Consider the following 69823-nt stretch of genomic DNA (forward strand, 5'->3'; position numbering starts at 1 on the left):
CATTCAGATTGGCCATTACTTGTGTGATTTTAAGAAATGGTTACCTAAGTTTGTTTTCTTCTTCCCTCCCCTTTCTGCTTCTTTGATGTGTCTTTTAGGTTATAAGACTGCAGGCAGAGATGGTCTTGTTTTTAATCTGTCTGTGGCATTAAGGAAGTTTCAGGTACTTTAGAAATTAACAACATTGTCAGCAGCTGGGCTAAACTCCTACTTCCCAACAGGGTGGTTGTTTGCAGGGGCAGCTGATTGCAAGAGAATTATTGCACTGCTCCTAGGCACCCATCTGATCAGAAAATAAGTTCTCATTCCAGATGTCCCTAAGGGGATGAAGGTTGTTCCTCTGGATTTTAAATTCCAGGGGGACGACCCTGGAGCAAGCAGGAGGCTGCAACTACGTGATCAAGTGAGGCAAAATCAAGTTGCAAACATGATTCTGAAAAGCGACCCAAAAGGACATCAGATCATTGTGGTAGTGTAGAATCAGCCCACATAATTCAGATGGTGGCATCTCAGTGGCAGCCTTCAAGAGCAACATGGTGGGTGACCTTGGTGGAGCCAAGTTCTCCACAGAGTAAATTGCTCCAGATTACTCACTCAGACCTTCTAAATCCACAATTGCCATCATTCGCCAGATGTTAATGTGCGCTATAAACATGAACTATAAACAACCGAGCCATTTCTAACAAGGTAGATTGAGGATAAAAGAAATCTGGGTCACAGGAGGCTTAGGTGCTGCTGCATCAATTAGGTGTGGTTAAATGTACTTTGGGCAGGTGAGCACAAAGTAGTCCTGGTGGCATGCCTACCTCCTCCTTGGTCTCACATCTCCTTCCTCCTGAGCAAAAGCAAATCAAGTCAGAAGAACGGGTGAGGCTGAATAGGCATTCCTTGACTTTTCTTCAGGGCAGCAGTAGCAGGGTGAGTGGGCAGAAAGCCTTTATGGGATCCAGTATGGAGTTCCCAGTTTAAACAGCAGGATCACCTTTAACTTAGCCTACCTATGCCCCCAAAATAGCTATAAACCACAATAGCTATGTATAACCTCCAGCATCAGAGGCAGTCCATGCTGAAAATCGCAGGTGCAGAGAACACTGTTCCATTGAGGTACTACTTGCAGGTTGGCCACTATGAGAACCAGATGTCGCATTATGATGGACCTTTAGCCAGATCCACTAGGGGTTACTTCTCAGGTTCTTAAGAAAGATTCTTCGGCCAGCTCAGAGTATCAGGACCAGACTGATAAAGTCATTTTCATCAGCTCAGGGTCCCTCAGCAAATTTGTAGCAGAAAACCTTGTCACTTGGCAAGTTCATGGTCTGCAATGATCAAACATCACTGGAGATACCACAGTAGTAGATCTACCTTTACATCAGGGGGCTCCCCAATGGGCCTGGTGGTGCAGCTTTCTAGTTTGCAAATCTGCTTGCCATGAGTCCTGCAATATGTGCTCCTGGTTTGTGTAGCTCATTTCCAGCTGGCCTCAGTGGGCAGGGACTGACTCCAGCTACAAAGTCTGCTTTTGCTGCTCAGAATATCTAAAGACCATCAGGGTGGGGCATTGTTTAGGGTTTGTTGCTGGGGCAAGATTTGGCTCCATCTGCATTATACATTTAAAGTGGGATCCTGTTGATAACTGAGTTGGATTCAATCAAGTGCATATTTGAAAGTAAAACAACAACAACAACAACAACAACAAACACCCTGTTAATATCCAAGTAGGAATAAAGGATTTATTTTCAATACAAAAATCGGATTTTGTTTTGTGCAACATAAAACAACATTCGTGCAAGTTTTCCAAACAGAAAACGAAACTATGAAGGTGCTTCCAACACCATTTGAGGTCACTAGTTGATAAGGCAATTTTTGATACATACAAAATACAGATGAGTGCAGAAAAGAATGGCTTTTTGATCCAAGTCATGATTATTTCTGACAGATGTGCACCACCACTTTGTGTCTGACATGGATAATTTTATTGGAATGGTTTCACAAGCCTCTTTTGAGCGTTGCGAATAGAAACAAAAGTGTTATCCCAGAGATAACTTTCCCCTCACAGAGGATCACCCTTCCACGTTTGTTATGCCACAGCTGCTGACTTCCCTGAGCGAAGCAAGTTCTTTTATCTCTTAAGTATAAAATGATGGGTAAAGCAGTCTCTCTCTAGTCACCAGCAAATAAGGTGGGCAGTTGCAAAAGTAGACAGGGCTTCTGCTGCTTCAATAGTTGTGCAGAAGACAGAATTTCAGCTGATGCATCTTTTAATACAACTTACCTCTGCTGAATCCCCTCTTTTTCTCAACTATCAAAAGGCACAGAAGCCCTGTTCTCTGTTTCACATCTGACCATCTTATCTACAAAGGCATGGCAGTCCCGCTTGCAGAATGTTTATTAAAGAGGAACAAAGCCGAGTTTCCCGATTCCACAAAAGTGGATTAGAACGAGCTTGTTCTACAAGTTACAACACAAACATTTGCATAGTCACTATAAAAGCAATTGCATCATAAACAAAACATTGAAGGGAGAACAGGTTTATAAATGTGCAATTAATATAAAACTCTGATTACGACCGATATTGGCTCAAAAAGGTGGCATAACACTCGTACAGATGAATGCTACAAGCTTGTTTCTTGAGAGCTCAAAACCACTGGGGATTTTCCATCTCTTAATAGTGGTTTTCGAAGCATGCCCTGACTTAATTGCAGGGCACAATTAATTGAAGGTTTTTAAACAGTTCACTGTGGGGGTTTTTGGCAACGGAGCAAAGAGTTTGAAAAATTGCTAATACATTTTGAGTCACATTCTAAATATATCTAGATGGTGATAGGAATCTTACATTTTCTTAGATATATCAAAAGGATTGCTTTAATTCCCAGCTTGCTAATTCAGACAGGAAAATATTTTCATGTTACAAAACTGGAATTTGATTTTACTTTAATCTCCAAGTTTATTTTATTATTACCAAAATGGGGGTGGGGGGTAGAATCCAATTACATTAATATGATACAGTGGTACCTCGGGTTAAGAACTTAATTCGTTCTGGAGGTCCGTTCTTAACCTGAAGCTGTTCTTAACCTAAGGTACCGCTTTAGCTAATGGGGCCTCCCACTGCCGCCGCGCGATTTCTGTTCTCATCCTGAAGCAAAGTTCTTAAACCAAGGTACTATTTCTGGGTTAGCAGAGTCTGTAACCCAAGGTACCACTGTACAAGAGAATTAGAAAGTGTAATGCAAACAACAATAATCAAACCTGTAAATTAAAACAACCAATCTCAACTCGCTTTGGCTCAGTTCCTTCTAGAGTCTGTATGTATGCTTGAGAAACTGTGGGCACAGTACATCAAGTTATGTGAACTGATTTCAAGTGTGCCTGCATATAGACCTTAAGAGTGCAGTCCTATACATGTCTACTTAGAAGTGTTTTTTTTTTTAAAAAAATATTCCCTTTTGCCAGGGATCCCTGGGAATTCTAGTACATTTTAAGTGAGGGTATTGTTTGCTTTTCAGAATCCTCGGCTCATCTGCAAACTACAGTTCCCAAAATTTCTGGGAGAAAGCACAATAAACTGGTATAAGACTGATGCAGTTTGTAACGCAGATATATAACCTTACATTTCTGCATTTGTTAATCACTTTCCCCTAGCTTTTAAAAAAAGTGCAATATGCATTTTAGATCAAAGCTTCCAAAACCAAAAAGTTTCATGGGCTTAGGAGCCCTGTGCCAGTTTACATCAGCAGCAGAATCGTATGGTAATACTTTACCTGGACTGTGCCACTTAAAACTGCAAGCCAAAGATCACATCGATCAGAATGCTTCCCTATGAAAAAGCCCCACTTCCAAAACCACGCACACAGAATGTAAGCATGCCCAAGGAAAGCTTGAGCTGCTAGCTTTCTATGGCCACTGATATTCAGAGGCTGAAGTGGCAAGTTCCAGGAAGTAACAACTATACTGAACTTGGCTTTACAGTTTCAGCTTGTGTCTGAGATGTGAAACTTTGTACTTGATTGCGCACAGAATCCACTGCGGTCATCCTGGTAACCTATCATATCTTATGCATTTTCAGCACAGTCTTGGGCATATTTACTCAGAAGTATATCCCCTGTCCCATTGCAATCATTCCCAAATATGTATGCGTGAAAATGCAGCTTTTCGTCTGCTTGCCCCTTCACCAAGTCTTTTCCCACTCCAATTTTCCTGTTTCCAGACCAACAGCATCTTATATATTAGGATGAGTATGAATGCAAATTCAGTGTTTATTAAGGAAAAAATAAAACTAAAACTAAGTTTATAGTGCCGGGTGGAGGAAAGGTGTGTGTGTGTGTGTGTGTGTGTACATTTTGGGGAACTCTAAGCAGAGATGAGCCAATCACGGCATTCAACCAGCCTCAGTGGCATTTCATAGCTAAAGAGAAAGGCTTCTTTGGGGAAAATTGGAAAGGCGATTAACACACGCAGTCTCTCCTTCCCAAGCATTAAAACATAAATTACCGCCAACAATTCACAACCCATTACCACCATAAGTTCTGCAGCTTTTAAGGTAAAGGTAAAGGGAGCCCTGATAATTAAGTCCAGTCGCGAATGACTCTGGGGTTGCGGCGCTCATCTCGTTTTATTGGCCGAGGGAGCCGGCATTTGTCCACAGACAGTTTTTCCGGGTCATGTGGCCAGCATGACTAAGACTCTTCTGGCAAAGCCAGAGCAGTGCATGGAAATGCTTTTACCTATGTGCAAATCACACTTCTCATTTTCGCATAGCGCAAACTCCCCAAATGTTAGGGAGCAACTTCTGAAAATGGAAATGTGAGCAAGATCACCCAAAGCTAATTTGCTTCTTGATAGCAAATGAATGAATGTTTGCTCACCTTACCCTACAGAGAATCAGGATATTGGCCCATCTAGCACAATAGTGCATGCACTGACTAGCAGTGACTATTCAAGGTTTTAGACAGGGAATGTTCCCAGACATACCTGGAGGTGTCAGGGATTGAACCTGGACCCTTTGGCATGCAATGTGTGTGTTACGGCCCTTCCTCAATCCTGCCTTCCTCCCACATGTCAATGGCATAACTTAAGGCTTGCGTGGCATCTTCAAGATGTGCACTCCATTTAAGGTGAGAAATGGCCCTGCATAAACTGTAGAATCAGCCCCCACTGCACTAGACAAAGCTGGAGAAAACTGGCAGTGTTGGACAAGGCGTTTTTCAGGGATGCTTCTACACCATTACTGAGCTTCTCAGTGAAGAAAATAAAAATAATCCTGGAACACAGTTTGGAATCTGCCCAGTTGAGGGAAAATATGGATAGAAAATGGAATTCAAGTTAGGAATGAAAATGGGGACGACGACAACCAAACGGTCAGAAACCCTGATTGAAGCCACAGCCCAAACTAATTCCATGATAGGAACTGTCACAGTACAAAGCGTTTTTAGCAGTCAAGGTGCCTCAAAAATATTCTGTGCAAGTACATTTCCTTTGGCTAGCTGAGACCTCTCCTCACTGCTCTTGCTACAGAGGAATGCAGGTAACTTTCCACTGAGTTCTGCAGTTGGAGAGGCAGCAATCTTAAGTCACTCCTTCACTTTAAGTAATGACCGGTTCTTGTTTTCCTTCTGTAATGAAATTCAAAGTGATGATAAAGCTGGAGGGAGACTGTAGAAGCACCAGTCTCACTCTCGTCGTTCTTGTGGAAAGACGAGTCTCCCTTCTAAGTTGTATCCTTCATGAAAGGCCATCTCAAGTTCAAAGTCCCGGAAGCATGAAAGCCCCCCCTGAAACGTTTCACTAAGTTTGACTCTGCAGGTGTTTTATCCCCTTCTTCTTCCTGAGCAGGAACTTCACAAGTTCAGTTTACTGTAAAGCAAAGGCAAGGAGCCACTGATGGATGTGCAAAACTCATAATAAAAAATTGAGCTAGCTTGGCTATTTTATTGGAACTCCAGATCTACTTTAAGCAGAATTTGGGGATAACAGTTCTCAGAAGGGTCCAAGAGCTTTATACACCTGTATTCACCAGCATCTGCTATGCCATCTGGATTGCAATCCGTACACCCGGATCCTGCCTCACATTTGCTCTCCCCTCATAATCAGGCACCGTAAAATACTACTGCGGGTGAGCAGCAAGACGGCATTTCCCCACAAACTATGCGCACAGGAACTTGCAACAGCTGGTAAGATGGACACGGCAGGCCTCAGTCTCCTTGCGCAAGGAGAAGTAGTGGCAGCTGTACGTGAACACAAATGAGTTCATAAACCTCTTCCCCTGACCCCCACCCAACCCTGCAATAGTGAATATTAGCAGAGGTCAATTCAGACAAGGAAAAATGGCCTTAATCCTGCTTTTTCAAGAACAGAGGACTCCAATGACATGGACCTAGAAAAGTTCTCCCTGGGATAAAATCCAGCGCCACACATTTGGCTTAAAGTGCACTAGCTTCCCATACTCAAAAAGCAGAACCCACTCTGTAGCAGTGTGGAAATGTACTTAGTTGAGATGATGTCCGTACTCTTTAAGGGTCCCTGGAATGCTGGCTAGCTGTCTGTTGACAGTCTGCTCAGTTGCTGTGTCAGATTTAGCCAGCTCCCTGAATTTAAATAATGTCCGCCCCGCCCTTCATATTAGATTTACAATTTCCATAGTGCTGACTCTTCAGAGAATAGGGAAGCTTTTGTGGAACGTTGCCCGGGAACATGCTGAGAGACAGGAACTATTGATTGGGTCGTAACTGAACTCCCAATGAAAACCCCTTTGATGCAGGTAAAACTCTGGTACTGTCCTTAGAATAATTGCTGCAGGGAGGAGATAGACATCCCAAGGGTGCCTCGGGTCTGTTGCACTGAAGTGCAGAGGCAGCGCACTTGAGAGAGATGCGATGAAGTCATGGGACGCTGCCACAAGATCGCAAGAACTGGGTGCCATTGCGCTCAGCTCCTGCTTGCAGACTTCCAGTGGGAATCTGTGAGAACAGATCTGTTTTCCCACTGTGAGAACAGGATGCTGGACAAGATGGGCCTTTGGCCTGAACCAGCAGAACTCTTCTTATGTTCCTAGAAATGCCAGCTGATAAAGCTGCTGCAAGATCCCTCCAGCACCTTAAGAAATTAATGATGCATTGCAAAGCACCAGTAGCGTGCAGAGTCAGCGAAGCACCATCTCAGACATGGTAGACCTCTTCTTCCAAGGCGTGGTTCACTTCCCCGCGTAGGTGGCTGAAGGTGTTGTTCCGCAGGATTTGCCAACCGCGATGGAAACTACTCTGGGTTGTGCTCCGCGAGACGGTTGGAGATGGTTCCTTCCGGAAAGGATCGTCCAGCTCTAGCTTCCCGGATAACTTGTCCAGATCCTCTTTGTCTTGGCCCTTAAAGGCCTCTGCATAGCGAAGCATCTTCTGCTTGCTGGCATCCAAACGCTCTTCCACCCTGCACAGATTAGAAACAATGAGGTTAAGGACTTTTCTCCAACTTCTACTACCAATAAGGCAAGCTTGGTGTTATCAGCAGCAAGCTCTAACCAACAGAGCTGCAAGTCACTTAATGGTCTGACTTAGCTGCTTCCTATGTTGTCATTAGATAGAAGACAGATGATAGAGATAGATGATAGATAGATAGATGATAGATAGTTAGTTAGATAGATAGATAGATAGATGATAGATAGATGGATGATAGATCAGGCTTCCTCAACCTTGGCCCTCCAGATGTTTTGAGACTACAATTCCCATCATCCCTGACCACTGGTCCTGCTAGCTAGGGATAATGGGAGTTGTAGGTCAAAAACATCTGGAGGGCCGAGGCTGAGGAAGCCTGTGATAGATAGATGATAGATAGAGCGATAGATGATAGATAGATATAGATAGATAGATGATAGATAGATAGACAGATGACAGACAGACAGACAGCTGCAATCACTGTGCCATCAAATTCATTCATTCCTGCATGCAAATACAGCACTAGACAAAAGGGACTCACCTGAGAAACCACCTGTCCCCTAGTCCATACTCTCGTCCACAGATGCCAGAGCGAGGCCAGAGGCATCGTGGGAGTTTCCGCTCAAGCATGACTGTAGTGGCAACAACCTGAAGAAGAACAGAAGGTCAGGGGGCAATCCTTCAACTTGACAGGTTTGTATTCAGAAATCAATCTGTTTCAGATTATCTGAATTTTAAACTTTACTGGATGCAATTCAGATTAATAATGGAGAACAACTATTTTTTAAAAAAATATTAATGAAGTGATATTTGAGGTAATATAAGGCTATAAGGTAACATCTAGATCATAGCTAGAGAAGCAGCGGCAGACACTATCAATAGCTACCATTTTTACACACTCAATCTAGAGGAAGCCAGTTTCATGATTACGGCCAGGCGTGCCAGCAGAGGGGCTGTGAGGCACTTAGCCTCCCCCCCGAAATTCTTAAGGAGGGAGCCAGGCCCCCTCAATGTTGAGTGGTGGCATGGTGTGCCACATCAGTGTGTCCCAAGATGTGGTGCATGACATCAGACGTCGGCCCCCTTCAATAGCAGGGCAAGTTGGCTCTCCTGATTGTGGCTTTCCTCCAATAACTTGACCAAGTGCAGACTGAAGTGCTGAGAATTCTTGTTCAGAAATCCCCAGGCTGTCTACAGGACCAGAATTCCCAGGGTTCCTTGCCTGGGAGCCACGGAGCTCAAACCAGACTGAAACCAGTGTAAATTTGCACATGTGCTAAGCAAGCAGAGGTGGCCTTTGTGGCACTTCTCCTTCTCGTGCCACTAGAATCTCTGCCATGCTCACATTATGTTCTCACCTGTGCTCTCCAAAGCTCATCCCGTTCGCTGGCCACCCGCCAGTGGGTGTCGCCCATCATGGCAATAAGCAGGTTCAGCATGAGCAGAGTGGCAATGATCGCAAAAGCAAAGTACACCACGCTGAACATGAACGGCAGGTCCACTTCGTAGTTGGCAGGTCCGTCAATGATGGTCAGGAACAGTTCAAAGGTGCTGAAGAGAGACATGGGGTAGTTGTAGAAATGGCCCACACCATTCGGGTCCTCTGTCTGGAAGATGATGTAAAAGGCTGGTGGCGGAAGGAAGAAAGGAAGAAAGGACACAAAGAGGGCTGGTCAACTACAGAAGATGTCAAGGGAAAGGGCACAGGGTGCATTCTATTAATAATAACAATATTAGTAACAATAGCAGCAATAATAATAATAATAATAATAATAATAATAATAATAATAATAATAATAAATAACTGCCCTATACCCATAGATCTCAGAGCAGTTCACAACATAAAATCACAATACAAAAAACAGAAAATGCATAATAAAAACAAAGACAAAGACAACCCAGTAATCCCCCCTTCCACAACACGCTTTAAAAGGCCATCGGATGTAAACTAGCCAAAGGCCTGGTTAAAGAGGAATGTTTTTTCGCCTGGTGAACCTCTTTGGGGAGAGCATTCAACAAATGGGGAGCCACTGCAGAAAAGGCCCTTTCTTGTGTTACCACCCTCCTGGCTTCTCATGGAGGAGGCACACGAATAAGGGCCTCAGAGGATGATCTCAGGGTCTGGGTAGGTCCATATGGAGAGATGTGGTCCTTGATGTATTGTGGTTCTGAGCCGTTTAAGGCTTTATGGGTCAAAACCAGCACTTTCCAGAATTGTGTACTTTCCAGTTTATGGGCTGCATCTACTGTCACTGAACCTACACTATTAAAGGCAAATTAACACCATGTCTTTTGCTTCTCTTTCCTAGCTTCCTTGCCTGTTGACTCCATGCCAATAGTACACAGTTCCCTGCTCTCTCAGGGTGAGGCTCCACTCCAGCTCTTTTCCCCCCTCCTTTGGTCTTTGCTCAGTTCCATACTCCTTCCACACAGTTCTCTGCATCCACCACTACATCCTTCCTGCAGATCTCTTCTTCTTAATCTAGCACTGCCTCTGTCCCTCTTCCTTCAGGGACCCTATCTTTGGAAGCTCAGTTCCTCTGAGCTCCATTCTTGCCTAGTAAAAACTGATATGAATCCCCACGGCCACTCCATGCACCCATCCGTTTCTGTCTTACCTGATGCAAAGCCAAGTATCACAACCGCCATTAGGCCACAGAAGCGTATAAGATCTCCAAAGATCATCTAAAGGAAGGAGAGAAATGAGATGTTGTGAAATCCAAGCTGTCCACAGCACAGTTATTTCCCACCCAATAAATATCTAGTTTGGACAATTAAAGGTAGACTAGGTAGGTTCGCAGGCTGTAAAGGTAAAGGGACCCCTGACCATTAGGTCCAGTCGTGACCGACTCTGGGGTTGCGGCGCTCATCTCGCTTTATTGGCAGAGGGAGCCGGTGTACAGCTTCTGGGTCATGTGGCCAGCATGACTAAGCCGCTTCTGGCGAACTAGAGCAGCGCACGGAAACGCTGTTTATCTTCCCGCCAGAGTGGTACCTATTTATCTACTTGCACTTTGACATGCTTTTGAACTGCTAGGTTGGCAGGAGCAGGGACCGAGCAACGGAAGCTCACCCCGTCACGGGGATTCGAACCGCCGACCTTCTGATCGGCAAGTCCTAGGCTCTGTGCTTTAACCCACAGCACCACCCGCGTCCCAAGCAGGCTGTAGCTACCCTCAAATTGCCAGCTCCAGATTGCTGGAACAGATAGGCCATTAGTCTGATTCAGCATGGCAACTCTTAGGAGGCTTTGGGGGAAAAACCTGTTGGCATTTAAGGCATTTTACTCCTGCTTTTGGAGTCTATTCCTGCCATGGCCAGCCATTTTAGCCCTTTCTACGCAGCAGATTCTTCTGGAAGGAAGTTTAGATAGGAGGCAAATGGGAGACAGAATCTTGAATTGATGTATCTGAATTTGCAACAAGGTCGGTGGCATTCCTCACCTTCTGTATCATAATTGTGAAGGGGCCAAGCATCTGAAACCCTCGAGCGAAATACATGATGTTGCACCAGCCCAGAACCAAGGCACAGGACATGGGTACCACCTCTCCATCGGTGCTTGTGAGTCGCATTACCATGGTCACCAGGATCAAACATGCATACACGATGCTGCAAAGGAAATGGTACAATCAGGAATGTGGACACCTACACGTGGTTATCCCACTGTCAGGGACTGGCTGGATGAGGAAGAGTGGTGGGAGCCGCCCACCCAAGAGCCCCCCAAGGAGGGCACAGAAGAAGACAACTTAGATCCCAGATCCTGGTGGTGGAACACTGAAGAGCAGTCTGTAGAAGGGACAAGCGGGGAGGTGCTAGAAGCAGGGGATTGAGCAATCAAGAGGGGGCAGGAGAAGGAGAGCCTTCCAGGAAAGGCTTAGAAGCTGAGAGTCACAATGTGAGCGCAGACTCAGGCACAGAGGAATCAGAGGAATCCTGCTACACACTGGCAGGACAGTCCCACTCCTGCTGGCTAGTCTCCCCCCCTCTGACATCTTGATCAAGGAGAATGATGCACATGGCTAAGCAATGGGCCAGACAGGCCCAGAGGATGAGTTCGCCCCCTTGACGCAGCCTTCGTCTGCTTGGGAGGGATCTAGCGTGAAAAGATAGAGGGGAAAGAATGGAGGTAGATTTTACTCTAGGGAAAACCCAGCAAACAACCTAGAGGCTATCGCTGCGTCCTCTTGAGAGACTAGCTTCTCTCGAAATTCCTCAGAACTACCAGCTGAGGAATAAAACTGACTAATTCACTCACATTTTGACTTCAGGCAGAAAATGTTAGTTGTGACTCTCTGAGAGAGATTTCCAAAGAAAGAGATCTGGGATAGAAGAAGCCCATAAAAGAGGTGGGATGATGGGGAATAAGAGACAGAGAGCAGGTTAGTAAAGGAGGGTTTTTATGAGTTTTGGAGATGTAGAGACTCACATGATGATGTGGAAAGGTCCTCCCAGGATGGTTCGTCCAAAATACTTAGTGGCTCCAACTCTCAGAATATCTGGAATCTGAAACAATTGCACCAGTTAGGAAGGAACAGCTGTTTTTCACCCAGAGCTGGAGCTACTTGTGCCCTCATAGCCATTTGGTCCAGCCCAGCAGCCTACCCTCATTATGATTACTTTTTTATTATGCTGCCTATTATTATGCTTTATATTATGTAATTATTATTATGCTCCATAAAATGTGTTCTTAATGTTGTACAACGTCCTGGGATCTTTTGGTAAACGATGGTATATAACACCACCACCACCACCACCACCTTGGGCTTTTCCGTCTCCTAGGTACCAGTTTAAGGGTCTAAGAGGTGTTAGGGAGGAGATTAAGATCTGTTGTGGAAGTGATATGCTCCCCAAAATAAGTAATTTTAAAATATAAGCTTCCCCGAGTCTATTGAATAAAGTCAAGCATAGATCAGGTGGATAGTAGTGGCAAGGTAGAATCTACTCCAGAGATTTGGGGTGTATTGGCCAAACACTTCCAAGCAGGCAGCATAAATACCACAAACTATATTTGACTCAATGCATAAAATCAACAACAAGCTGGATTGCCTTCTTTCAGTCTGCAAGATAGGTAGCTGCTGATTATAGTAATCAAGTCATGTATAGTTTGCACTGCTGTTTGCTAGCAGTTGGAAGTGCTTGGGCCAAACTACAGTGCCCATGGTTTTCTGGAGGAAATGTTGACAACTGAACTGGCTTCAAAATTTTGTAATCACCACCCCCATCGTTCAGCCCGGACACTGAGATCCAGCGCCGAGGGCCTTTTGGCGGTTCCCTCATTGCGAGAAGGGAGATAACAGGGAACCAGACAGAGGGCCTTCTCGGTAGTGGCGCCCACCTTGTGGAACATCCTCCCTTCAGATGTGAAGGAAATAAGCAGTTATCCTATCTTTAAAAGACATCTGAAGGCAGCTCTGTTCAGGGACGTTTTTAATATTTAATGCTGTATTGTTTATAACATTTGATTGGGAGCCGCCCAGAGTGGCTGGGGAAACTCAGCCAGATGGGCGGGGTATAAATAATAAATTATTATTATCATCATCATCATCATCATCAAGATATGCTCTATTAAAGGACAACAGTTCAGTGCCGACCCAAATGGAAGATGGAGCTCCTGGACTGGTTTTGGTTTCGTTTGAACAATAGCTGTTGCTGGTTTTCCTCACCTCGAGGAGCAAAATTGCCATGGCTCCTATCACAGTGATCAGCTCCCCCACCAGCCTGAGATGATCTTCATATGTCTGATAGGACTCCTAAAAACAGAGAAGAAAGGACAACTGGTTAGTGAACAAATAAGGCGACGAGAAAGCCCTGAAAAAGTGACACATTGAACTTGGGAAGGCTCGACTCTTGATTTCCCCCCATTGCTTCTAGGCATCTTAAAAAATGGGGTTTTGTTTTTTACATTGCTTTGTATTCATATTATTCAGTTTTCTTTCTGTTCTTGTTTCAGCTTTGAAAGTTCATAAATGTTGTTTACTTTGCACTTTGCAGGCACAATTAATAACTTTAAAAAGACCACACCAATAAACTTTTACATGGATAAATACATAGTTGGAATGCACCCGGGTTTCCTGGATTATCTCTTTGCCATCTCCAAATTCTTCCTATGGCGATAGATGCAAGACAAGGCAATAAACTTCCTAAGATGGAAGAGTGGATTGCTGCCATTTCAGGCTCCAGGTGGGGAGATGCAATTTTTCAAAATGTGGAACTTCAGGGAGAAAGGTTCTAGCCTAGCTGTGTCTCTGCTATGGTAGTTATTTTAAGTATTAAAAGGTAAAGGACCCCTGACAGTTAAGTCCACTTGCGAATGTCTCTGGGGTTGCGGTGCTTGACGTTTGTCCGCAGACAGTTTTTCCGGGTTATGTGGCCAGCATGACTAAGCCACTTCTGGTGAAACCAGAGCAGCACATGGAAATGCCATTTACCTTCCTGCTGGAGTGGTACCTATTTATCTACTTGCACTTTGACGTGCTTTCGAACTGCTAGCTTGGCAGGAGCTGGGACACAGCAACGGGAGCTCACCCCGTCGCGGGGATTTGAACCGCCAACCTTCCGATTGGCAAGTCCTAGGCTCAGTGGTTTAGACCACAGCGCCACCCGCGTCCCTTTATTTTAAGTATGGATGTTTTCAAAAGTGAGATACAGCTTTCCTCACCTGCAATCTTAAATGGTATAAAGCCCTTTTAATTCTTTTAGGGTTTTACTATTTGTTCCTGCCTCGTTTTGCAGCATGCATGGATTCACTGAGAAACGTGGACCAATAGAACAGGCCTGTTTATTTATATAAGAGGCTATTAACAAAAATAATTGAATTTTAACAGGGGGAACCACATACATACACACCTGCAGCGTTTTCTGCACGGCAATGGTCATGTCCCGCTCATCTGTTTGATTTTCTGACCGTGATTTCAGAGGTCTGTAAATGCAGGACATGGTGAAGCAGATAATGTACAGGACATAAAATAATGCCAGGAAGCAGAAGTATGGGCGCCCGTAAGTATTCCACTTCAGACTCACAAGCTCCTTAACTGGAGTGATGTCTAGGATGCGACGAGCCTGTTGGAAAGCAGAGATTGAGTTTAGCTCCAAAAGACATTTCTTACTGGGACACAGTTTGAAGGGAGGGTGGAAGAAACACATTTCTACAAAAAATGTATCTCCACAAAGCTCTCTCTCTCCTCCTCTCTCTCTCTCCTTTCCATCCCAAGTGAGGGCGAATTCTTAGAGGAGAATGAGTGCAGATCTCTGCAAACATTTGGCAGGGCTGCTTTCCAAAGCATGAACAAAAGGGTTAGACTGCTTATCTGTCGTGAACAGGGATGGAGGAGAAATACGATTAGTTCACATTTAAAGCTGAATCTCTCAGATCTGTACTTTCTGAAACAACGTACAAACAGTCTTTGAAATTCCACACTGATCTGAATTTTGTGATGGAGTTCTCCAACCGACAGCTGTTTACAAAAATGCATGCATCAGGGGGACATTAAAAAAATTAAGACGCTAGTGGAAGTTAACATACAAAAAATGCATTCACTCAGGGGAAATAGCTTGCAAAAAGGTGTACACAAGTCAAAACTGCATATAGAAATGCGTTTATTAGGAGAAATTCACCCTAAAACGCTGATGATTTTCAAACTGCTGCAAAACATAAGAAAACTGGGCAAATGAGAAACTAGGAAAATTTAAATGGACAGTTCATTCCATCCCTAGTCTTGAGTGGTTGTGTGCATATGTCCTGGTGCAACAGAGAGCAGATTAGATGGCTGTAGGTAGAGGTGGGGGGCGCAGATATGAAGAGCTCTGCCTTTTTCTGCTTAAAGGGGAAGCTCTCTGCCCCAACACCTAGACTGCGTTATTCTTTGCCCTTCGCAACACTCAAATTCTGCCTCTTCTTTGAAGGATTTAGCTTTATATCTTAAGCCACCATTCCCTGCTGAAAGGAACCCTAAGTAGACATATTACGACATTTCCTGGTGGGCCAAGAAAGTGAACAAGAGTGGCAAGGGATTTTTAAAAAGGTGGGGGAGAGTTAAAGGGTCATAGGTCAGGGCTAGGGAGCCTGTGGTCCTCTGGGTCTTGCTAGCCTCCAAATCCCACCATCCCTAAGCATTAGAATCGCTGGCTGGGGTCGAAGGGAGCTGGAACGCAACAACATCTGGAAGGCCACATGTTCCTCATCCAGGGAAAAGAGGCCTTCAATGGCAAACATGTTGCTGTGAACAGAAGGCGTATAAAGTTAGCTATAAAAGGGAGGATGGAACACAGAGGTGGGGAAGTTTGCTCACCAGGCTACGAAGGCAATCTTTTTTATTGGAGTTTTAACAGCCAGCATAAATGCAACTTTGCTTATCTGAAACCGCCACCCAAGATTTACAATAATATAGGTGCCAAAAAGGTAGAACAGGGGAGGGAAAGTGGAAAATGTTTACAGAACAATGTGGAAAATGGGATTATAGCTTCTCGTGACTTCTGCTAGCAACTGATGTCATTAATAGATAGGCCCAAAGAGTTGTACGACACATACTTCAATGGGGATGCCAGATAATACCTTTGTTATGTGCTGGTGATTGCAAGAGACCTGCTACCTTGCCATGAGAAACTAATTTAATAAAAGAGAGGCAACCTAGGACAGGGGCAGGCAGATGGGAGAGAGGGACGGTGGAAGCAGGCACTTCCACATGGCAGATTACTGCTAAATGTTGCTAATCCAAGCACGTTTTGTGCAAAACCATCAGTCCAACTGGCTATATCCTATGCACAAGATCAGTATCCCTTCATTGTTGGATACTGTGCATGTTTTGTGCAGCTTCCACAGGACGTCATCCTTATCAAAATGCCATGTCATATCATGTCCACCATTTAATCTGGATTTATACGGTTTGCAGGGATTAAATAGGGAAACAAAGTCCAAAATCATGTGGCAGGGACTCCAGTTTACTGTTAAAACATGAAATTGTGCTGATGTGTATACAGTACAGGCCAACGCTTACCCATGAGTGGTATCTAGGATTTGTAATTTATGCTCAGAGGCAAATCCTATAAATGAAGTATGAAGCAGCAGAGGGTGCATGGGGGCGTTAATTACTATATTTTTCGCTCTATAAGTTGCACCAGACCACAAGACGCACCTAGTTTTTGGAGGAGGAAAACAAGAAAAAAAAATATTCTGAATCTCAGAAGCCAGAACAAGAGGGATCCCTGCGCAGCAGAAGCAGCAATCCCTCTTGCTGTTCTGGCTTCTGGGATAGCTGCGCAGCCTGCATTCGCTCCATAAGATGCACACACATTTCCCCTTACTTTTTAGGAGGGAAAAAGTGAGTCTTATAGAGCAAAACATACGGTACTCTCTAGGGCTAGTTATAGCTCTAAATGCATAGGAGATCTGAAACAAACCTATAATGAAAAAGAAAGGGAAAGAAGGACGACATTGTGCAAGCCAGAGCGGCGTGCTGCAGTGTTGGGTGTGGTGTTGGGTGTAGTCAAAGACCGAGGCTGCATATGTGAATGTGCTTCCAACCACGTTCCATAGTGCCATTTCATGTTTATGATAGTGCAAAGAGGTCAAAAAAAGAAACTAAGGTACGGTGACGTCAAAAGTCCCAAATCATACAGGCGAGCTGGTTGATAACAGTTGCTGCCACAAAGCCATTTAACAGGCCTATTGTGCGAGGAGTATTTCCCATGTAGTAAAGAAGCCATAGAATTTAATGGGAAGACTGCCAAGCAGCATATGGAACTTTCACAGCAGGGTTTGCAAAGTCTTAACAGGCAAACCATTTGTTTTTTGGGGGCAACAGAGCTGCGTTGCCAGAGTTCAAACCTGGGAAATTTGGACTACAAAGCATGTAGTGTATGACTGAGCTGTAGTCTTAAGAAGCTGCAGTTTGCAAAGGTCATAATATATATATATATATATATATATATATATATATATACACACACACACACACACACACACACACACACACACACTTTTTTCAAAAGGGGTTTTCAGTAAATCAGTGGCCGAGGCTTCAGAATAATTGGCTATTCTCAATGGCTTTGCAGTTTGGGAGCCCTTGTTATTACTGTGTTTTCAGGCTCAGAGGCCAAATCTAATGCACTGCCTCTAACCAAACCTGTGCTTCCGCTTCTGAATTTTACTCACAGGAAGATTCTGGATCATATGAAAAGTGACAGTCTAGCCCTAGCAGCCACCCTAGCCCTGCTGCAGTTTCCCAACAGCATACAGTGGTACCTTTGGTTAAGAGCTTAATTTGTTCCGGAGGTCCGTTCTTAATCTGAAACTGTTCTTAACCTGAGGTACCACTTTAATGGGGTCTCCCGCTGCCTGCGGAGCACGATTTCTGTTCTCATCCTGAAGCAAAGTTCTTAACCCGAGGTAATATTTCTGGGTTAGCGGAGTCTGTAACCTGAAGCATCTGTAACCCGAGGTACCACTGTATACTGAATGATGGGCATCCTGGGGAAAAAGGAAGGTTGCAATATCTAGTGGGGTTCTTAGGAGGCCAGAGGGGTAGAAGCAGTTTGCAGTGGGAGGAGGAAAACAAACAGGAAGAGAAAGGACTAATGAAGCTAAATTGCCCAAGTTTCATGAGGCTAGATGTGTGTGCATTAAGGCTTCATTATCCCACCGAATCCACTGCAATTAGTAATGCGAGCATTTGAGGCAGCTTCTTGGATCTTTAAGAATATTCCACAATGCAACTTACACTTTGAGATAAATTCCAAAGCCCCAGAATACACAACCGCCATTCCCTTCCTAATGAAGGCTGGAAGCCAATAGGGGACACAGGGCCAGCTTGCTACAGGCTGAAGGCTACTGTGCAGAGGCTACTCCTGCTGGATACTCCTGTAATCCTTAGAGGTACTTGAGACCTTTCGAAACAGACTTTTTTTCTTTTGACTTGAAGAAAGCACTTTGCTATGATATCTCTAGAATTCTGTTCTGAGAGGGAAAGCAACATGAAGCAAGGAAGCATGCCTAAGTGTTTGAAAAAGAGCTCTGCATGCCACGCTGAATTGGCAAATTTAACGATGTAAATTAAGAGATCAAGAAAAGGCAGACTTTAAGGAGGAGTGGAAACCTTTTGCTGAATATTTAAAGAATTGTTGTAAACATGTAAAAACGCAGGTAGGATTTTAATGAAGAGCAGCAGTTGAATACTTGTTGGAGAATGGTGTGGAAAAGATAAGGTACAGAATATTAATAATATGCAGCAATTTTAGAAATTACGGGGAAAACCATGGAGGGGGTAGAGGGGAAGTCGAATGTGAAACGAACGTGTATCTGGAAAGTACAGTGCTACCTTGGCTCCTGAACAGCTTGGCCCCCGAACACTGCAAACCCAGAAGTGTTCCTGTTTGCAAATGTTTTTTGGAAGACGAATGTCCAATGCGGCTTCTGATTGAGTGCAGGAAGCTCCACAAAGACCAAAAAAAAAAAAAGTATCTGAGCTCCACAGTACCTCTCTTCTCTTGGTTGAGACAATAAGCTCTAGAAAAGGCTGGTCTTCGTTCCAGGAGTCAATTTCTGTGAGGTCGTAGAAAATGTTGTTAATGGGCCCAAAGGACCACATCACGTGCTTTCGTTTCTGCATAAGGTGCTGGAACATCTGAAGAAAGACAGCAAGGGTTACAGAAAATCCAAGACTTGGTGCTGGACTGTTTGGGTTGGGGGGCAGAGCTTATTGTTGTCATTTGGGTGAAAAATCATTGACCCCAAAACCTACTTAATTTACACTTCCTGAAACAATATTTGAACTGATGAAACCCAGCTACCTTTGAAATTTTTGTACTTGTTCACCTAATTGGGCATGAGCAAACCCGGTGCATAAATAATCTACTGTACACATTTCAGAGGGACGCGGGTGGCGCTGTGGGTTAAACCACAGAGCCTAGGACTTGCTAATCAGAAGGTCGGCGGTTCGAATCCCCATGACGGGGTGAGCTCCCATTGCTCGGTCCCTGCTCCTGCCAACCTAGCAGTTCGAAAGCACGTCAAAGTGCAAGTAGATAAATAGGTATCGCTCCAGCAGGAAGGTAAACGGCATTTCCATGCGCTGCTCTAGTTTGCCAGAAGCGGCTTCGTCATGCTGGCCACAGGACCCGGAACTGTACACCGGCTCCCTCAGCCAATAAAGCCAGATGAGCACCGCAACCCCAGAGTCGGCCACGACTGGACCTAATGGTCAGGGGTTCCTTTACCTTTACACATTTCAGAATAGTTGTTCTGCAATGATCTTGTTTACCAACCCAGTTTTGCAAACTGGAGTGAGGTAGGAAAGGGGACCCGCAAATCACTAGAATTTATTGGTTGTGCAAATAATTTTTCTACATGTGGCCACAAGTTTGAATTTCCATTTGCTTTAAAATAACTTGTTTTCCCCTTCAAGGTGTCTCCCACATTGATTAGTCGGACTGTGTGCTCACCACAGTGTTGCCCTCGACTCCAGCCAGTTTGAATGGAGTGAAGCCTTCGTGGTTTTGGATCAAGTCGAAAGGTCCCAGGCCAGCTTCTCGTTTGTCGTAGGCAAGCAGCAGGCTGTACATTTGGCAGGCAAAGGTCCTGTTGGGTTGAAGTACCAGGACATGAAGAACAGTGTTACCTGAAATGGAAACAGCATAAGAGAACCATATTCAGGGAACTGAAGTTATGAAACACAGCAGTTGAGTGGTAATGCTTACTGTGCTAATATCAGATTATTTAGTAAAGTGAAAGCTCTGCTCAGGAGTGATTTAAACCAATGGAAGTACCGTATCTTTCGCTCCATAAGACGCACCAGACCATAAGACACATCTAGTTTTTGGAGGAGGAAAACAAGAAAAAAAAATTCTGAATCCCAGAAGCCAGAACAGCAAGAGGGATCGCTGCTTTCGCTGCACAGCGATCCCTCTTGCTGTTCTGGCTTCTGGGATAGGTGCACAGCCTGCATTCGCTCCATAAGACGCACACACATTTCCCCTTACTTTTTAGGAGGGAAAAAGTGAGTCTTATAGAGCAAAAAATACGGTATTTGATTAAATCAATGTTAAACTGATGGGGCCAATTTTAAAGATTATGGTTGAGCACTGAGCACCAGCTGGCATTTTTTTTGAGACTATTTCAGCTGTGGCATGTCACAGGCAATGAAAAATAACGCATTAAAAATGTCCTTTTTAAGAAAGAATAGAAACTAGAATTAAAATTGTAAAGAAAAACCCACTTCATAAACAAGATAAATTTCACCTGTATCATCCTTTGTCTAATAATGGGCTATTGGTCATTTGTCATACACTTGTAATTGGTTCATTGATCGGGCAAATATACACATATTAAATTACCACCCCCTCAGTATATGAACACTTTTGTGATATGCTGCTTTATTTTATTTATTTAATTACATTTCTATTCTGCCCTTCATCCAAGGCTCACAGGGCGGTTTACATTATTAAAACACAAAAATACAGAACATAGTAACAAACGAAAACAATACCACCCCAGTTTAAAAGGTCATAGATTGTTTAATCAGCTTAAGGCTAATTAGTATTGAGGGGCTGGTATGTAAATATAATTTCCTGATCCATGAATCAGTTAAAAGCATGCAGTCATTATAGCAATGCATGTCTTAATCTAATAACAACCCTCTTTCTTAGACAAGGAATGGTGCAGGTGTGATTTGTCCGGCTTATGGGTGCGTTTGCAGCAAGATGATATTTAATTAGATGCCTTCCACCTCAAATTTCAACTCATTGGCTTCTACCATGGTCAACCCAGAAAAAAATATTTGCCCTATTTTACTACAAAGAAGAAATTAATTCTCCTTCTGACTGCAGGTCTCTTACCTAGAGAATCTTGTGCCCTTATATCGGCTCCATTTTCCACCAAGAGGCTCACAATTTCCTCATTTCCTGTGCAGGCGGCAAAGGATAAAATATGCTCCCCTGAAGAGGAATACAAGGGACAAAACAGGATTAAAACAGGACCCAAGCCTTTGGAGGGGGAGAGGATATTTCTCTGAAGTTTAGTAATTAAGGCTACAACATTTGGCTGGCCCATTGGTTGAACCAGCGTTTGACAACCTGGTGCCCTCCAGATGTTTTGACTATAGTTCCCATCACCCTCAGGAGCACCTGATGGCTGGGGATGATGGGAGTTGTGGTCCAAAACATCTGGAAGGCACCAAGTTGGCAAAGTCTGGTTAGACTAATTATTTTTTCATTCATTAATAAGGTGCCCCCTGATTAATCACACAGAAGATACAGGTGGTTACAAAAGCTGTAGTGATGGCTGCCTTCTTAGAAGAGACATTCCTCCTTTTTCATGCAGAGAATGCCTCTTCGAAGATTGTGCCTGCTGTGGGACATTTATGCATCTGTAATGGTTCTATCTAGCAGCATGAAGGGGGGAAATCCTTATCTCAACAAAGCAGATCATTGGAGGTGTGGGTCGGGGAGGTATCAGGCTGAGATTTAAATAGTCATTCCATTTGTAATTGGGGCTGGAAGAGAATTTTGTCTAGAACAAGTTGGTTTTTATGTCTGGGACAGTGTTGTCTGTCTAACTGTCTTTCTTTCTTATTCAATGCAACTGGTGTCAAGGGTGTTTTCTCTCATCACTTGGTGGCTTGTCCATATGAATTGGGCATTATTACAGCCATAGGTGTTGCACCCAACATTACTAAGAAATAAAGGTAAAGGGGCCCCTGACCATTAGATCCAGTCGTGGACGACTCTGGGGATGCGGTGCTCATCTCGCTTTATTGGCCGAGGGAGCCGGCATACAGCTTCCGGGTCATGTGGCCAGCATGACTAAGCTGCTTCTGGCGAACAAGAGCAGCGCACAGAAACGTCGTTTACCTTCCTGCTGGAGCGATACCTATTTATCTACTTGCACTTTGACGTGCTTTCGAACTGCTAGGTTGGCAGGAGCTGGGACCAAGCAACGGGAGCTCACCCCGTTGCGGGGATTTGAATCGCCGACCTTCTGATCAGCAAGTCCTAGGCTCTGTGGTCTAACCCACAGTGCCACCCGTGTCCCTTAGGAAATCTATTGCTTGTTGCTAAATGGCAATTCTAGATGTGAAGGGCAGAGCCACTGTCTGAACTTGCTTGGGGTGCTGGTTTTGAAGAGAGGCACCAAATTGTCCCCCACATTACAGAAGCCCGATTGACCTCCACTAGGAGTTGGGCATTCAGTGCTGCTGGTCCTATGCTGTGGAACACTCTTCCAGGAGAGATTCAGCGGCCATCCTTCTTTTACTAGCAAACTGGAGGTTAAACTAATCCCTTTCCAGCCCTGGGAGGAGCGTGGGGATTGTTCACACAACACATGAACGTGTCAAGACACACAGTTTGAAAAGCTCTGCTAAACCTTGTGGGGCACAACATTTCTACCAGCTACCAGAAGCAATCCCGTTTTCTGGAGCAGCCGATGAAAAATCATACCAAAGTAGAAGAGGCTTTTGGGGTTGCGCCTGAAGAAGAGTCCTGTAGCTCGAGGAGTGGAGATGTGAGCCCCTTTCTTGACCAGACATTTCACTAGGTTTATATTCTGATTGATCGCTGCAATGTGGAGAGGTGTTTGTCCTGCAATTCACATGAAACAAACAAAGCAAACCTTCCATTAAAGACTCGCACCAGGACATTCTCTGCACCAATCCTTTGGGAGTGTTACTCTGTCAAATGCTAGCAGACTTGATAGCAACATTTTGTTTTTCGGAGCCATTAAAAAACAACATGGGTAAGTTTCACCTAACCAGCCCTATCAACAGATGGCTACTAAAGGAATTGCATTTGTGCAAGGGGGCTTCCCCCCTTTCCTCCTCCTGCACCCCCCAAATTTGCTTGAGGAGTTAAGAGAACCCCTTGGATCAACACATGGGGTGGAGGAGAGAGGGAGATCCTTCCATCTGGCAATCTGAAATGCTTTCACAAACAGAACAATTGGAAGTGCACAACACTGAATTCCACCCCATGCTTCAGAGGATTTATTTAATGAGAAAAATAATGACGCACATCTTTTGAATCCTGTATTTAGGATTTCCATCTCTCTCTAAAACCATTTCCGCTGCACTTCTTCTGCACTACCCTTTATCAGCTATTGCAAAAGCAAAAGAACAAACTTCCACTCACGGTCAGACATGCGTTTTGTCTGTTGTTATCCATTTCACATTATGATATGAGTTTGCAAATATTATAACTGCTCATCTTTTTCTATTCGAATTGCAATCTGCATTTTGACAGCAATTACCTTCATAGAGTTCTGACGTCATCTTTTCATTAATCAGTTCTGGAGCCAGCTCCAGGAGCACCTCTGCAGCTTCCGTGTTATCGTAGAGAGCAGCTATGTGCAGGGCTGTCTCCCCCACCGCTCCTGCACAGGACAAGGGAACCACAAAAGTCACCTAAGACTGAGCTGCACTTGGGGCTGAGTTAGACATCACGACAGCGAGAGCTATGCATTCCAGGTGCCTGACTTGTTCACATTTAAGCCCGTGGGTGGATGAAAAGTTCTGATTTTTATAGTGAAAAGGGGACATGTGAGTGAGTGAGCAAAGTTACACGCTCCCCTCCTCAAATTCCATTGTTTCAGACACTTTTCTCCCAACTCAAACTCTGGTAGAGGTGTGAAGAAAGAAGAGTGTCTGTAAGTCTGGGATAGTCAATGTGGTGTTCATCAAGATGTTGTTGGACTACAACTTTCATCATCCTTGCCCTTTTGGACTACAACTTCCATCATCCATGACCTTTGGCCATGCTTTCCGGAGCTGTAATCCAGTATCATTTGGAGGGCACCACATTGGCTACGTCTCATTTGTGACAGGCAGGGGACAAGGGACGGTTCAGTCCAACCCACCCCCCGCACATATGTCCCCTTTTGTTGTGAAAATTAGACTCTCTGACCCTTACTTTGTGAACGTGGTGGCCATGTGACCAAAAAAGGGGAGGCTGCTTCCCCTATCCCTCTAGTATGGCTTGTAACTATAAATAAAGATAAGGAATGTACCCAAGCGATATGGGGTATTTGAGAAGTGGCTCGCCTTAGGACACCAGCCTAGATAGTACAAACTAGGCTGCAGTACCAATTCCATTGGACAGAACCAAAGCTAAAACATTGCAGGTGCTTGGACTAGATGACCCTCATGGTCCCTTCCAACTCTAAAATTATTTGATTCTATGATAGGTCAAGGCAATTTAGTTTAATGTGGCTCTTCAGTGGACCATGCACCGCTCTCATTGGTAGGGGTCTAGGATAAGCAAAGGTAAAGATAAGGGGACCCCTGACCATTAGGTCCAGTCGTGACCGACTCTGGGGTTGCGGTGCTCATCTCGCTCTACAGGCCGAGGGAGCCAGCATACAGCTTCCGGGTCATGTGGCCAGCATTACTAAGCCACTTCTGGCAAACAGAGCAGCGCACAGAAACGCCGTTTACCTTCCCGCTGGAGCGGTACCTATTTATCTCCTTGCACTTTAATGTGCTTTCGAACTGCTAGGTAGGTTGGCAGGAGCAGGGACCGAGCTCACCCCGTCGCGGGGATTCGAACCGCTGACCTTCTGATCGGCAAGCCCCAGGCTCTGTGGTTTAACCCACAGCGCCACCCACATCCCCTAGGATAAGTACCTCTTTGCAAAACGTCACAGGAACCATCCGAGATCAATTTCCTGATGAGCTGGACATTGTTCTCTTTGGCAGCCAGGAGGAGTGGAGTCTCCCAGATCCTGCAGGTGACAGAAAGAAAGAAGAAAAAAACTATTCACATTTTGCTCCAGTGAGAAATTAGCTCTTGAAGTTCAAGACTCCTTATGGGGACTGGCAGCATATGCTCTCTTCACAAGGATGGGAGGAAAGGGTGTGAAAGGGAAGGAACAACAACAATAATAGGTATGATCCTGTGGTGTCTGCAGAAATCCAGAATCTGTCAAATGAGAGGAGCAAAAAACAACAATCCATATGGCAAATGAAGAGTCTTATCAGGTCCTGCAGTATTTATCTGAGGCCACAGAGGGGCAGTACAGAGGCAGAAGAAAGATGCAGTTTCAACAGGGTTTTATGGCTGCAATTAGTCTTTTGCCACAAACGCAGCACTCTAGAAACTAGTAAAAGTATTATGGGGTTGGCTTTCATTGGCCTAGTTTGTCAAAACAAGGAAAACCTCAAATGCGCCTAACCGGGGTCGTTATGCTCCAAGAGTCATTTTTTTTCAGCAGTTGTGTGGTCAGTCATTGTGATATGCATTACAATTTAGTAGCTGCTTTATATAAGCAGCAATAGGGTGCCCTTTACCCTGATGGAATTATAGCTACTCTGCTATTGAACATACATACTTCCCCAGGCTTTCTTTTTCTGATTCCGAATGCCAGGAACAAAAATCTTCATGAGTTTTTGCAACTTGGGAGGAATTCTACCAGCCAGCCATCCTCATGCCCTACAGTTCCACAAGAAGCAAGTGCACAGATATCAGGCAACTGGCTCTAACTGGCTTTAAAATCTCAGCAGAAGAGGGTCAAGGAATGTCAACAAGATCAAGACCTTTAAACCCGTGGAATGGCTATGGAGGGGGTTGGAGGAAGACCAGAGAAACCCCTGCTTTACCCCACTAGAAGAGAGAGGGATCCGCCTTCCTGTAACAAGAACTACAAACCTTTTATTTATGCAGTGTTAAAGGTTTACATACAAACAACAGGGGCGAAATGAGCAAACACAACCGGCACCCATTCCTAGGGGTTCCAACACCCTGAGGATACAGTGGTACCTCAGTTTTCAAACAGCTTAGTTCACGAACAACTTGGAACCCGAACACTGCAAAACAAGAAGTAGGTGTTCCGGTTTTCGAATTTTTTTCAGAAGCCGAACGTGCTCCATTTTGAGCCCCCCTGAGTTTCCTGTCGCACTGCTAATTTGTGTCCCTCCCAATGTAATTCAAGCCTTCTGTTTCCAATTGCAATGTTCTAAGGTGATATTTGGAGCTTATATTTGGTGCTTTTGTATTTGCTATCTATTTTGCGTTTTTTGTTTTGAGGCTTTTTCAGTTAATTTGTTTTTGTGGCTGTGTGGATCCCAGTTTAGCTACTGATTGTGTGACTGCAAAAATCGATAAAAGCCCCCCCACCCCCACCCAAACAATGACTATCATCAGTGCAGGTAAGAAAAAATAATGATTTTAATTTTTATCATCTACAATGCTGTTTTATTTATTTTATAGTACAGTACATTGATTATTGCTTCCATTTTATGGATCAATAGTCTCGTTAGATAGTAAAATTCATGCTAAATTGCTGTTTTAGGGGTGTTTTTAAAAGTCTGGAACGGATTAATCCGTTTTGCATTACTTTCTATGGGAAAGCACACCTTGGTTTTGGAACACTTTGGTTTTGGAACAGACTTCTGGAACGGATTAAGTTTGAGAACCAATGTACCACTGTATTAGAGAAGCCCTGAGAGTTAATAGTTTACAGCCATTCTGCTTTCTGGATAATAAATAAATGAAGTATACACATACCAAAATCATGGGTGTTATGGCCTCTTGTGGCGCTGTGGTCTAAACCACTGAGCCTCTTGGGCTTGCCGATCAGAAGTTCGGCGGTTCAAATCCCCGCAACGGGGTGAGCTCCCATTGCTCGGTCCCAGCTCCTGCCAACCTTGCAGTTCGAAAGCACATCAAAGTGCAAGTAGATAAATAGGTACCGCTCTGGCGGGAAGGTAAACGGCGTTTTTGTGTGCTGCTCTGCGGCTTAGTCATGCTGGCAACATGACCCGGAAAAACTGTCTGCAGACAAACACCAGCTCCCTCGGCCTGTAAAGCGAGATGAGCACCGCAACCCCAGAGCTGTCCACGACTGGACTTAACTGTCAGGGGTCCTTTACCTTTAATGACTAGACAGAGCTGGTCTCGTCTCCCTCAGACCTTTCCCCAAATGAATACATGGTGACGAACAAAGCACTTCCCTTTAAATGCAAGCCGTTTTCAAGTAATAGCATTTATCATCTTAAACATCACTTTCAGATGGAGTGTTTTGCGTATATTATCTCACAGTGACCTTTACGGCAACCCTGTGGCATTATCAGTATTATTATCACCCTCATATTACATGAGTGGTTTGACTAAGACCATATAACGATCTCATGAAGGCAAGGGGAGGATGCAGCCCCCTAAAATCCACTCAATCTCTTAGCCACTAGAGCTGCTGAAACCCCTTTGTAGCATTGGGCAAGTCGTTGCTTGCAATCCTACACACGCAACTTGGGAATAAGCCTATTTTTTTTGCAACTTAGCGGGAATTTCATAACTCGCCATTCTGAGCCATGGAAACTATTTCAATAAACTGTTATTCCTTAGATTTGCCTTGACTGTTAATTAAATGCTTTCTGTGAGTTTAAATGGCGGCCAAGTAAATGCTTATAAACATAGCTGGTGTTGTAGGAAGTAGTCCTAAAATTTCCCCCACAGAAAATTGCTGAGGGTCTTAAAGGTAAAGGCAAAGGGACCCCTGACCATTAGGTCCAGTCGTGGCCGACTCTGGGGTTGCGGCGCTCATCTCGCTTTATTGGCCAAGGGAGCAGCTTCCGGGTCATGTGGCCAGCATGACTAAGCCACTTCCGGCGAACCAGAGCAGCGCACGGAAACGCCATTTACCCTCCCGCCGGAGCAGTACCTATTTATCTACTTGCACTTTGACGTGCTTTCGAACTGCTAGGTTGGCAGGAGCAGGGACTGAGTAACGGGAGCTCACCCCGTTGCGGGGATTCGAACCGCTGACCTTCTGATCGGCAAGTCCTAGGCTCTGTGGTTTAACCCACAGCGCCACCCGCGTCCCTTAAGGGTCATAGTGGGCCACTTCATGATTTTTCTGCCTGGTGTAATAATTGAAACGCAAAGATGCTGCATGATTTTTAATTGTTGTTGGGTTTGTTTGTTTTTACAGACATGCCAAAGACCAGCTGAATGAAGCTCTCAGATCACTGGTGGTCTGTGGACCACTGTTTGGGAAAGTCTGTTGAAGGTGATGCATGAGTACTTGTGGATAGCTCACTTGGTTAGACCATGGTGCTGATAATGCCAAGGTCACAGGTTCGATTCCCTTATAGGACAGCTGCATATTCCTGCATTGCAGGGGGCTAGACTAGGTGAGCCTCAGGGTCCCTTCCAACTCTACAATTCTATGACCATCTATTTTTCTTCCAGTCAACAAAACGATCGCGGCAAAGAAAGCCACAAAAGTACGTTTCTTTTACAAAGCAAGAGAAAAGAAAAAGAAAATAGTATGTGATCCTCGTTTTCACTTTCCCCAAAAGTCTTTGAAGGGTTTGTTGCAACAGAATGCTACAACCGTTGCTACAACAGTTTCTGCATCAGTATAGATAATAAAGCCAAGAAAACAACATAACTAGTGTTTGCTTTCCAGCAATAGCATTGTAAAGGACAGTGACTGGGTTTAGATACAGGAAATTCACAGTAAAAAAGAAATCTAGGAAAATCTTATCAGCTTGGGCCTTATATGGCTTTAGAAAAGTTAAATTCCAAGTTTCGTGTTATGCTGAATGTTGCAATGCAATTCATGGTTATTCAGACTTAGCAAAATATGCATTTAAATAGAATATTCAGGGGAGGGGCATTTAAATATTATTTTGAGGGGAAATATACATTCCTAGTATGTATTAAAATACATACCTCAGAGTACTTACAACAAAAATATTTTTTACATGTAAATTATGTTACATGAAACAAAGATAGAATCAACTACACTGCCCCCATTTGGAGATAAACAGAAGTAATGGCCTTTTTTTTTTTACCCAGAAGCCCCCCCCCACACACACTTTGGCAATGTAACCGAAGTGTGCATATGATAGAACAGATAATTTGCTCATATTTGTTAATAACCTTATCCTGTGAATATCTGTCCAGAATATTTGCAGCATCGTTGTCTAAAGGACTGCATTTGTTCATTGTTCGTTATTTCTACCCATCAATGCATTAAAATCCACACACCAACAAAACCTCTGATCTGGTTCTAAATTTATGCAAATCTGTTCCGACTTTATGATTTATTAATTTAGGAGGGTGATATAAACATTTAAACAGATAATTGGTCTAACCTCCAGGAGTATTTACTATTGCAGCTCGAATATTGTGTATTTAGGTATTTCATTCTTTGTTGAATAAATAGACTGATAGCCCACTGGGCAGGGCTTGTATCATAACTTGTGTCGTGCCACACCTTGTTTTGGGGGTACATCACTAATAATAAGCATTATTATTATTTTAAATCTTGAGGAAATCACAGGGATTACTTGGATTAGTGGAAAGTAGACAAGACACAACCCTGAAGGATCATAGTTCATAACCGATATCTTTGCCGTCATACATTATTTTTAAGCAACTACTTGATGGGGTACAGTGAGAGAATTGTGTCTCAGTTACAATAACCAGGACTCCAAGTCAACAGTGGAATTAGAAGCTCTGCAGTTCATAACAGAACCAACACACTAACTATTAGGATGTTCTACCTTAAAGTTCTGCATATACTGAGTGAAGACTTGCTCTGCATATTCAGAAGCATCAGCTGGCTCCTTGTTGAGTTTCCTGGCACCTGACCAGACAAACTCTTTGGCACCATCATATAAATAACTGTAAACCAGGATTTTATTATACAACGTAGCACTCTTCCTGGAGTAATTAAAATCACTTGTCTGCAAATGCCAAGTGAAACAAATCAGAAAAGCAAAAAACAAACTTTTGACATCATAGGCAAGCAGTGCAGTTATGGCTCCCTAAGCCGCACCTACAACCTGACAGTGGGGTAGCAGATGTGTTGTTAACATGAAGCCCACACCAGTTTCTTCCACCAAGAAAGCAAAAAATAAATAAATGGCACTTTGCCAGTACAGAAAAAGGAACGTCTAAGTTCCCCAAGGCTTGGACGGCAGAGCCTGGTGATGCTCTGTGGTTTCTTTGTTCATTTATTTACTTTAAGAGAGTTTTCAAGCATCTCCTTCTGTTCAGAAATAGGGTATCTGCATCCTTCCACATCATCCGGTGTGTTTCTGTGCCCCTATAAATGGCAGCTCATGTTGGGAAGCGGGAAGTGGGAGAACAGGCAACAAAGTTAAGTGTTGCTACTACATGTTTAAGAAGATAACTCAAGGCGGAGATGCCATCTTCAGCGGCAGCCCTGTTGTCCAAATAACACGTAGTTCAAAACCAGGTTATCTCCTAGAGCTATTTGCAAAATGCTACATGAAACGGTTCTGGGTTCAGATTTATTCTGGACAAGTAAACCAGTAGGCAAGCCTCAGAGCAGACCCTTCAGCTTCAGTCTGGAATAAAAAGCCTAACTGGGAGCAACGTGATTCTGGTTGGAGAGTGTCCCTGGGAAAGAGGAGAGGAATTTTTGTCGGTCAGCAAGGTCCTGGCCATCAAACAGGAATCCTTGTCAGTTTCTGTAATTAGTAACTCATCAATACAATGGCATTTATTTATTTATTTATTTATTTCAGCTTTTATGGCGATGCTAATAATCATTGACCTATTTATTCACTTTCACGGTGCTTTTGAAATGCCTGCAGGATAAGCAGTCTTTGGGGATATTTGAGAAACCAGGGTTGTTCCTAAACTGCAAGTTTTGGCTGTTTAGATCTCCCGTAAGGCCTGCTTTCCAGTAAGGAAACCTGTGAGCTGAAGGATAATGTGACACACGGAACTAGCGATGATTCATTTGTGGGCTGAAACTCTGTGATCGTTGGGTCTTCCTTAAAAGATGACATTCCATAGATGGGCTCTTGGCACTGAACCCAAGCAGTGGGCTTTCGGTTTGTCTCTCCCAGATAAACCATGAGAGGTAAGCCTAGATCAGGCATCCCCAACCTTCAGCCTTCCAGATGTTTTGGACTACAATTCCCATCATCTATGACCACTGGTCCTGTTAGCTAGGGATCATGGGAGTTGTAGGCCAAAACATCTGGAGGGCCACAGGTTGGGGATGCCTGGCCTAGATTAAACCTTGGCTGAAGCTTGTCATTTGCCTGGAGTGGGATAAACCAAAAGTCTGGGTTCAGATGTATGCTTGACTTTTTATTTTCTCAGACATGGTGAGCTGGGCCTGTGTTTGTGAGTCTGTACTGTGGAAATGCATGGTGGTTGCCAGAATACGGCTAATTTCTCCCTCATTCTAAAATTAACTGCCTTTCTCCAGAATTGTTCTTCCAGACTCAGTGGATTGGTTTACGGGACACACTAAGCCAAACCTTGTTTTAGGTGGGAGCAGCATAGCAGTGAAAATGTTTGGAGAGGAGCAAAGTGGTTGCAAGCTCCTCTCCACGTGTCCGCACTCTCGCGCAAGTCATGTGAACCAGGCACATGGCTTTCACATGGAAGAGAGTAACTGGGAGGAAGAATAAATACATCTTGAAAACTGAAGGTGATTATTTGAAAAGTATTTGTGATGATCAGACGACGTTTGTAGGTTTACAAGAAGTTCTGTGAGGATTAATATTAGAAATATTGTAAAAAATGGAAAAGGAGAGATAATATGTTAAGAGGTGTAAAGGCAATATTAAGTTAGGAAATGCATAAGAAGTGATAAAGACAGAGGATTATCAGAGGTGCTGATGGAAGTCCAATAAGATTGTGTTTGTGATAAACTGTGTGGTATGTTTTATAATTTTGTATGACAAAAGCCAATAAAATATTTATAAAAAAGAAAAGAAAACTGAAGGTGAAAGAGGTCAGTCTTGGCCCTGGAGATCACTTAGAACAGGAACTGATGAACCTGTGGCTCTCCAGAACTTGTTGGGATTCCCAAGCTCCCACTGGCTGTACTGGTTGGTGCTGATGGGAGTAAGGAACCCAGGCTTGCGGTTTCACCCACCTAGGCAAGCCATCAGTTGCAAACCACAGAACAGACCCTTGGTTACAGCTTGCTTTGTCAGAAGAGAGGGTTAAGCCATGAGGTCAGGTCTGGACGACAAACTAAGCCAAACAACAGCTTAGCACAACACAGCAACAAGACCGCCAGGGAGGAACAAAGCAGCCATGGTCTCCTCTCTGGGTATCCCACACATTTGCATGCTAAGCAGGAGTTTGGCCTAGTGTTACGTGTGAACCGAACCAGCTAATTCATGATTGCAGTATTTTCAAGTCCATAGCTCCTGTCCACTGATCAATGTAATTTGCCTTCCCCAGCTTTCACAGACAAAAGGCTACCACAAAATAAACACCTACCGTGCATTACCAAGAGCAGTCATCAGTTTTTATCCACTTCTAATTAACAATGGGAGATAAACTGTATTCATCGGCTTACAGATGAAAGGTTCTCCCTATCCCTTTGTAAATCACCAGGCGGACCCTGCTCTAAAGCATAAAACAGTTGATTTTGTGCTTACAAAAATCACAGGGATCTTTATTTTAATTGCTTTGTAAACTCTTCAAATGGAAAAAAAATAGATTATGGTGAGACTAAAGAGAACCAACCACACCCCAAATCCTTGTAAACTAACACAAATACGTGGCATTGCCAAGATAGGCAACTGAGAATAAGACTTTGAGGAGCGCAATGATTTTTTTATTGCCACATGTATGGAATTGACTGCTCTTGGCTTTGTGTTGGGGAGCTTACTCCAAACTCCCAGCCATGCAACCCACATTCCAGCCCACACTATATAAATTTAATTTAATAGTTTCATGTCTTTAGTCTGCTCAACACATGCAGCAGAATGGGGTGAAAGAGTTCTGGGGTGATAGGGTGGACCTTATCACTTGAGCCTACAAGTGGAGGAATTACATTTTTTTTTAAACCTCCCCTGTTTTTCAAATTTCCTGGAAATAAAAAACCAGCACAAACAGGCAAGATCTCGGCTAGAACCTCTCACTCTGCTATTTGCAGGGAGGTGGGGTTTTTTTGGGGGGGAGGGGTGTATTCATAATTGGTATCGCCCACATACAGTATAAATGGATACAGACCATTCTACTAACTTATCATCCTGCCATTTAATTATACAGTGGGCGCTGCTCTGGTTTTGCCAGAAGCGGCTTAGTCATCCTGGCCACATGAGCCGGGAAAACTGTCTGCGGACAAACGTTGGCTCCCTCGGTTAGTAAAGCGCAATGAGCACTGCAACCCCAGAGTCGTTCACGACTGGACTTAACTGTCAGGGGTCCTTTACCTTTACCTCTACTTACGTGCACCTCTGGTTACGGATCCTTTGGGATACGCACACAGCAAACCCGGAAGTATTTTTCCGGGTTTTACTGTGCGCATGCACAGAAGCTCTCTACTGCACTGCGCGCATGCGCAGAAGAGGCACATCCGGTTGTGAAAACCTTGGGATCCGACTGGAGCTCCAGAACAGATCCCATCTGCAACTGGAGGTACCACTGTATTAGACTTAAATCACACTGTTTTAAACATCCACAGACTTCTATTACAAACAGTTATATCCTGATTCTAAACATGCATAAAATCTTCCAAGTGTGCTTGTGCATAGAAACAGCAGCCGTAAATAAGGATCAGGAATAAGTCTCCTTGAATGGAGTGAGACTTACTTCTGAGTTGACATGGTTGGAATCAAGCTGAAAACTGAAGAGGTACAGAATATTATAGGCATCACCACCCTGTAAGCAAAAATAAGTTGCATTGTTGACTCTTATTCCTTATTAAAGGTCTGTACAGTGATAGCAAATTGCAAGTTAGATGTGGGTTGAAGGGCCAACTTTCGGGTTATATTGAGATAGCATGGGGAGGATGTTGGCACCCACAGCCTTTTCCTAAATGATTTAGAGGAAAGTCTAATGAACCCAGATGGTCATCTCCCAAAAAGAGGTACCAGAAAGACCCCTCTTTTGCTATATGTGGATGATTCGCTCGTTCCAGACCTGATTTGAAATACCAGCAAATGAAGTTCTCAGATTACTGTTCTGTACATGGGTTATCCATCAACTATGAGAAATCAAAAATTTTCATTTTTGAGAAAAGATATTCTCCTTGCAAATGGCCGCAATCTAGAGCTGACTAAATGCTTCCAGTACCTAGGGCTCTTGTTTCACCACACAATGTCCTAGAATTGCCACTGGCAGACTATCTGTCAGAAGGCGGAGATGAGCAACCTTGCTATACTCCATTTATTTTTCACAAAAGGTGGTCACTATGTTCCATCAGCCATAAGGGTCTTTAACGCGAAATCTGTTTCCCAACTCCTTTATTTTTCAGACGTCTGGTACAATGGTCTGTTTCCTAAGTTAGATGGGTTCCAGGCTAAGTTCCTTCAGTCCCTACTTCAAACTGTGTCCCTAATTCAATTCTATTGTTGGACACAGGTGAATGCCCACTTTCCACCAAAGTGTGGTGGGCTGCCTTGAAACACCAGCTAAAGATCTCAGTATTTGGCCTGGGGAAGGGATCACTTTTTCATCTAACCAATGAGGAGTCTATCAGCTCATGGTCAAAAACTATGGCCCAAAAAGCCTCCTCAGTTGGTCTTTCACCATCCTTTTTACATCATCTGGACTACAGTATTTCCCTTAAATCCCTGAGGAAGAGGATATGGGATATTTCATACAGCAATATTCACTCTAGATCTTATGTAACCTGTGGACCATTTGCATCTGGAATCTGCTATAGCCATGACTTTCAGTTACCATTGTATTTCATGAATCTGTCTGTACCTAACTACCGCCAATTGTTCTCCAAAGCCAGACTAAATGTATTTCCATCAGAAATACTAAACAGCAGACTGTCTGGTATCCCTTATCAGAACAGGCTCTGCTTATGCTCTCAGGGTCTTGACTCTATGAAGCATATCCTACTACACTGTGAGCAGTTCAAACAAGCCAGGGATCAATTAATTAAACCCCTATTGGTAAACTTAACTGGAAAATCCAAAACCTTCTACCTTAAGTACCTCCTTGAAGATATGTCAAATTATACTACCCTGGCCGTGGCTAAGTTCCTCTCAAAAGTAGTAAGAAATAGAAACCTACATGCTCTGGATAAAACATAGTGACTGCCTTGGAATCCTTTCCCTGCATTTCTGTTTTATTTTGCTTTTGAAAATGGTTTTGTGATTCTTTGGACCGAAATAAAGACTGTTTGTATGTACTTACATCATAGGTTTCAATACTACAGCTCAAGCGCAAAAGATAGAGAACACAATAACCTCCTTGCTGGTTCAAACTACTTCAGTTCTGTATCCTGCCTCTGGCAGAACACAATTCCAGGCACATCTGGGAAAACAGATACCCAAGATGCTGATAACAATCTCTCCTCCCCTGGCACTCATGTTGATTGGGAATGGTCTTCAGATTTCTCTCTAGAGTGATTCAGATGAAGTAATATTTCTAAGGAGTACATTTCACTTTCTTGCAATATCTCCATTGCTATACCACTCTTGGCTTTTGAGTCAATATAGGCAGCTATTGGGGGGGGGCATTAAGTTCAGGTTCTAAAATAACTTAGCTGCAATCTTTGTGTTAAGAACATTCACGCATCAAGGCATAAAATAAGTCGTCAAGGTGCTTTTAGTGTCACTTGTGAACAGGTCCAGACCAAGCCATTTTTATCCCTAAAGAGGAGTTTACTCAAAAATGGCACTCCAAGCCCTCAGTAACTCAAGAGAGTGCAATACAGTGGGCAGTTCTCCTGCAAAAGCCTCATGGAAATGAGCACAGGCTGTGCAAGAGAATGGCCTAGTAATGAGCTAAACCTATTTATCTCCAACTCAACTGCTCTTAATAACACCCAAAACCTGACACAGCCACCTCAGCTTGCCTCATGATAAGGCTGTCTTCGCCTTTGAAAATGCCCTTAAGAAATGCACTCTTAGCATTGGAAGCAAAAACACTCTCACAGGAAGGCCAAGGCTGTTCACCATTTTCTTGCAGGAAATCTCTGGCATCACTGCAAAGTATCAGTTCAAATTTTGCACAGCCCTGAACAAAACCAGCAACATATGCACCCCATCCTTCCCCATTAAGCTGATGTCTCTTTGGCCTATTGAAACATGATGATGAAAACCTTTTAGGAAGGTGCGAAAAGCAACCTCAGGCAATCCATTTTCAGCAGCATGAGACGGCCAGCTATTGAATTAATAATCAAGTCTTCTTTACAAACAAGTTTTCAAGACACCTTGAGGATGTGTGGTCCTTACACTTTGATAAAACAGAATGGTTTATGAGTACCAAATGGATCAACGAAGATGCTTGAGAGGAAACATCTTGAATAACTGCATACCTACTCGGAACAACACACATCTGTTTGTGCAACATATGTTTTGACCAGGTGCATATTGCTGGATTGAGGTGGTTTGCATTTGGATATTCTGTATCAGGTGCAAACATAGTCTCAGGTCATCCTTGGTTGGGTAAAGAAATTATGAATGAGACATAACTAATGAAAGAGAAGCAGGTTCTGTTAAATGCTCATCCTCTTTAAAAAAAATAGACAGGAAAAATAGACATGTTCTGGTTGCCCCTATTGATTAGGGCATTCTCTGATTTTCTGATAGCTGTTCCCAGTAAATTATTGTCTCTATTTTGGAGTGATTTGAGGGAATGCATTTCCAAAACTTTATCACTCTATATTGAAAGAATTGCCATGCTTCTGTCCTCTCCCGCCAGCTTTTTAGAAGCTAAACCTCCAAAGTAGGTGCAAACACATATTGATGCTAGTACATGAAAATGCAGCTTCCACACATACATAGAGGCAACGTGAAAGCGCTGCATCCTTTCCACCAACCCATAACTTGTTATCCAGAGAGTAAAATGTGTTTTGAGTTGGAAACAGCTCTTCTGTAACAAGCACAACCAGATCTCTTGTAAGAGCAAACTTTCTTAGGTCATTAAGTTGTTGTTTTCAAAGAGAAACTGTTATGATCGGTGCAGTAATGCACCCTCTTCCAGAAGCCAGTGCCAGCCAGCAAATGAATGCAATTCACAGGAGATTAAGAACCTCAGGCAATGCACAGGAGACACAAAAAACAAAACCCCTCAGGCAGTTATATTTGGTGTGAGAACTGATTGTGTTACAAGTACATGAGTGAGCTGACTTCCATCTAAGGAATGCTGTGCAGTATAATCTGTGAAGCACTGCTTTTCTCCTGAGGCCAGACGAGGGAGGACTGTAAGGGGATGGGAATCTTCAGATTTCCCCCCCCCCTCCCAACAATAACTATTTGTCAAGAACACCTATGTCTCTGCCCAACTCAATACACTATGTATTCAATGCAATACAACAGGTTCTATTAAATGAAGTTTATTAAGTGGGTCCAAATACTACGTATGATACATGGGAAAAATTAGGTCAATTTATTATCCCCTGGGATAGCTCAGTCAGTACAACATGAGACACTAAATCTCAAGTCATGGTTTTGAGCCCCGTGTTGGGCAAAAGTTTCCTGCACTGCAAGGAGTTTGTTGGGTGACTCTCATGGTCCCTTTCCAACTCTACAATTCTGTGAGTCTATCAGACTTTGGGAAATGTGCATTATCATTATATTTTGTGCTGATAATTGATAACATGAATATGGTTAGTATGAAGTACGAATGTATCCACAATGTTATGGGGGCTAAAAACATTTCTGTTTAGACCAGCCTACCCAGATATCTAGAATGTTGATGTGTTTTGTTTTTAGTTTATTGCCGATTTTAATTTTAAAATGTTTTAAGTAGTTGTTCTTAACTGGTTTTACCAAATTTTATCGCTTCATTCTTTTTGTAAACCACTTTGATGTGTTTTTTTACCATCAAACTAGCAAAACAGCTCGGTCAGTGGAGCATGAGAATCTTAATCTCTCTTAATCGTGAATTCAAACCCCACGTTGGGCAAAAGATTCCTGCCTTGCAGGGGTTGGACTAGATGACCCTTCCGGTGCATTCCAACTCCACAATTCCATGATTCTAAGCGGTGTATAAATTTTATGAAATAATTTTTAAAAAATGGTATTAAAATGAACGGGATTGTCTCTTTCTTCTTTTTGCCATTTAATCATTAATTAATTATCCAAGAGGGATATCCGTATCTAGAAATACATTCCTTAAATACACACACACTTTTTTCTTAAGAGGGGAAAAGAGCAAAACCAGACTGATACAAACCCTAGTCTCAACGGCATTCACACAGAAGGTAAAAGGCACATGCAAGGTGCAACCCAGACTGGGACGCTGTCGTGGGGGGAAATGGGTTTTAAACCTGCTGCGTTCCTATCTGGACCAGACACCCCACACCGAGTTGCACTGGGGGAGATAGATACTTCCCATTTGCTCCCAGGGCTGCAGCCTCCCCAAGTACCAAGGGAAGGATAGACACCTCTGTGGTGAAAGCATTGGGGGAGAAGAGAAACATGCCATTACAATTCACATGCCCCCTTAGAAGTGCAGTCTATTTCCATATACGCAGCAAAACGCGACGGCAGAATCCCGAGGGAGGTACAGCAAACAAACACCACTCGAATGCCTTAAACATGTCGCAGCCCTCCCCCTGCCCTGCTGGGCTAGCTTTCTAGCTGCAGGGCGCCAACTTAGCTGCGCCCGGGAAAGTGGTTCCCCGCGACCTTCGCGCTTCTTCCGAGGCGATGCAGCAGCCCCGGCCGCCCCTTCCCTCCCTTGCTAGGCAGGTATGTCGACTGCAGGTCGCCCGCCGCCCGCGCTCACTTACTTCTTCTGTTGCAGCAGGTGGATCTCGTCGGCGCTCCGCCGCCCGCCGCTGCCTCCCGCGCCGCCGCCGCCGCCGCCGGGTCTGCAGGTGCGCCGCAGCCTCTTCCAGAAAGCGCCCAAGAGGCCGTTCTCTCCAGGCACGGGAACCCCCATGGCTCCTTCCTTCCTTCCTTCTCCTTTGGCAGCGCCACAAATAATAAAAAAACAAGCAGCCGCTGCACGAACTGCTGCCGCCTCAGAGGAATCCGGCGCCGGGGAGTCTTGCCTTCTTTTGCCCACTCACTTTGCCCTCGGGCGCCGCGACGGTGCGCGCCTCTCTTGAGGCAAAAAGGAGCCGAAGGGAAGCCGTGGGCGCGCGGGGTTGGGGGAGGCCCGTCGCGCCGACCTCCACAGAAAGGACTCCCCTCGCTCAGGGAGCACCTCGGAGGCGTCGAGGAGGCAGCGTCTGGTGCCGTCTTCTCCCTCGCCTCGCTCTCTCGGCTTTAGCGAGCGCGCGTTTCCCGGCCAGACTCCGGACAGCACCTGCGCGCTTTTGGGGCGGGAAAAGGGCGGCGGGAACCCGCTTGAGGGCCAAGGTAAGATATAGCAGGCGGAGGAGGAGGAAGCGGGGAAGGGGCGGGCACTGGGCCGAGGAGATGCCGGCCGGCCGGCCAGTCTTGAGGGCAGTTGCAAGGGCTTGGGGCTGCCTCAAGCACCCCCGGGCAGATCGGGAGGGCGCCGTCATCCATCAGGAATGATGCCTCCCGAATAGCAGGCGGTGGGGACGCACCCAGTGCTGGATTTAGGTATAAATTTTAAAGGAAAAACAACAACTGAAGATGATGGATTTTGGGGAGCTGGCCGACCTGACGGAAAGAGTCCGTGACCAGAGGGGAGAGGAGCACCAAGAGGACTGGAAGAAATTTGAAGATTATTTAGCCAAATATGTTAAGATAACATAAATAGAACTACTTGCGAGTAGGCCTAGGATTTAAATGTGTGATGTTGTAAAATACTACATTAAAGTTAATAAGATAACATAAATAGAATTACTTGCGAGTAGGCCTAGGATTTAAATGTGTGATGTTGTAAAATACTACATTAAAGTTAATAAGATAACATAAATAGAATTACTTGCGAGTAGGCCTAGGATTTAAATATGTGATGTTGTAAAATACTACATTAAAGTTAAAATGAAAAGAAAGAAAGATGTAAATTGACTAAGTAAATTTTATGTGAAAATAGTTTTGGAAAACTGCTGCAATGGACTATATGGAAACTCAGCTAGGGGGATTCGGGGAAGTCATTTAACAATTATTATAGTTAGCATAAATGTTTGTTTGGTTGGTTGTTTTTTATTTTTTGTGTGTTTGTTATAAAATTGGAAAATTAATTGAAAAAAGGAAAAACAACAACTGGATGTACATTTCCAAAATATAAGATAAAAAAAACAAATAAAATTAAACCTACATACAGCAACAGTGTTTTGTGTTGTGTAGGCTCCTATGGTGTAAGTAATGGGCCCCCCTGCTGGCCTGCTCCCGAAAATATCACTTATATTATTTCACTAATAATATACAGTACTTCTTAACTGTATTTCAGCTCAACAGTTACTTTGATAAAATACATATTTTGTTATGTGCAAATGGCTTTAGATACCTATTAGGTCTGTAAATGACCATATAGCATATATTCAACACAAAAAACAGCGACAATTTGTTGTTGACAAAGGACAGCTGGACATATAAAGGGCCCTTGAGTAGAGTAGCTGAGTAGAGTTGCCATGTACAGATATCAAGAGTTGCATAGAAATGAAGTTAAATTGCTGGTTTCCCCAGCACACTTGCAATGACACAGAAAGCCACGTCTGAAGGTCTGTTGAGATTCAAGCACCTCTTAAAAGGACAGTTGCCTTTTCAAGATGTGATGTGACCAGTGGCGTAGCGTGGGTTGTCAGCACCTGGGGCAAGTAATTTGCGCCCCCTAACCCGTGGATTTGCGCCCCCTAACCCGTGGATTTGTGCCCCCTAACCCCCAGATGTTGCGCCTGGTGCGGCCGGCCCCCCCTGCACCCCCCACGCTACGCCACTGGGCCCGACCAAGACCTTTTGCCCCGTGAGAAGGAAAATCCAGACAGTTCCTTTTTCCACTTCCTTGCTAATTAACATGAGCCTCAGTCCCCTTGGGTTTTTCCTAGCATAAGCTCCATTGAAATGAAGGTGCCTTCACCTGACAAATATCCTGATGCAGGATCCTTCCAGGGAGGAACATGGTGGATTCAAGTATTTTGTCAGCAGGCTACTGGCTACTAATGAAGATAGTTATGTGGCAATTGATGATACTCAGACATAAATCTTGGCTATAAAATTCACTCTGGAAAAAAGAGTGAACAGGGGATTGACTTTTGATGGTCTTAAAAAGGCCATTTTCTGCATTGGGAGCCTGAGAAACAGTCAGTGGAGGAATCAACATCTTACCCAAAAGCCACACAAGAGGCATTGGATCTGCAAAAGCCTCTTTTCTTAATTATTTCTGAGATGGTTATAATTTATAACGGACAGAGATTTCTCTGTCTGCTGGTAGAAATTTACATTTGATGTGTGAGCTACTTTCTGGCTTCAAGAATAAGGGAATAAGCCTGCTCCAATTGTTTGAGGCAAGAAAGTTTAAATGAGGAAGGTAGTTCTGTGTGCTAAGAATTTGTATTTTCTTTATTTTTTCTTGATGAAAGTGTTGCCTATAAATCAAAAGTAATTTGGACATTTGGCTCTGAAGATTGGGAAAATATTGCTTAACAGAAAGTAGAACAGTTGTATGTAATCCTAGAGTGAATGTTTAGAATAATTTCTTTTATGTAACTAACAGATGGAAAATTGGAAGTCTTTTCAGCTATGTTGATAGTTGAGTTAATAATAACAATTAATTATTGTTGTGGTTATTAATTATTCATTGCTTACTACATAGTATGTCTCAAATTTATTTACTGAATTTATATATTGCCCTATACCCGGGGGTCTCAGGGCGGTTCACTATTGTAATAACATTTTAAAAACAAAATTTAAAAAGTTGTTAAAAAGATAAAACAACAATATTGACTAAAAGGGCTCATCCTGCAATATTGTAAAAAGCCTACTCAGCTTACTAAAATATGAATATTTTGTCTTCAAACAGCATCAGCCTAAGGGATTGCGCTATCACAAAGCACAAAACTTCAAGCAACTTCTGGAATTGTTTGTTTGTGACCTGCATCAAGATGGCGATGCTCACTGTCTGCTTGTTTGCTGTTGTGTATCCCGTAATGCAGTGGTTTTCAACCAGTGTGCCGTGGCACCCTGGGGTGCCTTGAATGATGGTCAGGGGTGCCGTGGGCAACACTGGCCTCTGTCCCTCTTTCCTTCCCTTTCTCTGATACCTACTTGCATCTCTGCCTCCCAAAGGCTTGCACAGCTGTTTGTTGCAGCAGCCCTGGCTACAAGCTCCCCAGGCGAAGGATGCCTCTGGGGCTGGCCAGGGGGTGCTTCCCAGGCCCCTGTCAGGCAGTGTGAGGAGGCACCTCTATTTGGTGCAGCTGGGGGGGGGCAGCTTCAAGACCAGGGGCGGCAGCAGCGGCTGCCCAGAGGACTCTCAAGGAGAGGGGAGAAAATAGGAGGCTGAGGGAACACTCCACATGGGAGGGTGTTCAGAAAGTGTTGAGGGGCTGCTGGCTCTGTAAGCAAGGGGTAACATAACTGGGCTCCTGAGCCCCACAGGGGTGCCACAGAAAGTGTGTAGTTGGTCAAGGGAGCCGTGGACTCAAAAAGGTTGAAAACCTCTGCTGTAATGCATCCTAGGACCCACGTACCTATCTGACCGCCTCTCCTGGTATGCCCCGCAGAGGACCTTAAGGTCCACAAATGACAACATTTTGGAGGTCCCAGCTTGCAAGGTGGTTAGATTGGTCTCAACTAGGGCCAGGGCCTTTTCAGTACTGGCCCCGACTTGGTGGAACGCTCTGTCACAAGAGACTAGGGTCCTGTGGGACTTGACATCTTTCCGCAGGGCCTGCAAGACAGAGCTGTTCTGCCTGGCCTTTGGTTTGGACTCAGTCTGACCCTTATGTTTCCCTCCCCTTATGGTTTTGATCTATGGGCTACTTTTAAAATGAGGCTGCGTTTTAAATTGCATTTTAACCTGTATTTTAAATTGGGTTTTTTTCCCTATTATGTTTTTACTGTAATTTTACTGGTGTTAGCCGCCCTGAGCCTGGCTCTGGCCAGGGAGGGCAGAGTATAAATAAAATTTATTATTATTATTATTATTATTTTATTATTATTTATTATTACTGAGAGTTCATTATTATTGTTGTAAGATAGGGCTGGACAAGAGTGGGCTAATGAAGCTGGAGACAGCCTTAACAGCCCTAGGGAAGTAGCCAAGGTCCTTTTTTTCGCTAGGGCTCAGTTGACTGAAGCAGTCTTGCTTCTCATCTCTCCCACTGAGGTAGCTGACGGAAGGGTTGCTGCAGGTGACAGATGAAGGGTTTGCCACACAGAGGCGGGCAAAGGGAGAGGTGCATACACGCTATACCTTTAAAGTACATTTCCCCCACCTCAAAGAATTCTGGGCACTCTGCCCCTCACAGAGTTAGAATTCCCAGCAACCCTTAACAAACTACAATGTCCACAATTCTTTGAGGGGAGAAATGTGTTCTGAGTGTGCTTTAAAGGTTTAGTGCAGACACAATCTTATTCTCTGCTGTCTTGACAAGGCAGGACTAGATCTAATAGCTGCAAGTTACAGTAGAGTAAAATCATAGACTCATAGAGTTGGAAGGGACCACGAGGGTCATCTAGTCCAACCCCTGCAATGCAGGAATGTTTTGCCCAACATGGGGCTTGAAGCCGCCGCCCTGAGATTAAAAGTCTCATGCTCTACTGAAGTGACTGAGCTATGAATAGTAGGAGAAAGATCTTGACATCAAACGGACACACACTAAGTCCTGGACCTTTTCATTTTGCTTCCCATTAGTGCTTGTAGGTTGAAGCTTTGTTTTCTTTCCGCAGGTTATGCCTTTAAGCATGACACCAGGAATCAGGGATAAGCAGCAGTGCTGGCGAAAGAGGATGGTGCTGCCACCATTTTTTCAGAGATAACACTTGTTCATTCCAACTGATTGCAGATGGGCCAGAGGACAACACTGGTTCAAAGCTAGATAAGGTTTTGAGATACCCATTGTAATAGGTGCCGTATAAATACCTAAGGCCAGATAGGAAGGCAGGTAAGTTCCTATGTCGCAATCTCGCAGTCCCCACCCTCCCCCTTGGGCTCTCTGGCTCCAGGAGCATTAAGGTGCTGTTCCCTGTATCTTCTGGGAGCATTGTCACATCTCTTACCTGAACAATCACAAGGTATCTAGTGTGCAAATGCTACACCTGTAGTTTAAACAGCGAAACTATGAGACAGTAAAGGTATATTGGCTGCTAGTTGATTTTAAGACAACTGATAGTAAACATATCTCCCCTCTGTCTCCTTTTGCCTCTCCACCACCCCTGGGTGTCAGGGGATGTGGGGGGGAAAGTGGTCCAAATACAGAAAATAACAGTTCCCAGAGGGGCAGCCAGCACAAAAAAAGAGTCTTGTGGCATCTTAAATGTATTGTGGCACAAACCCAGGGCATACTAAATTTGGGTGGCACAAGGCGCTTGCTGTTCATGCCGAAAGGAAAATTCAACTAATAGCACAACCATACCCTGCAAATCTAATAGATCATGACAACAAGCCCTAAACAACCTGCTACAAGATTGTGGAATAGGAAATTTAGTGCAATGGAAAGGAATACACTATGGTGCAGTACAGAGGTAGCCGATGTCGTACCATTCAGAGGTTACTGAACAACAACTCCCATCATTCCTGACCATTGGCCATGCTCGCTGGGACTGATGGAGATTGTAATTCAGCAACATCCAAAGAACATCACATTTGCTTCTGCTGGAGTAGTGGAGAGGGTTAGAATTAGATGGTGGTAGACTTGGTCTCAGGGAGGCGGGTGGCGCTGTGGTCTAAACCACAGAGCCTAGGGCTTGCCGATCAGAAGGTTGGTGGTTCGAATCCCCACGATGGGGTGAGCTCCCGTTGTTCTGTCACAGCTCCTGCCCACCTAGCAGTTTGAAAGCACGTCAAAGTGCAAGTAGATAAATAGGTACCGCTCCAGCAGGAAGGTAAACGGCGTTTCCGTGTGCTGCTCTGGTTCACCAGAAGTGGCTTAGTCATGCTGACCACATGACCCGGAAGCTGTCTGCGGACAAACGCCGGCTCCCTCGGCCTATAGAGCAAGATGAGTGCCGCAACCCCAGAGTCGTCCGCGACTGGACCTAATGGTCAGGGGTACCTTTACCTTTACCTCTTAGACTCAGTTCCTGTTTAGCTCAGCTATGATGTTCACGCGATGGTCTTCACCCTTGAACATGCAAAGCTGTCTTAAACTGCATATGTTCACTGATGACTCACCTCACCCAGTGGCTTTGCAGTGCCTCAGACCTTCTACTGATACCCTTTGAATCTGAGGTGCCAGGCACAAGATATTTTCAGAGACATTGTGGGTTTACGGCATGTAAGTTGACTCACTGAGCAACTTGGAATAATTGGGTGAACAGGATTCAGTGCGGTAGATATAGGAAGACTTGCAGCATAAATAATAAAGAGGTGTGATCACAGCAGGAAGTTCCTTCACAACAGAACTTACTGGAAATTGATTCCTGGCAGATGTGGGATTTAACTCCCGGTGTCATGAGTAACAGCTGAGCTATACCTTGTACAGAATAATAATAAGGCTGGTGGACTGCATCACTTCAGACTTGAGGGGGTGGTAGAGACTGAGCATAAGACTGCTCACCTTAAACTTAAATCAGCTAGGATTGCCATATGTCCTCTTTTCCATGGACACATCCTCTTTTTCAGAATTAAAATATCCGTCCGGGCAGATTTTTAAAATTTGGCAAAATGTCCAGGGATTTTTGTTTGTTTTATTACAGTAATATTACACAGTAAACATACTGTATAAATCCCTTTTCTTGTGGCTGAACTAAAAGGATGCTGGCTCAGCTACAAGATCTTGCAGAAGGAGTTCTTCCCCCTGCCCTTAATGAGAGTCCATATGTACATGTTAAATAGTTTAAATAATTGTTCTGTGCACACTTAAGCTCACAAAGACGTGATCATGAGCCCAAATACTTTCATGTGGCAAGTGAGGGAGCAATATGTATTATTATTATTATTATTATTATTATTATTATTATTATTATTATTTTATTGTTGAAAGTTAAGAACATTGCTACTAGCAATATATCCATAGCCTACATATAGTAAAAGGTAAAGGGACCCCTGACCATTAGGCCCAGTCATGACCGACTCTGGGGCTGCGGTGCTCATCTCGCTTTATTGGCCAAGGGAGCCGGCGTACAGCTTCCTGGTCATGTGGCCAGCATGACTAAGCCGCTTCTGGTGAACCAGAGCAGTGCACGGAAACGCCGTTACCTTCCCGCCGGAGTGGTACCTATTTCTCTACTTGCACTTTGACGTGCTTTCGAACTGCTAGGTTGGCAGGAGCAGGGACCGAGCAACAGGAGCTCACCCCGTCGCATGGATTCAAACCACCAACCTTCTGATTGGCAAGTCCTAGGCTCTGTGGTTGAGAGTCACCATAGCGACCCATAGTTAGAAGTAGAAGTCGGCAAATGAATTCCTCTTTTTTGTTCTTCAAAATGTGGCGACCCTAAATCAGGCCCCCACTCTAAAGTGGGGCATATCACTTTAGCTGGGCAATTCACCACTCCTCCTGGCTTTCCTAAACTATACCACCCATTTGTTGTCTGTTTAAATATCCCCCCTCTTACTTTGGGTATTGTCAGGGACTAGTCTGAGAAGGAATGGTGGAGTCTCTCTCTCTCTCTCCCCCCCCCCCCCCGCCTGGCACTTCCCAGAGAAAAGGGAGCCAGTATAGATTTACAACAGTGGTTTGCAGAAGGTCATAGTTCAGAGTCTGCAGAGGGGAGAAGATGGGAAATATTGGGAGAGGAGCAGCAGGGAGAAGAAGCCCGGGGGGGGGGGGGCAACTACTGACAGATTCAGTGTCTTTAGAAAGCATACCTGACACTCCCCCCCCTCGCAGGACCTGGCAGGCATTGGGAATGGAAGAACAGAAAGCTCAGAGGCAAGGAAGTACAGATCAGCCCCTATTCCATCTTCATGTATGCGACAACAGCCGCAAGAGTTCTGGTAGCACAAGAATGGAAGACTGAAGAAACCCCAACTGAAGAATCACGGCAAGAAAAATTGACGGACTATGCAGAACTGGCAAAACTGACATATAAGCTACGGGACAAGGATAACTGTGACTTTAAGGATGAATGGGAACCCTTTACAAAGTATCTGAAGACACAACAAAGTGAACTGGACTCCTTGGCAGGTTTTGAATAAACATTCACAAACTTTTTATTGAGAATAATCAGCTAAATAGTTTGAGGATCTATACGACTTTGTAACATGCAGAAAACAGCAGTCTCAGAGAAACCAAAGACTGGAACTGAGGGAAGTCGGGGGGGTGGGGGTGGGCGGGTTTTATGTGGGGGAGGGGGAGGGAGGAAAAATGGGGGGGCAAGGATGATATGTTTTTGGATAATATGTCTTGTTTTAATTTTGAATAAAAAAAATTTTTTTTTAAAGGAAGCACAGATCAGCCAATGCAGGGATGACGTAGAATAGGAGAGACGAAATGGGTGGGACTTTACTCAGAGCAACGCTATTATCTAAGAGAGACGGCATTTCTACATCTCTGTGAATATTGAATAAAAGACTGGTAAGAACTCTTCTTGTTTATCTACTTCTTGGCTGCCACTGTGAGAGGGATCGGATTCCCTGAAGCCTGACAGGTATGTATAGAAAAGATTTAAAAAGAAAATAAAGATTGAACCGTAAAGATGAATTGGGCACGTCTGAGAAATCCATTTAAAATCCTCGAACCCCCTGTGTAGGGTTGTGTTTTATAGGATGCTCATCTTGGGGCACAATTCCCCCTCTGCCAGTGACCTCATCTGTAAGAAAAGAAAACTCACCTTGGTAGACAAGTGCAGCTACCAGGAGATGGAAAAGGAGATGAACCAAAACACAGTCATCCTTTTGACATTTGCACGTCTCTGAATTTGGCTAGTAAAGTGTACAGAGGTGCACATAGTAAGATGCGCATGTACCGGTAAGTGCATTGTAGTAATGCATTGCATTAGACAAAATAGATTTGCAATGATGTTCATACTAGGCAAAATTGCACACATCTATATTAGTTGAAATTTGTACCAAAATGCTGATAGGTTTTTGTGAGAACTTAAAAAATAATAATCATAGACTGTTGTGGAAACAAGGAGAATATCACAATATCACAAGGACCGCCTCTTTCCATATGAACCTGCCCAGACCCTGAAATCATCTTCTGAGGCCCTCCTTCATCTGCCTCCTCCTTGAGAGGTCTGGAGGGTGGCAACACGAGAACAGGCCTTCTCTGTGGTGGCTCCCTGTCTGTGGAATGCTCTCCCCAGGTAAGTTCACCTGGCGCCTTCATTATACACCTTTAGGCGCCAGGCAAAAACTTCCCTTTTAAACCAGGGCTCTGGTTGATCTGTTTGACATCCTATACCCTTTTAAAATGTGACTATTGGGTTGTTGTTTTTATTCTGATTATATATGCTGTGATCTTTTCTGTGAACCGCCCTGAGACCTCCAGGTATAGGGCAGTATATAAATTTCAATAAATAATAATAATAATAAATTAAGATTGGGAAACAGAGAGAAACTGAAAGTGACACATTGGCCATCCCTAGTGGCACAGACATAAAGGAATTTCTGTTGGTTCATAGTTGTAACCAACAGGAAATCCAGGGGGGGAACTCTAGCACATTCTTTGTATTGTTTCCTGAATTTATAGTGCTGCAATCAGAAACCAGGAGCAGGGGGAAGCTGCTGGGTAGAAGCATATAACCACTCTGTGCTTGCCTGGCATTAAAAGACACCATCATAATCAAATAGTAATCTCCTTTGACTTACTCAGAAGCAACCAGAGAATTCAGGAGCGTGTGAAAGAGAGAGGTGCCAGGCTGCCTTGATTCAGAGCAGGAAGCAGTTATCAATTAAAACAGGCAGGAGGAAAACTCTTAGATGGTAACTGCACATCATGCAATGCTAACTATCCAGAATTTCAAGCAGTTGGTGTTCAGGACCAAGTGTTCTCAAGCCTTTAGGGTCAAAATAATTTAATATGCAATAATATCCACCACCCAGGAATGCACTGAAGGAAACTCTGAGATGAAGCATTTTTCTGTTACCGTCTGTGACAGGATTAACCTACTGGAGAAAGGTATTTACAGATGTTTGTAACTGGCATTCAACCATCTAATTTGAAATGTGTCTTTAATACCGGTTTTTAAACTTTTCCCAAAGAGGCCCCAGCACAAAACAGCACTTACATACTTTTGGGATCAACAGGACAGTTTGTTGTGAAACAATTAAGCCTCGCTGATTTTTATTTTTAAAAAATAATTTTTATTAAAGATTTCTAAGTTTACAAAAATACCTGCGTTGTCTCTTTTTTCCAAGTTGTGTTTTCTACAGATCAGTTTCATTTGTTGTAGGACATTAGTGTTGTATGCAGTACAGTGGTACCTCTGGTTACAAACTTAATTTGTTCTGGAGGTCCATTCTTAACCTGAAACTGTTCTTAACCTGAGGTACCACTTTAGCTAATGGGGCCTCCCGCTGCCACCGCCGCACGATTTCTGTTCTCATCCTGGGGCAAAGTTCTTAACCCGAGGTACTACTTCTGGGTTAGCGGAATCTGTAACCGAAGTGTTTGTAACCCGAGGTACAACTGTATTAGGTTCAATACTAAGATTCTTTGAAAATAGGGTACCATTGATGCCGTGTGATAAGCCAATGGTAGAAGAGGACCAGGAAAAATCCAAAAAGGAGAACCGACCCCCAAAGGTCTGGTCTGATCATCATAAACAAGAAACCCCAAAATTAAAAAGGAAAAGCATACCCTTACATGATTTGCGATGCCCTGTGAGCAAGCTTGTGCCTCCCACCACTCCTCTTCAGCCAGCCAGTCCCCAGCAGATATATAGATCTATAGGGCATTATCTTCTGCTGAAGGTCTGCTGGTTGAGTGGCTATAGCATTCAGCTGCTAGTACAAATGCGAGCCAGACAAATCTCCCGCATCCCTAATTTGCAACAATCCTATAGACTTGGCGAGACTATTCCGAAAGCAAGTTGCCTGAAACCTGTGACTTTAGCTGTTGTCAAAATCCAGAGACGGCTGCCCACCGTGTAAGTTGTATTCCAGCAAGCAAGCCAGTTCCTGCAAAAACTGCCTTTAGAAAGAGAGGTGATCGCAAAGCAAACACACAGCATCAAGATCCCAGGAATGTCAAACAACAAGTGGTGCTACCTGACCTCTCTTCAGAAATTGTTACCTTGGGAGATCTAACTGGAGCACCAGGTGAGTGCACAGGGGTCATTTGACCGGCAGTCAAAACTCAGCCACCTCCAAAAGGGGCAGCTTCAGAACCTCTTTCCTTGGAATAGCTGCACAGGTGATACGGAATCAGCAAGCACACCAGGCCTGCAGCTGCAAATGTTAAGGGAGGTAATGATGGAACCAGAGACCATAGCAACATTCAATACCAAACTTAAAGCAGAATTAATAGATGTACATATTGTACAAAACATTAAGTCCACTTACCTTAGTTGGTCAGGCCAATGGCAGCTACAGGGGTTCTCCAGGGGGTGATACCAACCAGCCAATAAGCATTGCTTTGGTCTGTCCCCGGGGGAATAAATTGAAGCCAGCCCAGCACTGCTCCTCCTTTCATGGTAGACCTGACAGTAGACATTATCGGCTGCCATATTTGGGCTGGGCAGGAATTTTTCCACTTGGCAAATTGTCACCGGCCACTTGGTTTTCGCCTACCTCATAGTAATCATCACAACTTTGTGAGGTTCAGGGCGGGCTCAGCAAACTTTTTCAGCAGGAGGCCAGTCCACTGTCCATCACACCTTGTGGGGGGGCGGACTATATTTTGGAGGGGAAAATGAACGAATTCCTATGCCCCACAAATAACCAAGAGATGCATTTAAAATAAAAGGACACATTCTACTCACGTAAAAGCATGCTGTTCCCAGACCGTCCATGGGCCGGATTTAGAAGGCGATTAGGCTGGATCCAGCCCCTGGGCCTTAGTTTGCCTACCCATGGATTAGGCATTGAGTTTGAAAGCACGTCAAAGTGCGAGTAGATAAATAGGTACCACTCTGGCAGGAAGGTAAACAGCGTTTCTGTGCGCTGCTCTGGTTCGCCAGAAGCGGCTTAGTCATGCTGGCCACATGACCCGGAAGCTGTACGCCGGCTCCCTCAGCCAATAAAGCGAGATGAGCGCCACAACCCCAGAGTTGGCCACGAATGGACCTAATGGTCAGGGGTCCCTTTACCTCTTTAAGCCTTAGTCTTAGCTGGAAGGGAGTTTGTAACCTCTGCCTGTCCCTCCTTGGTTAAGGGTATCCCTTTGAAGTGATCCATGAGGAGTTGCCCAGACAGGGGCTAGGGCCATAGAACTCCTCCAGCAAGGACCCCTCGAAGGGCACCCCTATTTGATGCAAGGCATAGGACCTCTTCCCCCCCAATGGTGTGATATACTCCCAGCAGACGGGCTGGAATTAAATAAATGGCTTCAACCAATGCCTATGCCAAAACCTCACATCTGTAGCCAATAAAGTTGTGGCCTATTTGAACCCAAAAACTCTAAATGCTGCTGTCTGTTCCAGTTATTTTATTACAAAGGGAGCAGCTAGATCATGGAGTCTTGGCACAAAACAACCACTATATTAGACTTTAATATGCTGGACTTTTTGAAGGTCTTGTTGGAAATACACTAAAAAGAATATACCAAGAGCTCAGGCCACAAGTTTCAATATAAGGAATAATTCCTACTCGAGAGTTGAAAAGAAAAACGTGTATATTCTGCTAAGAATAACAGTTTGAAGCTAATAGTAAATTTAAACACAACGTGTAAGTACGATAGTTTTAAGGTAAAACGTTTAAGTACAGAAATAATGTAGTTTCAAATATGCAGTGATAAAGGTACATAAAATACCAGTACACAACAATTATTTTGTACAAGTCTCAATGGCAGTCAAAAGGAGTCCATATTATATAGAATCAGAATAAAGAATAAAGAATCAAATAGGGCCGAAAAGGAGTATCCGGAGTGTGAATCAGATGTACGACTCAGTAGTGGTGACCAGGACAGGGCCCTGTTTCGGAGTAAACGCCTTCTTCAGCTCGGTTTTTTGAGGACTATAAATCTGTTGGAAGTCTGTATCATTTAATTATTTTATGTTTCTTTTTCGACATGCGTCTTAGATAATGGAATGCTTCCAAGTTTTCTTGCGTTTCTCTGAAGAAGCTGAAGAAGGCGTTTACTCCGAAACAGGGCCCTGTCCTGGTCACCACTACTGAGTCGTACATCTGATTCACACTCCGGATACTCCTTTTCGGCCCTATTTGATTCTTTATTCTTTATTCTATATAATATGGACTCCTTTTGACTGCCATTGAGACTTGTACAAAATAATTGTTGTGTACTGGTATTTTATGTACCTTTATACTATATCACTGCATATTTGAAACTACATTATTTCTGTACTTAAACGTTTTACCTTAAAACTATCGTACTTACACGTTGTGTTTAAATTTACTATTAGCTTCAAACTGTTATTCTTAGCAGAATATACACGTTTTTCTTTTCAACTCTCGAGTAGGAATTATTCCTTATATTGAAACTTGTGGCCTGAGCTCTTGGTATATTTTTTTTAGTGGACTTTTTGAAGGGGAAAGAGGATTTCAAATAAAATCTCAGACTGAAATGTGGAGAACTGAACTCAAGATTGGAAAGGTGGGAAATGGAGAGAAACCAAATTTGACAGATTTGCTAATCCCTACTCTGATGCAGAGAAAAACTTGACTCAGCTTGGTGAGTCTGTATATCTTGGCCTGCTGGCAGGGGTGCAACTTGTTGCTCCATCTCTGGCAGCAAAATGCCTTGAGGCAGCCCTGATCCAACAACAATCATATAATCTATCTAAATGTAATAAATGGGGGCAAGCTTCTCTAGTAAGAATGTCCACCTTTTTCTTAAATATTGGCAAATGGGTGAAGTAGCCAAGATTGTGGAGGTCATCAAATTATGTATCACAATGAAAGCTAAGCAGACTGTTTTAAATGCTCGAAAAGGATCTCTGTAAACTGGCTGAATAGGCGACAAGAAAACAGCAGATAAGGTCTGCTGTAATTGTAAAGCAATAGATAATGGGAGAAAACAGCAAATAAGAACGGCCTCAACTTCACAAAGGCGGTGATGAGGTCTGAACTGGTTTGCAGGGGGGCAGTTCACTGAAAACATCAGCCGAGTGTTCATATGAACCATGTTTATTTTGACTGCAGGTGTACTTTTCACTTAATCTTCCTTTGTATTTACTTGTAATGATGATGTGGTTGGGTAATAATTTAACTGGCTTAACAATAAATCTTTGACTGACTGACCACAGGGCCAGACTACATGGGAAGCTTAAAGGTGCAGTGAGGAGCAGGTTTCATGGGGACCGCAGAATGAGACATACACAGAGGGGAGGGGCGTTCTTCCTTTCCTCCCCAGTCACAATCACAGCCAGAATCAAGTTTCTTAAGGACAAATGCTAGTGTCCATAGATACCAACTCTATGGAGCTGGACAGCTCAGGGCCCCCCTCCCAAAGTATGTGGGGACGGGGCTGACCCCCCCAATCTTGAGGAGTATTCCCTGTTGTATGTTTCAAGACAATGCCTTCAGCTCTTTCGGATGGGTGATTTAGGAAAATATCTTACTTTAGTTGGCGAAGGTCGTGTGATTTACAGGTAATGGAAGCCTCAAACTGCATCTTATTATTTTGTAACTTTTATTAAGATCTCAGGAAGGAGTTGATTGATCCAGTAAGCATTTTGTATGCTGGGGGGTCATCTGAATATTACATTTCTCTCTCTCTGGTAAGATGATTAAAAAAATAAGATTATTACAAAAAAAATTGGTGCTACATTCCTGTTAATAGCAATCAAGATACATGTAAAAAAAAAAAACCCCGAATAAATATAGTAATGTTTTCCTATATGATAACAAAGGTATTTAATATTTTTGTATCCAGTTTTACCCATGAACTGATGTAAAAGTTCTATCGTGAGATCTGTTGACTAGACCAATAAATTCATTCATTCGTTGGGACCACAGCCCTAGGGGGAAACAGTGACTTAACTCTTCTCAGTTATGGGCACAATGAAAAGCATTGCTATTAGTCTGAGAAAAGCTCTACAAATCTTTAAGCAGGGGTGTTATGCAGACTATCCGTTTGCTTTTTCCTACTTCAGACTTCTTTAAAAAAAAAGATTAAATTAGAGAATGGTTTTAGAATGTATGTCTTTTTCTTCTGCTGGAACCTATGTTGCTGCTTCATATTTAACTGCCCTGTGCTTTTTTTTTAATTGCATTGCATTGCTACTATCTAAAATGTTTGTTTTTTTCTTATTGGACTGTGTTTTTTATTATATGTAAAAAAACAAAAACCTGCCATGTGGGATTTGTGCCTAAAAAAGGCTGCTGGGATATAAGCTTATAAATAAAGGAAGGAAGGAAGTTCCCATTCCTGAGACCCGAATGACTGGGCAAATGGAAGAGTGGATTGCTGGGAGACAACATTAACTTGGCTGTCCTGATGTTTGCAAGAAGGATGCCTGCTCATTGTTCCGGCACGTGAGAAAATAGAAATATTTATTTTATGTTTACATGGGGCGGGGTGTGCTTGTATCTTTCCAGTTTTAATCCAGGGTGGGGAACGCGTGGCTTGGGTTTGGTAAATGCTGTCCTCTGTCCCCCATCTCTGCAGGTGACCAGGGTTGCCTGTACAGTGGTACCTCTGGATGAGAATGGGATTCATTCCAGAGCCCCATTCGCATCCTGAAGCGAACGCAACCCGCGTCTGCGCATGTGCGGTCGCGATTCGCCGGTTCCGTGCATGCACGTGACATCATTTTGAGCATCTGCGCATGCCCGAGCGGCAAAACCCGGAAGTAACACGCTCCGTTACTTCCAGGTCGCCGTGGAGCGTAACCTGAAAACGCTCAACCTGAAGCACATTTAACCGGAGGTATGACTGTACATCACAAGATGTGTCATTCAATCAATCAATCATTTTATTTGTATATCGCCTTTCCAAAGTGAAAACTATGTTCAAGGCGGCTTACAACGTATGAAAAAAAACACATAACCACAAACATAAAAGCAGTTATAAATAATAAACAAAACTTCAAAAAGCACACAACCAAATTGAACAATTTCCACATAAATTCAAAATAAAGATACAAAAATATTGTATCATCTGCAACAATACCCCCTCAGCAATGCCCCAACCCAAGACGAATAAATAAGCTGTTAGCATGCATCGATCAGGATTCATTGCTAATTAGTGGCTGCATTGATTGCCACCATTTTCCTTATGCTTTTAGACCACTGCTGTGTGCCTCTGACACAAGTGCCCCTACTTGACCCTGCTTATGAGAACTGACAAGATCACAGCTCTAAGGTGGTTTTGTTTCTGGAAAATGCAGCCCTGCAAAATGCCACTATTCTGGTCCTGTGTGACAAAGCCACTCAGCACATCAAGAGGGGGACTGCTGCCCTCTTGTGGAGCAAGCCGGGTATTTGTCATTTTCTCCTAATCAAAACAACAGGCTTTAAAAAGCAAGAGGTATTTTTTTTAAAAAAAACTCAACACACTAGCACCCAGCAAGGCTCGGATTATGTCTTTACTTCTCCCTGAAATAAATACCTATTTTGGTCTTCCTTTTTTGTAATAGTACAGTGGTATCTCAGGTTACATACGCTTTAGGTTACATACGCTTCAGGTTACAGATTCTGCTAACCCAAAAATAGTGCTTCAGGTTAAGAACTTTGCTTCAGGATGAGAACAGAAATCGTGCTCCGGCAGCGTGGTAGCACCAGGAGGCCCCATTAACTAAAGTGGTGGTTCAGGTTAAGAACAGTTTCAGGTTAAGTACAGACCTCCGGAACGAATTAAGTACTTAACCTGAGGTGCCACTGTATTTTATTATTTTCGCCATACAGAAAGTTGTTTACTCAACAATTGCATTCCAATTCAACAACATCTAGTGACTTCCTGCTCAGCAAACATCGATGTTCATAAATCAAATTACATACAATTGCAGGTTATGGTTCCGCCTTATCTAATTTCAACTTTAAAATGTTTCTTAATATATTCTGCTATTTTCTTACACTTCAGACCCCACTGTGATCTTCACCTATGGGAAGCAACTTTTTATATGGACCAGAAGGGGTTTTCAGTCTTCTTTAAAAGATTCCAAATTTGGATCTTTTATCAATGCCATCAAGTTTGCCATCTTGGTCTTCCTGATATAGCAAAGTTAACAAACTTACACTACCATAATGTGCGTGCAAATTGTTTGCTGATCTTGCAAGACTCATTTGGAGAAATAAACATAGGACTAGGGACACAGGAAGTTGCTTTATACCGTCAGACAATTGGTCCATCTGTCTCAGTATTGCCTATTTGTTGTTGTTGTTTAGTCATTTAGTCGTGTCTGACTCTTCGTGACCCCATGGACCAGAGCACACCAGGCCCTCCTGTCTTCCACTGCCTCCCGCAGTTTGGTCAAACTCATGCTGGTAGCTTCCACAACACTGTCCAACCATCTCATCCTCTGTTGTCCCCTTCTCCTTGTGCCCTGCATCTTTCCCAACATCAGGGTCTTTTCCAGGGAGTCTTCTCTTCTCATGAGGTGGCCAAAGTCTTGGAGCCTCAGCTTCAGGATCTGTCCTTCCAGTGAGCACTCAGGGCTGATTTCCTTCATAATGGAGAGGTTTGATCTTCTTGCAGTCCATGGGACTCTCAAGAGTCTCCTCCAGCACCATAATTCAAAAGCATCAATTCTTAGTCAATCAGAGTAACTCAGAGTAAGATCAGAATAACTCAGAGAAGCTATGAGCTATGCCGTGCAGGGCCATCCAAGATGGACAGGTCATAGTGGAGAGTTTTGACCAAACGTGATCCACCTAGAGCAGGAACCGGCAAGCCACTCCAGTATCCCTGCCAAGAAAACTCCATGGACAAAGACAACAGGCAAGGTCAATAGGCTTTATTAACTTCTCCCTCCCCGCTTTCTTTCTGCTGCTGAATACTTGGGGTTTGAATGTGCTTACTTTTGAAAACCCATCAACGTTTCATTTTGATGACTTTTTTGCTGCTGTTGTAGTTGTCTACAAGGTGTGACCAGAAGGTTCAGTGAATGGTCACAGAAATTGGACAGCTAGAAATATTCCAAAATACAATCGGCCTCCAAAACCCACAAAATGCTCACAATTGTGTACGGAGATGAAGCTGCAACTTGAAGGACAGTTTATGAGTAGTTTAAGCGTTTCCGTGAAGGGCGGCAAACCATCGAAGATGACCCTCAGTCTGGCAGACCGCCGATGAGCAGAACAGTGGCAAATGTCAACAGAGTTGGTGAGTTACTGATGCGGGATCGGCGTTTGTCCATCCGAATGATGGCGGAAGAATTGCATATTCCGCATGAAATCGTTACTGAGGTTACTGAGTTGTCCCATCCTCCATATTCTCCCCATCTGGCCCCATCAGATTTCTTTCTTTTTCCAAAACTGAAATCTGCACTGAAAGGGCACATACTTTCCAACATTTCACACGTCCAAGCTGCTGTGACGAGGGAACTGAAAGCAGCGTGAAAAGAGGACTTCTCCAGAGGTTACCAACAGTTCTACGAATGTTGTCAATGGTGCATTATACAGTGGTACCTCAGGTTACATACGCTTCAGGTTACATATGCTTCAGGTTACAGACTCCTCTAACCCAGAAATAGTAACTCGGGTTAAGTACTTTGCTTCAGGATGAGAACAGAAATCGTGCTCCGGTGGCACGGCAGCAGCAGGAGGCCCCATTAGCTAAAGTGGTGCTTCAGGTTAAGAACAGTTTCAGGTTAAGTACGGATCTCCGGAACAAATTAAGTACTTAACCTGAGGTACCACTGTATCAGAGGGGGGCCTGTAAGGCATGTGTGTTCAAATATTTATTGCTGTCCGATTTCTGTGACCATTCACCAAACTTTTCGGTCACACCTTGTATTTATAGTTCACTGAGACTGCACATTCTGTGTTTTGTTGACAGGACCCCAACTCAGAGCAGCTAGGGTGATCAAATGCATAGAAGGGACGCAGGTCTTTGAGAAAAGCTGTGCCTCTTTCATGCGAGGGTTAAAGGGAGAGGACACCTATAGAGCCTAAACCTCGAACAAACTAACTGTGCAGAAATAGGTGGACAAGGTCACATCAGATGCTCACCAGGGTCTACGGCTGGAACAGTGCCTAGCAGAGAAATAATAGGGGGTAGTTGTTTCCATTTGAGCATCCTCAGATGACCCAAAGGCATTTTCCACACTAAACCCTTTGGTGTCACCGAGTTTATCCTAAGGCACATGGTCAGCAACTTCACAGCCAGCCCACCTTGCCCCACCTAGTCAGCAGAACCAATGACTGGCATGCAGAGTTATCACCCAATTCTGCTGAAAGCTGTGTTTCTCAGATGTTTTGAACTTGGAACACACGCACACCTCTCTCAGAACTTACCCTGGGGCCCCAAGCCAGCGCCAATAATGTGTCGCATAGGTAAACATGTAGGGATGCTTGCATCAGCTGCCTGCATACAGACTGCTCAACTATTCAAGGAACTGTGGACTAGAGCAACAGTCCAGCACTGGCAAATGGAGAGGAATGGAGCAGGATCTCTCTCTCTCTCTCTCTCTCTCTCTCTCTCTCTCTCTCTCACTCACACACACACCACAAAACAATGCATACTGACACATTGTACAAAGAAAACTGCAGCCCTTTTTTAAAAATATCAAATTGTGAGTTAGCGAGATCCTAGTGTTGATCAACAAAGTTCATCTGCTAAACAGCTCAGCTCTTGGCTAACGCAAGGGTAAATGAAGGCATCTCAGGATCCTATCCCAACCTGAAATTTCATACTGTCTCTTCTCCACGTTCCCCTTAAGTCTAAAATGCAGCAGCCAGATTAGTGGCTGGGGTTTCCTTTTAAATCTCATATTTGTTGTTGTTTAGTCGTTTAGTCGTGTCCGACTCTTCGTGACCCCATGGACCAGAGCACGCCAGGCACTCCTGTCTTCCACTGCCTCCCGCAGTTTGGTCAAACTCATGCTGGTAGCTTCCACAACACTGTCCAACCATCTCATCCTCTGTCGTCCCCTTCTCCTTGTGCCCTTCATCTTTCCCAACATCAGGGTCTTTTCCAGGGAGTCTTCTCTTCTCATGAGGTGGCCAAAGTATTGGAGCCTCAGCTTCAGGATCTGTCCTTCCAGTGAGCACTCAGGGCTGATTTCCTTCAGAATGGAGAGGTTTGATCTTCTTGCAGTCCATGGGACTCTCAAGAGTCTCCTCCAGCACCATAATTCAAAAGCACCCATTCTTCAGCGATCAGCCTTCTTTATGGTCCAGCTCTCACTTCCATACATCACTACTGGGAAAACCATAGCTTTTACTATATGGACCTTTGTTGGCAAGGTGATGTCTCTACTTTTTAAGATGCTGTCTAGGTTTGTCATTGCTTTTCTCCCAAGAAGCAGGCGTCTTTTAATTTCATGACTGCTGTCACCATCTGCAGTGATCATGGAGCCCAAGAAAGTAAAATCTCTCACTGTCTCCATTTCTTCCCCTTCTATTTGCCAGGAGGTGATGGACCCAGTGGCCATGATCTTCGTTTTTTTGATGTTGAGCTTCAGACCATATTTTGCGCTCTCCTCTTTCACCCTCAATAAAAGGTTCTTTAATTCCTTCTCACTTTCTGCCATCAAGGATGTGTCATCTGCATATCTGATATAAATCTCATATAAACCCCTGTTTTAAAACAGCTGCACTGGTTGCCAACTGGTTTCTGGGCCTAATTCAAGGTGCTCATTTTTTTAAGCAGCTGTTCTTTTGTCTTCCACCATCCCTTCCCTTCAAATGCAGGTGTCTGTAGCTGCTTTTGGTTTTTTAAAAAAATTGGGTAAAATTTGCTTGCTTGCTTGCTAGCTTATTAAATTTAGATACCTCCCTTCATCAAAATATTTCAGGGTGGTTCACAGAATAAAATACAAGCTAAAACAAAAGTAAATAATTTCTAAACCACAACATCAAAATAAAAACTCCCCTTCCCACAGACAGATTTTAAAAGGCTGTAGGATATGAATCAGGCAAAGGCGTGGTTGAAGAGGAATGTTTTTGTCTGGTGCCTAAAATATATATATAATGAAGATTAGGGAGGTCATGTTTGCTACTTTACAGAAAGCAGCAGTTCCATGCCCTCCAACATTTCTCTGATGAAAATAGGGACATCCCATTCCATAATGATGATTTTACTACTGGGTTGCCCCAGCACTCTGGGCAGCTTCCAACATACAGTTGTACCTTGGATCCCAAACGCCTTGGTACTTGGACATTTTGGCTCCTGAACGCCGCAAACCTGGAAGTGATTGTTCCGGTTTGGGGACATTCTTTGGGAACCTGAACATCCGGCAGGATTTCAGTGGCTTCTGATTGGCTGCAGGAGCTTCCTGCAGCCAATCCGAAGCCGCAATTTGGTTTCCGAACGTTTTCGAAGTCAAATGGACTTCCAGAACGGATTCCATTTGACTTACAAGGCACGACTGTATATAAAAACTTGTCTTCAGATGGCTCTGGGGTCAGATAGTCACTGGCGGAGTAAGGGGGGTGCAGTGGGTGCGGTCCGCCCCAGGTGTCATCCCTGAGGGGGGGTGATATTGCCCTGCTGCCCCCCTGGGACGCTCGCCACAGGCGGCTGGCCTCCCCTGGGTGCACAGCATGTGCGCTGCTCCAGGTGCCGGAGCAGGTAGTTCCACCTCTGGCCAGTGGCGCCCGGAGAACTGGGTGTTCAGCCAGACACGCCAAGCGCCGGAGCCACTTTTTCCCTTTTCCTTTCGAGTCTCCTCTGTAACATGAGTGCAGCAGCTTGATGGGTTTGGGGAGAGAGAAAGAGTGCGAAGGAGGCTCCGCTCGGCAGCAGACACGGAGCAGATTGCCGCTTGCACATGCAATTTTTGTGTGCGCACAGTTTTGCAGCAAAGCCCCACCGTGCAACCCTTTCCCTCCCAGACTTGCTTGATGGATTTGTCAGCCAGACACCTCCGGGGAGGAAATTCCGTGTGACCTCTTTGGCACCCGGAACCTGCCTTCTGCTTCTTCTGCCTTAGGTCACATTCTCGCGCCGCCAGCGAACTCGCCTCGCTCGACAGGAGGCACAGCGCGGTCCCCACCCTGGGGAGGAGGTTTTGCTTTCCGTCGCGGGATGGTACGGACGGAAGTTGCAGCTATGGCAGCTTGTAGCAACTCTGACCGAGGTGCATGTGCAAACAGCATATAAACGAAATGGAGTGGTGGGGGCTCTCCAAAGTAACATGTGGGAGGGCGAGGCACTGAGGAAAACTTTTTAATCAAGTTTTTTAGGGGGCGATCGTGAGATATGTGTGGTTCTGTTATTTACTGGTTTCTGCCTTACGTCGTCCCCCCCTTCTATGTTCAAAGCAAAGAAGGGTGTTACGTAACAGGGAGATTCCTGAAGGTAGCAGAAGGAGACTTGAGGGGACTCGGGACAGTAAAATGCCAAGCCCTGAATCGCTCCACGGGGCGGGGGGCGGACCCCCGGGGTGTTATCTCTGAGGGGGGTGAAACTCAGCGCCCACGACTCCCAAGCTGTCAGTGGGGAGGGGGGGATAACATGACCTTGCTCTGCCTCTGCAAATAGTTTCTTTTTTTCAAAAGTTGTCAGAGGACAGCCTTCTTGATTGAACAAGTCCTCTATTTGGTAGACTGTTTGGTCCAATTCCTGTTTAAAGAGAAAGAACCATAAGGAGAGCAGAGGCCTTGAAGTTGCCCATCAACGATCATCACCTGAACCACAGCGCCTGGTCAGAGCCTTCCACCTTATTTTGAGACGAACTGAATTTCCATTAAAATTATAGTAACCATTTCTTAATTTCCACATGCACATATAAGCTAGCCTATGCAACTTTCGTTGCATAGTTCTGTGTCATCTTTCATCTTCTTTCCTCGATGTGCATTTCCTCCCATATTTCTTTTTCTTTTCGGCCATCTTAAGCTTCTGTGTTAACATGGCGGCAAGATCTGAGGCCAGCAAGGCCAAGAACTGGCTGACCTCTGATTTCCCAGCTAAACTTCACCTTTTTGGATTCTGTCATCACCGTTGGAATGAAGCAGCAGCAAAATAACCCGTCTAAATTATATTGTTTCCTGGAGCAAGACTCTCAGGCAAATGATCTCAGCACAAAGCCAAACAGAGGCACTGTTGTGATGAGTGAGGGATAAAATTCTAGAAGGGCTAGATCAGATTAGATAGGGCCAATGGGCCTTAGCATTCCTAAGAACACAATGGTCAGGGGAGTCACATTGGGCAATAGGCTTAGCAATGCATAGAATTCATATTTATTGCCCTTTGTGGTACAGCAGTGTAACTCTTAGGCTAAGCATGAGTAGGCAACCTAAGGCCCGGGGGTCGGATCCGGCCCAATCGCCTTCTAAATCCAGCCTGTGGACAGTCCGGGAATCAGTGTGTTTTTACATGAGTAGAATGTGTCCTTTTATTTAAAATGCATCTCAGGGTTATTTGTGGGCTACAGGAATTCATTATTTTTTTCAAAATATAGTCCGGCCCCCCACAAGGTCTGAGGGACAGTGGACCGGCCCCCTGCTGAAAAAGTTTGCTGACCCCTGGGCTAGAGGGTATTTAGAAGAAATATTATGTTTGAAAAATGGAGCGTAATTTGTACACTTTTGCCTGTTCAATATATATTAACGACCACACATCAGCCGAGGAGAGAGGTCTCAGATGTGATTTCTTGTTGATTTCATGCATTAGTGTTTTGGAGGAGGCGGCACTGCCAAGTACTTTCTCCTTCAGGGCCATTATAACCATCTCAATGTTAATCTGAGGCCAGAAGAAATTGAAGACCTCATGGATGGTCAAGCTGCATAATAAAATTTGAATCAGCTAGCAGTAAAAGCCAATTCAGATGTAGAAACAGCAAAAGGGGAGCGATGAGGGCCAGGACTAAAACAAAACAAAAAAGGTAAAGTAGAACAAATAAATCTTCACATCATACTGACAGGCCAATTGTGTGTATGTGTGTATGTGAAAGAGAGCGAGTGATAATGAATCGGGCTTCTAATGAAAATGTGAAAGTCCTTTATTTATTTATTTATTTATTTATTTATTTATTGCCTGCTCATCTGACTGGGTTGCCCTAGCCACTCTGGGCGGCTTCCAACACACATAAAAACATAATAAAACATTAAACATTTAAAAACTTCCCTCTACAGGGCTGCCTTCAGATGTTTTCTAAAGGTTGTCTAGTTACTTATCTCCTTGGCTCGGGGGTTGCATAACTCCAGAAATCCCACAGAACAAACAAGGGACATTCTACGGGGGTTTTCTCAGCTGGAACTTGCCGGAACTCAGTTAAGGCACCTCTCAGGTGGGCGCCTTTGCCAATATAAGAGAACAAGGGCAGAATCCCAGCACCTATTTTTCGGGGGGTGGGGGTGGGAATAGCATTGCTTACAGGCCAGATCCAGCCCCGAAGTGAATTCATCAGGTTATTGGAGGTACTGTCAATTATAATCAATGTGTTGTAAAGCATTGGCCTATGATTTCCCTATTAGGAAAGATTCGAAGCCTTGGAAACAGAGATCGTCTACGCTTCAGTGTTACAGCTCTTGTTTGGATTTCATGCATATATTTGTGTGCTCCAGAACCCCTTACTACTATAGACTCCAACCTAACTTGCAGAACTTGATTACTCTTAGCCCCCCAATGGTTTTATGCAGATTAGAGTGTTTGCTGAGGACATAGGTAAAGGTAAAGGGACCCCTGACCATTAGGTCCAGTCGTGGCCGACTCTGGGGTTGCGGCGCTCATCTCGCTTTACTGGCCGAGGGAGCCTGCGTACAGCTTCCAGGTCATGTGGCCAGCATGACTAAGCCGCTTCTGGCGAACCAGAGCAGCACACGGAAACGCCGTTTACCTTCCTGCTGGAGCAGTACCTATTTATCTACTTGCACTTTGACGTGCTTTCGAACTGTTAGGTTGGCAGGAACAGGGACTGAGCAACGGGAGCTCACCCCACCGCAGGGATTCGAACCGCCGACCTTCTGATTGGCAAGTCCTAGGCTCTGTGGTTTAACCCACAGCGCCACCCCCGTCCCCTGCTGAGGACATACAAGGTGGTAACCTCTGGCAAAAAATAAGGGAAACTTGGCAACTAAACTGCGACTCAAACCTCCTCTGAGAAGAGCATTAATGTTGCAATGGCCTGGAGGGAGCGAAGCTCTCTGCTCAAGACAAGGAATAGTCAGCCTGTTTGGCAAGGCTTAGAATGCACAGGTCAGGTATTAAAAATAGATTCTGGCAGTACAGTGTGTGTAACACCTTGATAATAGTAATAAGCAAGACGCAGAAATGTGAGGGACTGCCTGCCTCAGGAAGAATGACCGCAGAGACCTCGAAGTGTACTCAGTGACATGAGAACGGCCGCAGTGCTGCAGGGCAGCACCTTTCACCACTCCCAGTTATCTGTGCTGTACTTTTTTCCAGAACATTGTGGTAAGTTTGGTGGCAATTGCAGAAAACAGCCAAATCGCTACAAATCATTACATTTTCAGCGGCAGCCAATGTCTGTGTTCCCTTCCCTACCCCCAGGCCACTCCTGCATATATGCCAACAACTCTCCTATGAAAACAGGGGTGTCCTATCCAATAATAATAATAATAATAATAATAATAATAATAATAATAATAATAATAATTTTATGCCCCACCCATCTAACTGGGTTGCCCCAGCCACTAAGGTTGCACACTTGATCCATATGGGTAGAAAGTAGACATCTCCAAAGCCATCTCAACAAACAGGCTCCCCTTTAAAATAAAAATAAAAAGTCCACCTGTGCCCTACTTTGTACATTTCCAAGCATGTGGTGAACACTAACCTTTCCATTTACAGATTTTCATTCAGTTGCAATATTTATTCTAACGAATTGTTCTGACATGCTGCCATTTTAAACTATCAAGCTGTTTTCACGCTGCTGTTCTCTACTGTCTTGGATACAATCAGTCGAAAGGCAATTTATAAAGGTTAAAAGCAAATACATTTTTCGAGTGTGTTAAAGAGACTGACAGAGATTGTATCTGTTTTGGCAGCTCATTTCGCAGCCTCGGGGCAACTCACTGAAGGTTCCTCTGCTTCGGCTATTCTAATTTCTTTCGCTGAGGGAATTCTAAGCATGTCCGCACTATCATCCATCCTGACAATACACAACTTTTGCTTTTTCTGACTGACAACAGTTCCTTGCTGGGGCCTGGGTTTGTATATTCAGCTGCGGCAGCACACTTCAACAGCATGATGTGGAGGAATGATACGAAAGCCACATGGAAGCCCACTGTGGGTGATTCTTCCCACTCAAAAAGCAGGGGAAGATCATGTGAACAGTACCCAATTGGGTATTTGCACTGGGAACTCGAATCAAATAATACCTGCATTGTGGAGTGGAGCCCACCTGCTCCTCCGCCATCCCAGTTTAATAAAGAACCAGGCGCTGCTACCTCTGGCTTGCCCTGTTCATCAGAGCATTCCTTTCCTGGATTTAGGGAGGCTGTTAAACCTGTCCTGTAAACTTGTAGTCACAGATGAAGTTTACAGAGATACGGGTGGCGCTGTGGTCTAAACCATTGAGCCTCTTGGGCTTGCTGATTAGAAGGTTGGTGGTTCGAATCCCCATGACGGGGTGAGCTCTCGTTGCTCTGTCCCAGCTCCTGCCAACCTAGCAGTTCGAAAGCACGCCAGTGCAAGTAGATAAATAGGTACCGCTGCAGCGGGAAGGTAAATGGTGTTTCCGTACGCTCTGGTTTCCGTCATGGTGTCCCGTTGCGCCAGAAGTGGTTTAGCCAGCTCCCTCGGCCTGAAAGCGAGATGAGCGCCGCAACCCCATAGTCGCCTTTGACTGGACTCAACCATCCAGGGCTCCTTTTCCTTTATCTTTAGTCACAGAATAGCTTTGCCTGTGATTTTTCTACGATCTCTTTTGTCCCAGCGCTGGGTTGCAAGGGGTTGGACTAGATGATTGAATCCCTTCCAGCTCTGCAATTCTCTGCCTGCCCTTCCTTTGTCCTCCATGCCCTTCTCTGCCCAAGTCTTGCCCTGCAAGTGGAAAAGGTCTTTCCTTTTGCGAGGAGCCAAGTCTTGGGCACCGATTAGCAAGCAGGCTGATTAGGATCTTTCATTCCAATTTGCTTCTTCCCTTCACTGGCTCCTTCTTGCCTGGGGGTCTTCACGCCCACTCTTGGGAATGAGCTTACACCCAAGGAGCCTGATGGGGACAGTGTTTTGATGCGGAGGGCGATAACCTCTTCTGTGCTCCGCTGGACCGGAGAACTGCATTAGGCGACAAGCTCATGTGACTGCTTGTTTGCCCTGGCCAGGGGAGCATTAACCCATCTGCCTCATCTGCACACACCTCATTTCAGATATTAAGAGGGAAAATGCTGGCCCTGAAATCTGGAGCAGAAGTTCTAGAAGCCAAAGTCGCCACCTTCAAATGAAAACTAGGCTCCTGTGCCTTTTATAGTTGAACAGAAGAGGGAAGTGCAGCATGTGCAGGTTGTTTTGGAGCAGGCATAGGCAAACTCCAGCCATCCAGATCTTAGGGACAACAATTCCCATCATCCCTGACTACTGGTCCTGTTAGCCAGGGATGATGGGAATTGTAGTTCCAAACATCTGGAGGGCCAGAGTTTGCCTATGCTTGTTTTGGAGGGATGAGACCAACTCCCCTTGCTAAAATTCCTCCCCGTTTTCTCTCCTTTACTACTAAAGGCACAAGAATCCCATCCTCCTTTGCAGCTGATAAGCCTATAACCAATAGTGGTGCTCTCCATCCTTTGGACTGAAGTCCCATTAGCCCCACCCAGTATGGCCAAAGGTCTAGGATAATGGGAACTGTAATCAACAACATCTACCGTATTTTTTGCACTATAACACTCACTTTTTTCCTCCTAGAAAGTAAGGGGAAATGTCTGTGCGTGTTATGGAGGGAATGCCTACGGGTGGCATGCCTACGGATTTTCCTCCTCTAAAAACTACGTGCGTGTTATGGTTGGGTGCGTGTTATAGAGCGAAAAATACGGTATGTCGGATACTCTCCTGGCCTATGTGTTCCTTGATAGCCAGATCAGGATTTCCAGATCACCCAAATAGTCTCTTTCTGATATTTATGTCTCTCAGAGCCCTCCTGAATCAACCCAGGTTTGAATCTGCCTGATTTCTTTTGGGGAAGCCAGAAAACCAGACTGCAAAAACCCTGTGGATTTTTAGAAAATATGGGGTTGAATTAGGAATTGGAAACAAAATATTCCTGTTAGCTGAGCTGTATTTTAGCCAACCAATACAATTTCCCCCTCCCTTAGAGCACTGAGCAACCTACCGCACAAATCCTTGCTGCTCAAGGGATCCTTGCTTGTCCTCCATTTTAAGATACCCTCATTTCATTATTTTTTCCCTACAGAAAGGAAGTTAAGAGTTTTTTGGAATACAGACTTGTGCCAACTGGCTCCATAACATAGTGGCCGAGGTGCCTTCACCATCTCCCCAGTAAAATATTTGAGGGGGCTGCCTCCCCAAAAGTTTATGGGCATTCCCATTCAAATAGTGTGTGAGCACTGTATCTTGTGATTGATTATGCAGGATGGGGTTTACCTGCCCCCACCCCACAAAATTTTTTTTATTCAAATTGGCACCCCTGCTCCATATTTTACCATGAAAGTGACAGGAATGGAAGGAACCAATAGGTGGTGGGAGGGGTACTCAGAATTACCCTGCCCCTTCCAATGTGGCTCCTGTTTACAGGAGTTGTATGAGAAGCCTCCAGAGATGGGCAGCCGTCAGCCAGAGACCTGGTGTCATGTCAACCAAGTAAAATGCTAATATGCTTGAAACTGCAAGGTTAATGTTACCACAACTGAAGGAAGAAGGCTTGCGTTTTTAAGAAGCTATGAGTATTGACTCTTGGGAATTACCAGGTGTAAAAAAAAAAAAAGGTTATTTATGTATGCTTTTGAATTATGGTGCTGGAGGAGACGCTTGAGAGTCCCATGGACTGCAAGAAGATCAAACCTCTCCATTCTGAAGGAAATCAGCCCTGAGTGCTCACTGGAAGGACAGATCCTGAAGCTGAGGCTGCAATACTTTGGCCACCTCATGAGAAGAGAAGACTCCCTGGAAAAGACCCTGATGTTGGGAAAGATGGAGGGCACAAGGAGAAGGGGACGACAGAGGACGAGATGGTTGGACAGTGTTCTCAAAGCTACCAGCATGAGTTTGACCAAACTGCGGGAGGCAGTGGAAGGCAGGAGTGCCTGGCGTGCTCTGGTCCATGGGGTCACAAAGAGTCGGACACAACTAAACAACTAAACAACAACTACTACTGCGGCCCGTGTTTTGTTAGCCCAAAAATGGAAAACGAGTGAGGTCCCAACTAAAGAAGAATGGCAGCTTAAACTGATGGACTATGTGCAGCTTGCAGACTTAACATACAGAATAAGAGAACAAGAAGAACCATGGAAAGAGAAGAAGGGAAGTCACTGATATTTTAAGGTTTTTAAAATGAATATTCTAAAAAAATTTAATATTTTTTTTACAAAAAAAGAAAGTATTGACTCTTTTAGAAGCTTCCCACCCAGTTCATAGTCTTGAGGATTTTTCAACTAATTTTGCCCAAGTGTACCTTGCGGCTCCTGTCTATTGGTTGTCTAGCTCAGTATTGGCTAGTCTACACTGGTTCACGGTGGATTGTCTGCGTTTCAGGCGGGGAACTTCCCCAGCCCTAACTGAGGTTGCTGAGGGATTGAACACGGGCCTTCTATATGCAAAGCAGATGCTCTACCTCTGAGCTGTGTGGTCCTTCCTTGGCTACAGGCTTAGTAGAGGACCTAGGCTAGATCATGCAAGATCTTTTTCCGCCTGGCATGACACGAAAAAATAAAGATGATACTCTGGAACAAGGCATCACAGAGGAGGTGCCTGTCAGACGTAAATAAAAGGCAGTGGTGTATTGATTCACTTGCTGATAGTCTCCTTTCCCAGGACTAACATATCTACTATGTTAGAGCACCATCTGGAGGCTATCTTAGTGAATAAGTGTTCGTCTTGCAAAGTCCCGATGGGTACCATCCAACTAGATGCTTTCCTCCACAAGTCCCATGGAAATAAACAGCTGCCACCGCCACCTCCCAACAGATTCTTTTATTTTGAGAGATGGCAGTACTACAGGGAGCAACCCTGCCTCCTAGTTGTGGGGATATTTAGTAGAGGTATGGACCTTCCTGGCATGAGAAGCAGAATTATTACATTTAAGTTTTCTATGAGATTTCAGGAGCTGCATCAACAGGATGTGTGCCGTTGTTCAGCTATAGTTCCATGTTTCTGAAAATTTAATAAGAACGCAGACCCTCCAAGTGTCCCTATTTTCCAGGGACAGTCCTGGATTTACAGAAGCCGTCCCAGTTCC

The 69823-nt window shown here is 44.3% G+C and overlaps 1 protein-coding gene across 1 annotated transcript; it reads right to left on the minus strand.

Moving 5' to 3' along the window:
• Positions 1–5126: 5126 nt before the first annotated feature.
• On the minus strand, positions 5127–39200 carry LOC128405335 (transient receptor potential cation channel subfamily V member 5-like). Its single transcript, XM_053371864.1, has 18 exons — positions 39049–39200; positions 35502–35517; positions 33945–34013; positions 29912–30094; positions 25028–25160; positions 23656–23778; positions 22851–22991; positions 21249–21347; positions 19857–20032; positions 18893–19039; positions 14268–14480; positions 13085–13171; positions 11848–11924; positions 10865–11030; positions 10040–10106; positions 8780–9048; positions 7963–8069; positions 5127–7416 (listed from the first exon to the last, which is right to left on the minus strand). Exons 1-18 carry the CDS (start codon positions 39198–39200, stop codon positions 7152–7154), a joined length of 2490 nt encoding a protein of 829 aa, XP_053227839.1. The 3' UTR covers positions 5127–7151.
• Positions 39201–69823: the final 30623 nt, after the last annotated feature.

The sequence above is a fragment of the Podarcis raffonei genome, chromosome 17 (genome assembly GCF_027172205.1).
Source record: "Podarcis raffonei isolate rPodRaf1 chromosome 17, rPodRaf1.pri, whole genome shotgun sequence".
Classification (NCBI taxonomy): domain Eukaryota; kingdom Metazoa; phylum Chordata; class Lepidosauria; order Squamata; family Lacertidae; genus Podarcis; species Podarcis raffonei.

Excerpts from the sequence above, each read along its gene's own strand:
- LOC128405335 (XM_053371864.1), bottom strand. The coding sequence starts at position 39,200 with ATGGGGGTTCCCGTGCCTGGAGAGAACGGCCTCTTGGGCGCTTTCTGG. Across the intron at positions 23,779-25,027 it reads CTGTGACGTTTTGCAAAGAG|GAGCGGTGGGGGAGACAGCC; the intron begins GTACTTATCCTA and ends TGTCCTGTGCAG. Across the intron at positions 13,172-14,267 it reads CCGTGCAGAAAACGCTGCAG|GAGTCCTATCAGACATATGA; the intron begins GTGTGTATGTAT and ends CTCTGTTTTTAG.